Raw genomic sequence first — 70,797 nt, 5'->3', positions numbered from 1 at the left:
CCAAAAATCACGAAAAAAAGTTGCACCAAGGCTATTCAGTTTGTGAAGGAATCACTGTTACATTCACACAATTCACGAAGTTTTTCACCCCATATTTTTGTTCAAGAAATTGGTAGAGTGAAGAAAACAATTCCAAGCTCCTATCAAGTTTTTGGGAGAAATGGGACTGCCTAAACGAAGAATGTCAGACAGCTGCCCAAACTGATCCGGGCAGCAGCTCCAGCGGACAGCAGCAACGAGGTGACCTCGACGGTGACTCCAGCTGTAACAGCCCGGATTTATAGGGTATAATAAATATGGCGACTGCTATAAAAAACGGACTTAAAAGCAATAAAAACATAGGCTGGGGTTTCATTTAAAGAGATTTGACCAAAGTACTAAAGGAACTATCAAAACAATAAGCCAACGGTTTAACCTAGAAAGAAATCATTGAAGAGTAGATACCATAAACTATGATCAAAAGTTAAAGGTTCGACATAAATGCAACAAAAACCAAAACATGTCTCAAGCTTCTAAACCGAAAGGAACAAATGCAAAATATCCAAATAATACTAAAGTGTTTCAAAAATTCAGCAGAAACGACCAAGAGAAAGTTAAGCCATGTATGCTGACATAACTACACTCGAAGTTCAAAATAGCCATCTTAATTCATTAATGTGCTCAACACCCGCCACCGCTCGTCGTCGTTCAACCTGCACATAAGGAAAACACATGCAGGGCTAAGTATTTTGAAATACTCAGTGAACTCGTTGCCAAAACATTTTATAAGTTATGCCACCCTTACCATAGTGAACTCGAGTTTTACAATTATGAAAATAAAGATCATCGAGTATCACAAAAATATTTTCCATAGACTGGCCAGTCAAACAACTCTTCACTTTTCTCATCAATTTCCACAATCACAACATTTCCATAGTGCGACGAAAGTGTGGCCACACTTTTCGCCCACGAGACCGGCCGACTAGCAAGGACGGCTCCCGATCCCACCGTGTACACAGCCTGGTAGGGTTTGCGGCCCTACTCAGACCCGAATTCGTTTATACATATCCATAGCCCTATAGCCCAATGGAGCGAACTCACAAACTAGGCATCAGGCGCACAATATCATAACAAAACAAACATAGGCATGGCATAACAGTTAAACCACCCTTATCTCTCCACATTCATAAATTTGCACATAAAAGAGTTTAAGAATAAAGCCCACCTCGATTGCTTAGATTTCAAGTATGTTTTTTCCCTTTGTTATCCTGCTTCGCAACCGAGGTTTCACCTTCTAATCACATAGGCACATATCATGAATCAGATTCAACACAAACACCTAACTCATGCATGTCTCAACGTTTTCCCCTCTTTCTCACCGATCTATCTTAATATCATCAATCAAAGTCATAATCATCATATAAATTTCATTCGCATCTTAACTCTAGATCTATCATCAACATATGTCACACATGAGTATTTTGCCAACACACACATACACACACAAACACACACGCGCGACGCACAAACGCACACACACACGGTTTCACACATACACACATGCATCCCAATCCTCAATTTATTTCCCCTTTTTCACTCGATTTATATGCATGGGGGTTCAAGGGCACCGATTAATCGGTTAGATGAAGAAGATTAATATGAGAATACCTTTTTGAGAAAACGAATGGTAGAAATCAAAGTATTAGCCTTGGTTCTTCAAAATTCTTGAATTAAACTTCAATTCTTCTCCAAAAGATGACGAAATATTGGAGAATAGAAGAAGAAAAATTGAGAGAGTGAGAGAAGAGAGGGAGGCGTGTACTTTGGGGTGGGGGGCGAAAATTTGAGCTAGGGTTTAGGGTTTTTGGCTTCTTATTTATAGAGTTAAATAGAATCTCTAGTTAAATAAAATAGAATATTTGGGAAGATTTGATTCTCCACAATTAATTAAAAACAAATATTGTGGAGTAGAGAAGAAGGAATAAAAAAATAAGATCTAGGGTTCAAGCATGTAGTTTTTTCGAAAATTGTGGCTTTTTAATTAGCCAAGATTTTTTTTTTTATATTTTACGGAGTAGAATAAAATATCACGGAGCAGAATAAAATAAAAATCCTCCCAAATAATATAGGTATAGGCATTAGTTTTGCTTCTCCCACAAGGAATGGATTTTAAAATATTAACTAAAATAAGATATGGCAAGATCTATTGCGGTATGGTAAGATTTGGTAGAATATTTAAATTCTAGGTATGGAAGGAAATCAAATAAGGAATCAATTAAACAATAAAATAATTCCTCCTTCCCAAACATAGGTGATTTTCGAAAATCACCTAGAAGCAATAGGGTTCGATTTTTTTCTCATTAAGAAATAGAGAATAATTGGGTTTTGGATTTAATTTGGATAAATATCCCAAGAAATAAATTAAATCCGAAAAAATAGAATTTTCTCAAATACAGTCAAGGGGTTTGAAAATTTCAACAATAAAATGGTTATGGAAAGTATCCTAATAATCTCACTCACCCTTAAACAAATAATTCATCACATAATTCCTTCAATTCAAAATTTCATATGCCACGTCATATATTCAACAAGTTTGACTTTTCAAACTTCCAGCAACCCTAAACACAACTCGGTCATAACTTCGTTCCTCATTTAATTCACATGTCTTAAGTCATTAATTAAGAAATTTTTCGGCTCTAAAATTAGGGTTCGAAATTCCGGGATGTTACACCAGCAGCGGCTGCTCATCTCCGGCCGACAGCGAACATTATCAGGGATAGACGACAGCGCAGACCGCAAGCAACGGCGACGACTACAACAACAACGTGATGATGGACTCTCTTTTCATATAGAATGGCCGCCACAGACGGAGAAGAAGTCTGCAGAGGAGCAGCCATGGAGAAGATCGAGTCTCCACCTCCGAAAGAGAAGAAAACATAGAGGCGGAGCAGCCAACGTATGTGTGGCGAGGGGGAGAGAGGTAGCGTCACCACACGGCCGCTGTGAAGGTCATGGTGCCGGAGAAGATCGACATGATGACCGCAGGAATGGCGGTGAATACTCTATAGTTACATGTTTTAACTACTTTTTAGGTCTATCCTAATAAAATGTGAACACTATTTTAGTTATCTACTTTTGAATTTTAGTAAATGATAACCAGGTGCACAATCACCTCAGCCCCACAACCCTTTTTCAGATCATTGCTGCAAATAATTAAGATTGAGAAGAATGCCAAAAGGTATTACATTTTCTATAAATTTGAATTCCTTTAATCAAAGGCATGTCTACATTGAGTATCATCGTCTAAAAGATCTTCATAATTCTTTGTAATATCACACTACAAAAAAAACGCTCATTTGTGAGCACAATAGTGCTAGCAAAAACAGTATTAAAGTACTCGCAAACATAAGTTTTGCTAGCAGATTGCGAGCACCAACTCTGCTAGCTATAGCGCTTGTAGCAAATTTGTAAGTAGTTTTGCGAGCAGAAGTTCATTTGCGACCACCTTTTTGCTCGCTAATGGTGGATGTCGACCAAACTATGTATGTGCTTGCTTGCAAGCCGTGAAAAGGAAGAGAGGAATCACCTATTGCAGATGATCGAGCATGCAAACGAAGTCAGAGAGAGGAAAAATTGCTGGAAATTTAGTCTTCTGCTGGAAAAACCACGTCGTCGTCGAGCATAGAGGAATCGCCTATTGCAGACGATCGAGCAGGGAAACGAGGCCAGTGAAATCTGCAGGAAAATCTCCTGGTAAATTGTAGAGAATCGGTGAGAACTGGGGGATGTGGTGAGAATTGGGGGAGGAGAATCGGTGAGAATTATATCTAGAGATTTATGAGAATACAACTTCAAGGAATTTAAGTCTTTTTCATTTCCAATACAATTAAAATTGTGAAATTGGACGGCAAATTGTAACTCCATACAATTATGAAACTGATAAACAAGGAATTTATGAAAGAATTTAACTCTAATCCATTTTCAATACATTGGACTTCACAATTGCATTTTCAATATATTCGACTTCACAATTGCTTTCTCCCAATATAAGTCTATATTTTATATTTTATAATGTTAATTAACAAGGAATTTATGAAAGAATTTAACTCTAATCCATTTTCAATACATTGGACTTCACAATTGCATTTTCAATATATTCGACTTCACAATTGCTTTCTCCCAATACAATTAAGTCTATATTTTATATTGAGTGATGCTAAATGGCCACATTATGGCCCGCCATAATTTATCTTTTTTGTTGAAAATTAAATGAATTCACTTAATAATTAACTCGCCTTAAAAATATCAAAACTCTTAAGACAACTCTACCCTCTACCTTAGTTTATAAAGTAAGTATTATATTCATCAATCCAACATTATTTTTATTATTTTTAGAAGATATTTACGTTTTATTAGAGTACTTTCTATCCTTTTGCTTTTTATTTAGATTTTTATACAAAATAATATTACTCGTCATCTACTATAACTTAAGAAATATTTTTATCATTACTATTATTAATTTTATTTTTATAAATTAAGTATGACGGAAAAGTTATCATAAATAATTTACTTATAACTTAATATTAAGTTTCAATACTACGTTGTCATTAAAGGTCACCAAACCGAACCGGCCCGGAACCGTCACCAGCGGTTCGGAACCGTGAACCGGAACTGCGGTGACGGTTCGGAATTGGATAAGGTTCGGCGGTTCCGACGGGCCGGTTCAGGTTCTCAAGAAATGAAGAACCGTAACCGGCGTTCCAAAACGGCGGTTTGCCGGTTCCGGCAGGCTTTTTTCCTTTTTTTTTTCAATTGTTTCAACTTTAAAATATCCAAATATAATTGTATTTGTATATACTCTAATCGGTGAAGAAGACTTCTCTATAAGACTAAATTCGGGAGACTTTTGACAATTCTACCATGATTGTTGATGGTTAATTAAACTCAACAATTAAGGTTGAATTGCTAAAGGTATCCTCAATTTAGTTATCTAGAAATATTTCCTTCGCCGACTAAGAGTATATATATATACTACTCCCTCCGTCCACGAATAAGAGTCTCGTTTACTTTTTTGCACTTGTTTTGTAAAAATGATAATAAATAGTTAAAGTGGAGAAATGATAAAGTAAGATAGAGAATAATATAGACAGGACTCTTATTTACATTATTCTCTATCTTACTTTATCATTTCTCCACTCTAACTATTTATAATCATTTTCACAAAACAAGTGCGAAAAAGTGAACGAGACTCTTATTCGTGGACGGAGGGAGTATCTATTTACATTTATAATTTATTATTTTTTATTTCAAGTTTTTTTATTTAAATTGTTATACAAGCTAAGAAGCATGTATTACGTTATGTATTAAATCTTTTGACTCTTTTGTAATTTCAATTTTCAACATTTGTATTTGTAATATCGACATATCGTTCAAATTTGTATAATTGTATCAATAAAATTCCAATTGTTCAACTCCAATGTCGACTTCTACTCTATTTGTCAATTGTCATTCTCGTTTTATTTATTTATTCGATAGTAAAAGACTACAACTACAAGGTGTAATTTGTAATTAGTACTATAAATGAATAAATTTTAAAAAAAAATTAAAAAAAATTAAAAAAAAAAGAACTTGAACCGGCGGTCCAAACCGGAACCGGCCCGGAACCGTCTGGAAACCGCCGGTCTTGAACCGGCGTTGAACCGTGTCCGAACCGGTTCAAAAACCGGAACCGCCGGAACCTAGGCGGACCGGTTCAGGTTCGGCATTTTTTCGAACCTGAACCGCCGGTTCCGAACCGGGAACCGACGGTTCTTGAACCGTGGTGACCTCTAGTTGTCATAATATTTCATAATCTAAAAATCGTATATCATAGTACAGTATAATATATTATTATTAGATTATAATACACCTTAGTGTTTTTTAAGTTAATCTGTGATCAATTGGAAGTTGGAACTATGCAATGGTTATGTATATTGATAAAATGTTATGAAATTTACTTATTTATACTCCCCCCTTTCCCTAAAAATAGGAACTTTTTGAAACGGTACGAGTTTTAATGTAAAATTGGTAAAATAAGAGAAAGATGGAAACAAAAGCGTGTTAGTGAAAAATGGTACTCACTTTATTAGAGAGAAATAAATTTCTACAAATAGAAAGTTTCTATTGTAAGAGGATGATCAAAGGAAAAGAGTTTTTATTTTTAGGCAACGAGGGAGTATTATATATGAACACAAATATATGTAACGAAATGCTATGCTATTAATTGCTACAAATCTAATAAACTTCAATATCAGTTAGTACAATCCTAAAGAAGTGATATCTAAAATCAGTTACTAATATATTCAATCAATTGGTCAATTTGATTAAATACTGATTACTGAATATAATTCATTTTCAATTTTTGAATATAATTCATTTTCAATTTTTCAATCAAATTTGAATGTAAACTTAATTGAGAATTGTAACTATTCTTCTGAATCTCAATCAAATTTTCTAATTAGTTATAATAAAAATTTTGTATTGAATTCCAGTATTTTAATCAACTGTAAAATCAATGGATAACTCTAATTATTGAATTAAATCTATAATCAATTAAAATTTCTAATTAATTAATATAAGATAAATCGGCATGTCATGACTTCTTAAATTATTAGTATAAAAGCTAGTGTGCTAATAAATTGAATCACTATAAGATTATAAATGAAAATTGAAAAATTATTAAATATACATTATATATTGTACATAAAAACAAGTTGAATATTACTATTAAGTAAACATATTATAGTGTACATAAAAATAAAAATAACTGACTCGAAAATCACTATATCAAAATCGACGAGATTGAGACGGTGTGGGAGAATTTTTCAGGCATAAACCTCGGTATATTCCTTTTTCTTTAAATTTTACTTAATTTTGTTTTCAATTTTTATAAATATATGAATTAAATTCAAACTTAAAAATAATACTCTCATTTTTAAAACAAATAATAAAGGGTAATAGTGTAAACAAACTTGATCATTAAATAACACAATTAAGTAGTTATTGCTTTTATACTATATATTGACCTAAATACCCTTTTTATGGCTGGCCATAATGTGGCCACCAGTGTTTTAAAAACTGGACCGGACCGGCCGGTTCGACCGGTCGGACTGCGAATCGGCAGCTGTTCCGGTCCGGTTCGGCCCCTAAAACCGTTCGTGTGTTGAGCCGCCTTGAACCGCCGGTCGGACCGGTTGAACCGGAAACCGGGAACCGGTTTTTATACTTAAAAGCTTGTTTAAAATATGAGATTAGAGAGAATTGAACCCTAGACCTCTAGGTAAGAAACCAACACCACTACCACTCCACCACATGGTCTTGAACGAAATATTGTGAACATTAATTATTGTTATATATTAACTCTATAATTTTTTGCCCACACAAATTAATAATTTGTGTTTAGTTTTATACTTTAAAATAATTTTTAGATATGATATGTTTAATTTTAATTATAAGTCACTAAATTTTATTTTTATTAATGTAATATGGAGTATATATTATTAATATAGTTTATTACTCCATATTTAATAATAATTCAAGTTTAATTTTATGTAATAACTAATAATACTATTATAGTATATATTTATCCAAATTAACTAAAAATTGATATTTAGTTTTATATATTTTCTATAATATTATTTCACCATATAAATGTTTTGAGATAATATTAATTTTATCTATTTATTATATGTAAAATATGTACTTTTTTTGGCTACATTAATTAAAAATTTATATATTTAATAAATATTTAAAATTTACCATTCACTTACTTTAAATTCTCTTAATATTTAATTTACTTAAAATGTTTAATATATGTTTTTGTTATATGTTAATATTAATTGTAATATATTACTCACTAAATTTAATATATTTTGTAAGAGCATATTTCATTTTATATTTGCAAGGTAAAACGGTTCGACCAGTGATTGAACCGGTCGGACCGGTTGAACCGTGAACTAGTACCCTCACCGGTTCACCGGCCGATCCGATTTTTAAAACATTGGTGGCCACGTAGCATTACCCTTTTATATTTTATAATATTATTAACATTAATTAAAGTTTGCTAGCACTTATGTCCGCTCACTAATTTGCGAGCACATGTATATTTTGTGAGAAATTGGTAAGAATATAATTTCGAGCACACTCACGTGCTCGCAAAACGGAAGAAATTCGACTTAGTTGTCACGTTGCGAGCACCCTTTGCTCGCAAACTTTCGAGCACTATAGGTGTGCTCGCAAAATCCCTCATTTTATTCCACCCGGCAAGAGGGGTGCAAATGCTCGCTATTCTGCTCGCAAATTTGCGAGCACCGATGTGTGCTTGCAAAATAGTGGTCACAAACAGGCGCTTTTTTTGTAGTGTCATAAAACCTATATTTTTTGCATCAACGGCCTGCTGCAAGAAAACAAAAGAAGAGATTAAAAGAGGAAAAGAGCAATATGTAAGTGCAACTAACATCGTCTCTTAACATTCTTTTTTTCTAACAAATCTGCACCACAATTGGAAACCATAACATGTTGTTTGACTAAATAGTATCTTTCAGGTGGAAGCGCTACTACTTCAGTTAGTGGCAGTTTGGAACAATAGAATTAACGTCGGTCTTCATTTGACGATTGTGTTGGAAAAATAGAATTAACATCGGTCTTGGAGTTTGCAGTGACAAAGGATTTGAAATTTGTAGAACAATATGAGAATAGTATTTAGTGTACAGGTGGTGGTGGTGGTGGCGGCGGCTAGAATTAACGTTTGTAGTACTCCATGTATACATTTTCATGTTTTATACTCCCTCCATTCTACAAACGATGTCACACTTTCCTTTTTAGTTTGTCCCACAAAAGATGTCACATTTCTATTTTTGGTAAAAGTTCTCTCTCATATTAATATAAAAATTATATTTTCTCTCTCCATTTAACACACAAAACAAAACCTCCTAAAATCCTGTGTCATCCCACAAGTGTGACATCTTTTGTGGGACGGAGAGAGTAGTATGAAAGTCCAAAATAGTTCTATATTTTTTGTAAATAGTTTGGCCCATTAGAAGAATTACGATCCCTTTCCTTCAATTTCTCACGGTTGATACGTTTTTCCATTACTTTTACTTAATTTCATATAGTAACTGGTAAGTATATTAGGGCGTGAATAGTATTACTAATAATTTGCGAATTATTACTCTCGAGTGAATTGCCATTTGTTATACTCCCTCCGTCCCAAGATAAGTGACCTACTTTTTTTGGGCACGGGATTTAAGGAATGGTATTTAAATAAGTTAAAATAGAGAGAGTAAAGTATGAGAGAGTGAAAGTAGAGGAGAGAAGAGAGAATAAAGTAGGTGGAGAATAAACTAAGAGAGATGACTTTTTGCTAAAAATGGAAATAGGTCACTTATAGTGGGACACCCCAAAAAGAAATACAAGTCACTTATCTTGGGACGGAGGGAGTAGTTTTTTGCCTATAATCTATTTTTAGTATTGATTACTAATATTTTAAATGTTTCATGTAAATATCTAGAAAATATATTTTTATGTTATTTTTACATGAAAGTCTTGCCTAACATTATGGCATTTACCATATCCGAGTACCAATTTAAATAATTACGGAAATGATGGGATTGATTTTATTGACTTGGAGGGTGCACAAATCCATGGGACAAATTGTGGTAGGAGTATGTCGTAGGAAATGAGGAATAATTGTCTTTGAAATACTGGTCTATATGCGCAAGTTACAAAAAAAGGAGACTTATGGAAATGGATGCAAATAAATTGGCCACACAATCTTATACATTAAATGCACAAAATGATAGCCATGTGAGGTTGATGAAAGTTTTTTAGCAGTAAATTACCATTACAATATTAAACTGCCTTATTGAATTTTAATATCAGATTTGTAATTATTAAATGAAAATAATATACAATAGCATTCATGTAAATATAAAATGTTATTATCTTTGCTCACCTTAATTTTTTTTTAATATATGTGTAATTATTAGTTGCATTAGCACATCAATACACTTTGTATAATAAAATTTAAATTCTAATAATGTATTGATATGTAAATGTTAACTATTCATAAAACAAACATAAGTATATTAATTTTGACTAGCATTATTAATACCAATATGTATGTATTTTTTTGCCAAATTCACCGATTAATATATTGGTGAACATTTTCCTTTGATAATTGTTTGATTTTATATTTTTTATACTCTTTTCGTCCCATAGAAATAGGTTAATAATTTTTTTATTATATATATCTATGATTTTAGATTTCATACTATCATATTTTTTTATTATTTCATAAAATTATTTCATAGTATAAAATAAATGTGAAGAAAATAAAATTGGTCGTGCATCGCACAAGTGTGACACTAGTTGAATTATAATTCCAAGGTTTCCAATTCCATATTTTATTTCCACGGTTCTAGCTAAAGAATTCAAATTCCAATATTTCAATTCCATGGGTCAAAACTAAAAAATGCGCCTATTCTGGTCAAATCTGATAACCGAGTCAAAATGATTTCCTCCCAATTCACTCCGCCTCTCTCCTCCCTTTGCGCTGCCGAAACCCTGTTCTCTGCAGATTCACCATCCCCTCCCATCTCTATTCCAAACGATTCATCAGGTATTTATTCCCATAAAAAATTCAGATTTATCACCATCTTTTTAAGTTATGTTGTGTTGCATGCATGGGCTGTGCGCATCTAGACCATGAGAAGCATGCATGCAACATATCATCTACATGAGTGTATGCGATGGCACTTATGTGGATTATGCATTTTAATAAGCTGTGGAGATTAATAAAGAGCACATGTTTCATCCGAATGTGCATGAGTGAGGTGGCGGATGAGCTGGCAGAGAAGGCGTGTGATGCATGGGCAAACAGAGTATAAAAGGGGACCACGCCACCTTCATTTTGTGTGTGTTGTGTGATTGTTCATGTGTTTTAGATCGTGGATCTGAAGCATTGTATCGCGTTTATTACTTTCTCGTTGTTGCTTTGTTATCATTCCTGTTTTCGTAATACAATTCCTCTTTGATCGCGTCATTGCTTGATTTCGCTGCATAATCTGAGTAGTTGTTGTTGTGGGTGGTGAGTTCGGTTCATAATTGGAAAATCACGAGCTAAGTTCGTATCATGGTGTGTATTTTTGTGTTCCTACTTTTAAATTTGCGAATTTGCACAGTTCACCATTTTTTTAAAATCTGCAATTTTTTTTCAGATCTTAATTCTTAGCTATGGTTATTTGTGTTGAATTGAGCTTTATCTTAGCCGATGTTTTTGGCTTTTGGACTTTATCTTATCTGACGTTTTTGGCTTTTGGGTTTCTATGTAGGGTTTCTCGTTGAACTATTGATGGTTTACTTTTTCTTGCAATTATTTTCCTAGTTTCTTGGCAATGTTTGTTTACGAACCTATGAAATTGTGGGAGCTAGGATTTAAGACCCGAGAGATGTGTTTGAGTTGAATATGACTTGGATATGGAATGCATAAGCTGAAAATCTCAAAGATGTTAGATTGATTGAAGTTACTCAAAAGCTAGTCATTTAATTATTGAGTAGGTGATAGTTACAGTTTCAAAATGAGCTGAAATTCTTGCTCTAATCTCAAGATCAACTTGGAAGAACTTCCTTACTTTCATATTTTGCTAGAAACACAAATGTAAGGAATTTATAAGCTTTCACTCTTTATGTTGAGTTATTTAGCAAAACTAGAGATCATGGTAGCAGGTTTAACTTATTAATACAATTCTAATAAAAACGATTTGTATCTGTTCAACTATATCTGTTCAATTTTTTAACTGGTGAAGTATTCCACATAACACCTATTTTTATGTACAATACTGATGTAGACCTTATTTATACTGTTATTATTTATGCAGTTGTGTTTTGTAGTCGTGTGAGTCTCTTTTGGTTATTGACTTCTTCATTTGATTTAATTGATATTTGAGCCAATTAAGATTAATTGGTGGTCACTTTTTGTTGGTTTCTAGAATTACAAGATATAAAACTAGCCGGGCGTAATACAATCCAAGAAGAGATACAAATGGAAAAACTGAAACACGATTACAAGAAAAATTCAAAACAAGTAAACCGTGAAAGTGTTTAGCCGAGTCGAGGAGTCCTCTTTCCGCAAGACGAGATACGCCCCGGTAGTGCTCTTCGGATTGGCGTTTCGTCCCCAAAGATAAAACGGCTACGTCTCTGATGAAGCAGCACCGCTATTAGCAGAGCTTCGGCGAACTGGATGGAGGAGAGGGCAGAGCTTTCGACAGAAAAAACAATGCAGAAGAGAGGAAAGAGTGTATGATGCAGAGTGCTATCTAGTTTCTGGTGTGTAGAATGCTAGAATGACTAGCCTATTTATAGGCTCAGTCCACTGCAGGGCTCAACACAGCCTTGATGGCTGTCATCAATGCTAGACCGTAACGGTCGTCGGTTACGAGGCGTTACAGAGCTGAGAGGCTGAATCTAGAAGCTTCTAGATTCGATCATGACGTGGACTGTCACGTGTCAGCCACGTTGGCTTACCGCGTCATACTGACGAGATGTCATCCCGCTTGGCTCGCTAACATGGAAACGGTGGTGGTTTGAAAAGAACTAGACCCACTAGCCTTGGGTCGAGCCCACGACCAGGCCCAAAGACCAATTGCCAAGATCCAAGGACAAGGACAAGGACAAGGACAAGGACACGGGCACGGGCATGGGCACGAGCACGAGCACGAACACGGGCACGGGCGGGCTCGAGGCTCGCGGCGGGGCGAGCGGCGCACGCGTATGGGCTCTTACAGCCCATCTTAGTCCACTATAATTATTACATGTAATAATCCTTCTTATTAAATACTAGTTTAATAAGGTTGTAACTTTCAATGTGGGATAATTAACTCTCTTAACTATTCCCTAAACTTCTCTCATAGCTTATTAAGTTTGCAATTTTGCACAACTTTAATCCATTATTTCTCACTCACCGGGAATCGGATTTAAGAAAATTAATATAACACGGTCATCTACTCCGAACGTAGATTGACACTATATCATTTAATTTCACAAAAATTAAATGTCTCGTTGAAATTATAATTGGTCAAAGTCCATTGACCGGCATAGATTCCAACAATCCCCCACATGAGTGGAAATAGCCAAATGCATATGCATGTAGACACAAGCTCAACCCTCGAGAGGTATATAAGCATAAGGATAGGTAGCTTTTAGCTTTGAACCTTCCATAGTCAACGCCATCGGATACAAAGGCGGCCTAGTAGCGCGATGCTTTGAACTAGTCCCCCACGGCGTGCACCGAGATAATGGTGTTAACACTTAATCACCTCAACCTCATCCGTTCTCACGTTTTTTGTCCTTTGCGGCCTTGGACACCACTTTGGATTCATAAGTGTGTAATTTGAAGCGGCCACACTTCACACTTACATAGGTGATTCCTACTCCGAGTATCTTGTCCTACTCGGTCTCTTTGAGAACTGAATCTCCTTGAGATCCTTAGGAGTCATTAAAAGTCATAGACTTAGCCTCACCACAAGACAAGCTTTCAACACTCTATTGCTCTCTAGGGAATAGATGTAGATAAGTGTTTCACACGAACTCTGATAGCTTAGTTTTCCCATTGAACCAAGTTCTTGAGATCTCCAGTCATCATGGTTGGGTTACCACTATGACAATTCTTTAGTTTGTGGATTTCAAACTCATTCCCTCTAGCAACTTATTCATTTGATCACGGTTTAACCCTTTGGTCAGTGGATCCGCTAGATTATTTATTGACTTCACATAGTCAATTGTAATCACGCCTGTTGTGATCAAATGTCTCACGGTATTATGTCGTCGACAAATATGTTGAGACTTACCGTTATAAAAGCCATTGTTCGCCCTCCCGATAAAGGATTGGCTATCACAGTGAATCAACACTGGTGGCACTGGCTTAGACCAACCTGGAATATCCTCAAGGAAGTTCTTAAGCCACTCGGATTCTTCCCCAACTTTATCTAAAGCTATGAATTCTGATTCCATGGTTGAACGGGAAATACAAGTCTGTTTCATGGATTTCCACGAGACAGCACCACCCCCCAATAGTAAAGACGTATCCACTTGTTGAAAGTGAGTCTTTATTGTCGGATATCCAATTTGTATCATAGTACCCTTCAAATACCGGGGGGTATCTCAAAAAGTGTAGCCCATGATTTTGAGTATGCTTTAGATGTCTCAAAACCCTTACAAGAGCTCTCCAATGCTCTTTGCTTAGATTACTCGTGTAACGACTCAACTTGTTCACGGGACAAGCAATGTCCGGTTGAGTGCAATTAGTCAAGTACATAATGCACCCAATGACCCGTGCATATTTTTCTTGTGCAACGGGTTCGCCCTTGTTTCCGGCGCCATCGTAGGCATTGAATTTCTTCAATATCTTCTCAACATAATGAGATTGGGTTAAGATGATTCCATCTGATGTTCTTAGAATTTTCATTCCAAGAATTACATCGGCTAGACCAATGTCTTTCATGTCAAAGTTTCTCTTTAACATGGCCTCTGTCTCGTTAATCACTTGAGTGTTACTACCCATGATTAACATGTCATCAACGTAAAGACACACTATAACGTACCCGTTATCAGTGCGTTTAATATAGACACATTTGTCACACTCGTTGATTTTAAACTCATTTGATAACATTACATTATCAAATTTCAAGTGCCATTGTAACGGCGCTTGTTTCAATCCATAGAGGGACTTAACCAGTTTGCATACATTTTTCTCTTGTCCAGGTACTACAAACCCTTCGGGTTTTTCCATATAGGTTTCGTCCACTAGTTCACCATTTAGAAACGCAGTCTTAACATCCATTTGATGAATCTCAAGATTGTGCAATGCAGCAATCGCGAGAAGCACTCGGATAGATGTAATCCTCATTACAGGTGAATAGGTGTCGAAGAAGTCATATCCTTCCTTTTGTTTAAAACCCTTTACGACCAGTCGGGCTTTATACTTATCCACTGTTCCATCGGCCTTAAATTTTTCTTTTAAGCACCCATTTGCACTCTAAAGGTTTCGCACCTTCGGGCAAATCAACAAACACCCAAGTGTGATTTAGCAAAATTGAGTCAATTTTGCTTTGAACAGCTTCTCTCCAATGTAACTCGTCTGGGCCATCGAAGGCTACTTTTATTGACGTTGGCACTTCATCCAACATAAAAGCAATGTAGTCAGGACCAAATGTTTTTGGTGTTCTGACCCTACTACCACGTCTTAGTACTGCATCACTTGGATCAGGCCTCACTCCCTTGCGCGATTTAGGCTCTTCATCCGCATATTTAGAACTAGTGGCTTCATCCACTGTTTAAGAACTAGTGGCCTCATCTTCAATTCTTGTGGCAGAATTGATTGGGACTTCTTCTTTGTCCTTGCAAGGAAATGTATTTTCGAGAAATACGACATTCCTTGACTCAATTGTTGTTCCTACTGTAATAGTCGATATTTCAGATTTGTGAACAACAAATCTATATGCACTACTGTTAAGTGCATATCCAATGAAGATACAATCAACCGTTTTAGGTCCAATTGTGACTTCCTTGGGCGGGGGAACCATCACCTTCGCCAAACACCCCCACACTTTGAGGTATTTGTAGGATGGTTTCCTTCCTTTCCACAACTCATAAGGAGTGATGCCTTTTCCTTTTAATGGGATTTTGTTTAGGATATAGTTGGATGTCAAAATAGCCTCCCCCCACATGTTATGTGGTAATCCTGAACTTAGTAGCAACACATTCATCATCTCTTTTAGAGTTCGATTTTTGCGTTCTGCTACGCCATTAGATTGTGGTGAATATGGAGCTGTTGTTTGATGAATTATACCACTTGTGTTGCATAACTCTTCAAACGGGGCTACATACTCGCCTCCTCTATCACTTCGAATCGCTTTGATTTTACAACCAAGTTGATTCTCAACCTCGTTCTTATAATTTTTTAACGCTTCAATTGCTTCATCTTTACTTTTTAAAAGATAAATGTAGCAATATCTTGTGCAATAATCTATAAAAGTGATAAAGTACTTTTTACCACCTCTAGTTTGCACCATCCTTAAATCACATACATCCGTGTGAATTAGTTCAAGGGGTTTCGTTTTCCGTTCAACTGAGTGAAACGGTAACTTAGTCATTTTAGCCTCAAGACATATTTCACATTTGTCTTGACTATCCACTTCAATTGCCTTTAGTAAATCTAAGTTTACTAATCTTTTCACGGCTTTTGAATTAACATGTCCCAATCTACAATGCCACAAATTTGAAGACTCGGTCAAATAAGAGGAAGTAGATGCTTTATTATTATTGTTAGCCAAAGGCTTTGGAACAAGACGCGTAGCCACACTAAGCTTGAAAAGTCTGTCGGTTACATAACCTTTTCCGAGGGACTTCCCAAATGATAAGTCGTATTCTAAGCCTTGGTTACTGATCAGTATGTGGCGAAATGCATGTATTATCTGCAAAACAGTTGCTTAAGTGTGCAGGATTAATGGATCCAAGTCAGTAGGAGACGATTCAGGTGACACAAGTGAAAAGAGCGCTAAGAAGGGTGCGATACTGACCAGGATGCATGCCAGAGAAAAGGCTCGAGATGGAGAAGAAGGATAACTGGGATGATCATTAACAAGGGCAGAAAGGTCAAATTCGTGAAGGAATTCTACCCTAAAAAGCAAGGGCAAGCCTCCCTATAAAAGAAGCCACTTGGAGAGAGACAAAAAGTTCGCAAGTTCGGTTCTCATACACACTTAGTAGAATTCTCTCTAGAAGATCAGTCCTTCAGCATTATCCAATCTCTCGTTCCTCGCCACAGCTATGGTCACTTGACGTCCAAGAGTCTGCCGGAGATTCATCATTCTACCGTTCCAGCCAGTTTGCCGTAGTAGTATAGCAGTATCATCGCGCGGAGTGGCAAAACAATCGTTATTTTGTTTTCTAGTTTAATCTTTACCTGTTTTCGTCGTTGGATTTGTTGCAAACATTTATCGTTGTTGCCTTTTGAAGTACTTTGTGAAGATCCAAACGTTTAAGTTATGAAGTTTCTATTTCGTATGTCGCTTTGGTTCGAGTTTGCTTCATTCTGCCTAGGAAAGTTAGATCTAGTCGTTGCTTTTAATTTCTAAGTGTTTTCTTATCTGGAGTTGTTGATCTGAGGTTGTAGTTATGTTTCAGTCTAATTTTCGTGCATGAGTCTTTCGTTCTGCATTATAATCACCACCTTGCATGTTAGTCAGTAGAGGTAAACTGCAGTTTCGCCGTTCATTTTAAGTTTGAGCATTTTAATCAATGGATCTTGAGTTTGAAGTTATAAATCTGAGTTTAGTCATGGAGTTTGTGTTCATGTGATTTCTGTTAATACTTGGTGAAGAAGAAAACGTCAAAATCAACTTTAGTTTGGACCACTTTACTTTTGAGTTACTTTTGCTTATGTTCCCTACTTTTCAGTTGTACCTTCCAGACCTGTCAGAGAGCCAACCAGCCACCAGATATACCTTGTTGTCTAAATTTCCTCTTTTAGTAACTGTCTACTTTTCATATACCTCTAAGACACCTTGTCCCCTATTTTCACGAACACAACCACATGCCTGTTATTTTCACGCTTACTAGTCAGTAGAGTACCACCTTTATTTCTTGCCTAGGTAAAATCTCAACCCAAGCGTGGTAGCTAACCAAAAACACCCAGGAATGTCACCGCAGTGTCCGAACGTGTCCATCCTTGTGGGATTCGACCCTTACCTCCATTATACTAATCAGTAGAAGTGGGTTGAGGAATATTTGTTTGATACTATGTTCCGGTTATCGTGCCAACGACTCAGCTAGGTCGGGAATCTCATCCTGATCAGTTGGATACACTTTCAAAATATACGTTGACCGAGAGAAAAACCTGCGCTTTCACCAAACTTGTACAAAACAAACCTATCAGACTCGAATACAAGTTTAAACCCCTTATTAACTAGTATTGATCCTGACACTAGGTTCTTGCGGATGTCCGGGACATGTAGCACATCCTTCAAAGTGATCGTGACGCCAGACGTCATCATCAGTATCACATTGCCAATGCCGAGGACCTCGGACGATGCTTGATTCCCCATGTTGATCTTCCTCCCTTCAACAGCAGTGTATGAGGCAAACTTGCTCCTATCTGAGCACACATGAGTCGTAGCGCCGGTGTCGATGTACCAGCCTCCCTTGTTGTCAACAATGTTGACTTCTTCAGTGACCACGACAACGAGGTCATTTTCATTCCAGTCCTTGAACTCTTTCTCAACGACGTGGGCTATCGGCTTCTTCTTCTTGCTGCGGCTGTCTTTGGCAAAGTGGCCAATTTTGCCACACTTGTAGCATTCGCCTTCAAACTTCTTTGTAGGCTGTTTTCCCTTCCCCTTGTCCTTCTGATTTGGGCGAGGGCGTTTGTTGGAGAACTGCCCCACTCCAACAAGTTGTCTTTGGCATCATTTGGGCTAAAGCCCTTAGCCTTTTGATCGATCTTGCGCATATCTGCTTCAATGCGCAGCTTCACGATCAAGTCTTCAAGACTCATTTTCTTTCGCTTGTACTTGAGATAGTGCTTGAAGTCCTTACAGCTAGGAGGAAGCTTTTCAATGAGTATGCACCGCACAAAGTTGTCTGGCAAAATCATCCCTTCAGCCACGAGTCCGTGGATGATCATTTGGAACTCTTGAACTTGTTCAATGACTGGTCTAGAGTCAACCATTTTGTAGTCCGTAAATTTGGATACTACAATGTGTTCAGTACCTGCAGCATTATTGATACTGTACTTTTTCTCTAGGCTTTCCCACATCTCTTTGGATGTAGTTACAACGGAGTATACATTGTACAAACTATCATCTAAAGCACTTAGAATGAAATTTTTACAAAGATAATCTCCTTTGCGCCATGCTTTATAGTCTACCAAGATATCGAGCCTCGTCTCTTGATCACTTGGCGCGGGCGGCTCGTTCTTCGTGAGGAAGTTGGCGACGCCCAATGTTGTCAAATAGAACAACATCTTTTGGTACCACCTCTTGAAGTCAGATCCTCCAAATTTAGGTGGCTTCTCGGCGGGTGGCATCATTCTAGGTACCGCACTTGGTCCTTGGAAGGAACCATTCACGTTGCCCCCGAAGGAGCCAACAACACGGTTGGGCATAGGGCCCCCACCATTCATGTTGGGCATAGAGCCCGTCATGGTCGCACTGGTCCCGAAGGAGCCAATACCCATGTTGAACCTGAAGGTTCCAACACTCGCATGAGACCCGAAGGCCCCAGCAGTCGCGTGAGACTCGAAGGCCCCAGCAGTCGCGTGAGACTCGAAGGTCCCAGCATTCATGTGAGACCCGAAGGCCCCAACACTCGATCCATTAAAGGATCCGAACGAACCACTAAAAGTGGAACCAACCGACCCACTCGAGGTGGATCCACCAGTTAGCTCATGGGTGTTAGAATACACCCAAGGGGTTGTTGATGAAGATGGATAGAGCCCGGGAGTTGCCACCATCGTGGTGGAAGCCATAGTGGAGGAAATGATGGCGGCGGTGGTGGCCGGAGTGGTGGCAGCAGCAGTGTTGGATTCAGTCGACATCTCCAAGGAAAGGTGTTAAGTTTCGAAAGTTTAGTTTCAGTTATGTCCAAATTCCTTCAAAGGCAAGTTATATCTCGTCTTGCGATTGTTGGTTTCTAGAATTACAAGATATAAAACTAGTCGGACGTAATACAACCCAAGAAGAAATACAAATGGAAAAAACTGAAACACGATTACAAGAAAATTTCGAAACAAGTAAACCGTGAAAGTGTTTAGCCGAGTCGAGGAGTCCTCTTTCCGCAAGACGAGATACTCACCGGTAGTGCTCTTCGGATTGACGTTTCATCCCAAAGATAAAACGGCTACGTCTCTGATGAAGCAGCACCGCTATCAGCAGAGCTTCGGCGAACTGGATGGAGGAGAGGGCAGAGCTTTCGACAGAAAAAACAATGCAGAAGAGAGGAAAGAGTGTATGATGCAGAGTGCTATCTAGTTTCTGGTGTGTAGAATGCTAGAATGACTAGCCTATTTATAGGCTCAGTCCACTGCAGGGCTCAACACAGCCTTGATGGCTGTCATCAATGCTAGACCGTAACGGTCGTCGGTTACGAGGCGTTACAGAGCTGAGAGGCTGAATCTAGAAGCTTCTAGATTCGATCATGACGTGGACTGTCACGTGTCAACCACGTTGGCTTACCGCGTCATACTGCCGAGGTGTCATCCCGCTTGGCTCGCTAACGTGGAAACGGTGGTGGTCTGAAAAGAACTAGACCCACTAGCCTTGGGTCGAGCCCACGACCAGGCCGTCCAAAGAACAGCCCAAAGACCAATTGCCAAGATCCAAGTCCAAGGACACAGGCACGGGCACGGGCACGGGCACGAGCACGAGCACGAGCACGGGCACGGGCGGGCTCAGGCTCGGGCTCGAGGCTCGCAGCACGCGGCAGGGTGGGCGGTGCGCGCGTGTGGGCTCTTACAGCCCATCTTAGTCCACTATAATTATTACATGTAATAATCCTTCTTATTAAATACTAGTTTAATAAGGTTGTAACTTCCAATGTGGGATAATTAACTCTCTTAATTATTTCCTAACCTTCTCTCATAGCTCATTAAGTTTGCAATTTTGCACAACTTTAATCCATTATTTCTCACTCACCGGGAATCGGATTTGAGAAAATAAATATACCACGGTCATCTACTCCGAACGTAGATCGACGCTATATCATTTAATTTCACAAAAATTAAATGTCTCGTTGAAATTATAATTGGTCAAAGTCCATTGACCGACATAGATTCCAACACTTTTAAAATAGATTGATGACTTATTAGTAGATTTTGCAAGTTCATACCCCAATTCCTTCATCTGCTTGCTAGGTCTATCACTGCAGAGTTTCATGACTGTTGTAGTTGTATAATAAGTGTCAATAATGTTCAAAATCCTATGTTCTAATCACTCTTTATGTGCTTGTAATGAAGCTTCATAAGTTTTTATTGAAAGTTGTATGAAATTAAATACGTAAGAGAATTTGTTTTTGTGGTCCAATGTCTTGTGGTGCTTATTAAACTAAATATTGGATTGAATTTTGATTAATGAGTAGTGTAATGGTATAATCTAATCTGTTGTTGTTGATGGTATTTTGTTTGTTTCCACATTGATGCCTGGATTCCAAGTATTTGCTTGTTTTGTTCCTTCCATATGATTTGAATTTGTCATTTTAGCTCTCATTCTTTGCCTTGTGGTATGCATTTCAAATGTTGAATGTAACTGAACTTTTTCCTTTATTCCCTCCTTCAGAAGGACTCTTCACATGACATGTTGTCTGCCTTTCTAATAGCAGCAAGAGCACTCCCAATGGTTAGGCGTTAGGGTCGGCGAAAAATCGCCGATTATCGCCAGATTATCGCCGGGCGTTGGGGTGAATTCGGCGATAATTCGGCGATAATTCTACCGAATTAACGCCAACTCCCGAAAAATCGCCGGATTATCGCCGAATTATCGCCGACCACTGTGGGCGATAATTCGGCGATAAAAATAGTTTTTGTTTTTTTTTTATTTTCCCCCTATAAATACACACCTTCTCTTCATTCTCTCCCCATTCCTGTACTATTTTTTTTTTACTTGAATTTTTTTACTTTGAATTTTTTTTTCCATTCCTGTACTATTTTTTTTTTTAATTTTCATCGTTGTAATGTTTACTCGTGTTTAATACAACGAACTTTATTACTATTATTTGTTTTGTCTTATAAATTAAATTAGCTAGCTTTATTATATACAAAATTAAAACAATTAAATTAGTAATGATGTAAAAATGAAATGTTGAGTTAGGGAGAAATAAGGGAGAAACCATTGGAGCAGTTGGCTAAAAGTTGGCTAAAAACTGGGGATAAATTATGGTGCTGATGTGGCGCTGATGTGGCAGGAGTTAAGGAGAAATAAGGGAGTTTTTAGGGAGAGCATTGGGAGTGCCCTAATGGGTCAAGAAATAGTTTTTGATAGCAGTAATGGGTTAAGAAATACTCCCTCCGTCCACGAATAAGAGTCTCGTTTTTCCATTTTGGTCCGTCAACGAATAAGAGTCCCAGTTCATAATTACCATAAATAGTAAAGAGACCTCACATTCCACTCACATATCATTTAAAACTAATATATACAAGTGAGACCCCTATTCCACTAACTTTCTTCCACCCACTTTTCTTAACATTTCTTAAAAATCCGTGCCATTTAGAAATGAGACTCTTAATCGTGGACGGAGGGAGTAGTAGTTAGTATCTCTTGGTTATCACCATCCCATTATTTGCTATCTTTACTCTGATGGAAACTCAAATATTGCATCCTACTCTTTTAAACTCCTATCACTTATGTTAGAGTCACTCTTTCATATTGTTTTATTGCTTTCTTGTTTGTTGTAGATGGCCGCCGAGTCACAAACATTGAAAGAAAAAACAAAATATTTGACTTGGACTACCGAGATGGATAAAATTCTTGGAGCCAGTTTTATAGAGCAAATTAATCAAAGAAACAAGCTTGATGGAAAAACGAAAGGAGATGACATCTTCTTCAAGTTCTCTAGGATCAAAGAAGAAAACGTCATCGGCTAAGGTCATATCTGATTGTGTGCAACGAATGAGTACTGATTTTAGTGACTATCTAATGGTAGAAAAGAATAAGTCTGAGCTTGTTGTGGAGCATAAAAAACTTGTTATTGAGCAGAAAAAGCTTCTTATAGAAAAGCAAAAAAAGATGAACCCGAAAGAAATATTAGCGGAGTTGAAGACAATTGATTTGGATGAGATGCAATTGATCAAGGCTCTAGATTTGATGATGCACGATGGCATATTATTCAATACATTTGTGGGTATACCAGTAGAGTTAAAGTACAAGTGGCTTAAAGCGCAACTTGATAAGTGACGTTCAATTTGAACTTTATTTGAATTTGAATATGTTATATTTCATCTAGGAAACTTTGTTTATGAAGAATAGTACTCCCTCCGTCCGCGAATAGGAGTCCCGGTTGGCCATTTTCATCTGTCCGCCATTAGGAGTCCCGGTTAGACATTTTATCTTGGGAGTATAAAAAATGACCCCACTTTTTCCTTAATTTAGAAGCTGCAATTAATTTTAATCCACTTTGATTGCAAATAATAATATAAATGGGTCTCACATTCCACTATCACACACTTAAATTATTATACTCAAATTTTTCTTAAAACCCGCATCCAACTCAACTGGGACTCCTATTCGCGGATGGAGGGATTAGTATATTTGAATGTATTGTTGAAACCTTTGTATCTTTTCTATTGTTGTTCTTGTACCACTTTAGCACGATGCAAATATTACTTTAAAATCTATATCATAAATAGAAGCAGCTGCTTTAATATGATCATGATATTTAGATTACTATATTTATATGTAATATCTTAGATTAAAAAATTAATAATTTTGCTTCTATTATTATAATATTACGTACTGATTTTATTATATTTTAGCTTTAGAAGATAAGAAAAAAATTGATCTATTTATTTAACTTATACGTATGATACTATAATATTCCCTCCGTAAAAAAAAAAAAGATCATTTTTGCCATTTTGGGACGTCCACAAAAAATAGATCACTTTCTAAAAATGAAAAATTTATCTCTCATACTTTACTCACTTTTTCTTCCATCTCTCATACTTTACTCACTTTTTCTTCCCCTCTCTCTTACTTTACCTACTTTTGTCCACCTCTCTCTTACTTTACCAATTCTACATTAAAACTCGTGCCGAACAATAATGATCTATTGTTTGTGGACGGAGGAAGTATAATATATTGATCTAAGTGAATGTGATAGTAATTACTCCCTCCGTCCGTGAATAGGAGTCCCGGTTGGCCATTTTCATCCGTCCGCCATTAGGAGTCCCGGTTAGACATTTTATCTTGGGAGTATAAAAAATGACCTCACTTTTCCCTTAATTTAGAAGCTGCAATTAATTTTAATCCACTTTGATTGCAAATAATAATATAAATGGGTCCCACATTCCACTATCACACACTTAAATTATTACACTCAAACTTTTCTTAAAACTCGCACCCAACTCAACTGGGACTCCTATTCGCGGACGGAGAGAGTATCAAAAGATAGTGAATGTTATTTTAAAAATATCCATACCAATTCCAAATCTATGTCAATTTTTAAGTTACCAAACAATGGATTTTGAATTATAATACAATTCTACATCAATTCTGTAATAATACCAAACAATGAATTTAGAATTGAATTAGAATTCAATTCCACCCAATTCAATTCCAATTCAATTCCAATTCCAATTCCAATTCCGTGTTTCAATTCTGTTTATTTCTCTTTTATTTTATTTTATTTTTTCTATTTCTCTATCATGGATTATTTAATGTAATTATATGCTACATAAAGTTTACACTATCCTTATGATGCGGAGTAAATTTTTTATGTATGTCAAGCTGTTGATCATTTTCTTGACATCATTATCAAAGATACATTTATTCATTATTTAGAGGATTATGAACGCCATATTATTAAAATTTACCTAAATGTCTAAATCAATGACTGAGTTGCTAAATTTCAATTTATCACGTATCATTTCAAAGAATTTTACCGAATACTGATAGTGGGATTTCACACAGAATAACACTTACTCATGTTTTTTTCTTTGTAAACAGGCTCATGTATCTGTGGATTGAAAATTTATGCAAAGAGCTTCATAGATTAATTTGATGGCTCATTTATGCCGTCACAGGCACAACAGCCTTAGTAAAACAACTCACGCCCAATGAGGAATACCAGTCCAGAGCCAACATCGCCACTGAAACTGGCGCGTGATGTTACTCCAAACACAGCGCGTGAATAAATCTCCATATTTCGGTGCTCTGTAATGGCGTTTCATTAGAGCATCCCCAGTCGGTGCGGACTTCCCATAGTCTTCCCGATGGACTTCGCAAAAACACCTCCAACCACATCATAAGGACTTCCCTGCACAGTGGTGGACATTCCATAGTCTTCCCGCGCGGACTTCTTGCAATAAAAAATTTCACAAATTCACCAAATTAAACAATTTACGAAATTAAGAAACGATATACGGTATTAAAATTTCGGCACGATGAAGAGTGGTCGAAGAGTAAGCGAGATGTGTTTGAAATAAAATCTCCCGATCCAGAGAATCCACTAGACACCTGGTCTAGGAACTCAGAGAATCTTGGGTAACCTGTCGTTGGGCACACAATCACTTCCTTCGCCCTTCAAAACCCTCAACCCGCTATAGCTAAAAAGATTAGTACAGGGAAGCAGGGATCGAATCCACAGAGACAGGTGTGTAAGAAAACATGTTCAAAGACCTGGAAGCTATTTTTGGCTGCTGTCACGCAATTTTTGGGGTTGAGCTTTAATTCCTAGACTGGATAAATGAAATATTCTACTCTAACAGCTAGATCTAGGCATGGACATGCATAATGACTAAAAGTAATTGAAAAGACTACTTGACTGGGTAAACGACTTCCTGAGCTAGCCTAGACAGACGAAAAGCAAAACGTGGGGACCATTTCCCAAAACGGCATAGTATGACTGAAAAAAGCTGCAAATTAACTAACCTAAGGACTAACTAGCAGCGACATCATCTTCTCTAATTTTTATCACGAAACAACCGGTGAAAAACAGAGCAAATAAAGATCGAAACAGGGCTGACGAAATTATACCGATGGACACAAAGAACGACTAAAACTAACACAGATCCATGACTACTAGACGAGGCAAGCAAGTAAATAGAATTCAAAACATCATAACCATGCAAATGCGAACAGATCTATACGTCGGATGCTTTATCCACTCCGGATCCAAGCCATCCACAACAATCAAACACCATTTCCATCTCCGATCTTCACAGATTCAACTAGATTCAACCGATCAACCACAATCTCCAAGCAATTCAAACTCCAAACTCAAATCAACCAACAATATCCACCAAGGCAAACAAATAAAAGGACAATATCATAACCTAAACCAAAATAGAAATATCCATAGCAAAATGCGAAGTGTCTAGCGAAACAATAACAAAGCATAACCGAGCTTCAAACAACGAAGACTCGGGGAAATATGGAATGTAAAGCGAAAAACAGTAAGGATTGTATCTTCGCCTCCGTAGAGACGGTGTTACACCACAACTAGATCCAAAAGTGCACTCCCCAGAATGATTCCCCCCGAGTGTGTGTAGAGAAAAGTGGAAAAACTAAGCTAAGAGCCGAAAATGAAAAGAGAGATGTCTTCATGTTGATCGCATGCTCTTATTTATAGTGGATAGAGCTTCTAGACTGTTCCTGCGATTTCCATTTTGCCCTCCAATCGGATGCTCCTCAGTCTAGTATCTCTTCCTTCTTTCGCTCACTTTTCCCGCCAGCTTCTTCCTCCAGGCAATCTTCGTCTTCTTTCTGGGGCTGGCGATTTCTCTACACACCTTGCTTATAAAACCTTGTCAGACCCAGGAAATCACCAAATTTATCCCTATAACCAATGCATGAAATTAGCCTTATAAAAAACTACCCCAAGCTTCGACAAATGCGCCCCCATCTCATTCCCCGTCATCAGTCTTGTCCTCCCCGTCCTCCCCGTCGCCGGTGGTGCTATCAACATCGGGTAGGGGTGGCAGCCTCAGATTTCTCCTCATTGTGTCGATCCCATCCTTCAACATCCGTTTGTACATGGGATCTGTCGCTGCATGCCACTTCTCCGTTGTTTCGATCATGAACTGCGTCATCTGCAGTTCGACGAGATTGCTCAGCTGGGGAGATGCGAAGGAGCTTCCGAGTGGACCTCTTGCGAGGCACTGGAACTTCCCCTAGCCATCCGCGTCGCGGCCTTTTGCCCAATCGGGCGACGGCGGTGGGAAGACGATTGAGGTGTTGGGAACTCTGTCTCGGCTTCAAGGAGTTCGTGGGAACCGGCACTGCTGCTGTACTCGCCAGAGGCGTTGATCTTCGGCCACCCAGCTTCAACACCCGCCATAAACTTGGGGGAATTCTCCACATCAAGATAAACATCCCAATATTTGAACTCCCCGAACCCCTTCTCACTGTCGGGAAACTGCTGGTGAGACAGAAGCTTCACATCTTCGGAGGTCATGCCGCTGGTTGCTAACCGAAGGTTCTTTTGGTAGAGGCCGACAAATCAGCTGAGTTGCTTCCTCAGCCGCTCCCACTGTTTCCGGCACTGCTCTGCATCGTGAGCCTTCCCGTTGGCCGGTTTTCATTCGAGGAAGCTTTGGCTAATGCGGTACCACATTCTGTCGATGACCTAGTTGGCCGAGACGTATGGATCCTCGACTACACTGATCCATGCCTTTGCCAGCGCGACGCACTCCTCAATCTTCCAGACGGTCCTCTTTCTCCTGCCGCCTACCTCCTTCGCCCCACTATCGGTCGCCGCACGCGAGGTAGTGGCCTTGCTCTTCATCGGCCTCCGAGTCCTCGCCGGTGGCGCTGCTGGCTGCGTGGCTGGCGAATTCCGCGGAGAGATCCCCAAATCATCAAAAGAGAACAACTCGGAGTCCGGTAACTGAGTCTCCAGGGTAGTACGAGTCTCCAGCGAAGTACGAACGGGAGAATCACTGCACAATAAATCCATATAGGGACGATAGACATTGTCCCCGTGTGGTTGAGGGACACCCTGCCTGCTCCCTCCCGCAACGACAGTGGTTCCCGGTTGCAGTTGGGCCATCATCCCCCCCTCCCCTGGTTGCATTTGGGGCATCATCCCCGGCGTTTGTTGCATTTGGGGCATCATCCCCGACATCTGTTGCATTTGGGGCATCTGTTACATCTGGGGCATCTGGGGCGTCATCATCCCGGGCATATTGTAGTACCCGGGCATCATCCCGGGCATATTGTAATACCCGGGCATCATCCCCCCATCTGGGGTTGCTGCATCATCCCCCCATTTGGGGTTGCTGCATCATCATCGACATTCCGGGCATTATCGCGGATATCAGTGCACTTCCGTTGGCATTTCCCCCAAATCAAGATGGAATACACGGCGAGGGAATATTCTGCGTTTGTGACTCGCTCGTGACGTGGGAATCACTATCGCAATGCGACATATTTCATCAGAAGAAATGAATATAGAGAGAGATAGAAACTTGTTAACACAAGTGGTGCGAATGAAATGAAGTTTAACGGGCCGTATATATAGAGTTTGATTTTTTTTAAAAATTAAAATTATCAGACGTTCGCCCGCCTTTGCCACAGATGTCGCTCAATCGTCGCGGAACTCCCGTGTCCGCATGGGACGTCCGTCCGCCTCGCTTCCTCGCCCAATGGCGGACGTCTACCGCAGACGTCGGGCACGCCGGTCCGACACTCGGCGGACGGCCACCGCTGATGATGCTCTTATATCTCAGCGTTATTTTCTCAAATTTCAAATTTATGAGTCTCTACCATTCCCCTTTTACAAACACCAAATATATACGCGCGCGAGTACGATTAGTACATAGATACAAATATATATACGTATGCCCTCTATATGTGCGTGATGTATCTTTCTGCGAAGAGATGGTTGATCGGAATATACTAGGATTTTAAACCCTAACTTTATTTTTTTCAAGTTTCATTTCTATATCTCGATCCATGTTCAGCCAGGCAGATTCTGGCTGGATTAGGCGGTAGAGGAAGAGAAGGCTGCAACATTTCTCGAGGGATTTGGAGTTTTTAGTATATCGGGATTGGGGGCAAACGTGTGGTTAATTTCTGTTCTTTAGCATTGGATTTTGGTGGGATTAGGGCATGGATTCAGATTGAGCTGGATCAATCAACTGAATTTTAGCTTGAATGTTAGATTGACTTGGGTACGTGTTGAATAAGCTCAATGAATTGTGAGAGTTAGAGTTTAGGAAGATTTAAATTGGTGTGTTTGACTTGAGTTATTTGTTCTGTTTGGTGTATGCATGGTTAAATCAGTTTGCTGCAAGGTTAGAGAAATTTGTACGGTTTAGAGTGTGGTGTTTGCTTTTAAGAGAAGTTGGATTAGATTTCATTGGGAGCTGCAGAATGAGCTCACAAGATGAGGATAGAAGGTCCTTGGACAAGGATCCTGAAACTCATGACGATGTTTCTACGTAATCTTTTGTCAATCAACTTTGTTTATCTTTCCGCAATTGATATTTAGATGAAGAAAAGTGTTTTTGGTGATTTTAGGAAACCAAAAATATCATATTCAAGAGAGTTTCTACTGTCGATCAGCAATTCAGATATCTGCAAGAAGTCACCGAGCGGGTTTGATGAATCACTGCGGTAAATGATGCTCGATTGATCATGTTATACAAGATGCCTTAAAAGGAAGTTATTATGATAGCAGTCATGTCGTGTTGCTTTTGTTGCTTAAAAGTGTATTGAGTTGCTTGCTCGGCATCTTTGATATACTTAGAAGTGTCTTGAAATTTTTCAGTATGCTCACCTGTTGGTTTTTCGACAGTATATGGGGAGAAGAACTGCTGAGACTACCCGATCGAACAAGCATACCTGGGAGGTTGCCATACCAAGGTTTCAGAAGAAATGAGTATTCCTCATCACCTCCTACTCGGGGGGATACTAGTACCTACTCTAGAGGCATTTATGGGAAATGGGATAGTCGTTCTTCTGTTCGGAGTGATCGAGACAGCGATTCTCAGTCTGACAAGGACTCAGGTTATCATTAACATTTATCTGTAGGCTTGACGCATGTATGTTATTTTGATCAGTGAAAACCAAATTCATTGTTAGCTGATTCAGTTCATCTCATTTTTACTCATATTAACAACTTCTTTATAGCTTGTCTTTGTGTAAAATGATCTGCTGCTCTTACCTTTGAATGGCAATTACGTCTAAGATTTATTAATGACGAGTCAAGTCTGCTGCCTTAAATGATCCAAAAAACTAAATATAGATTAACAAGTACTTCTGACGGAGGCTGAATTTTGTCGTACTATTATTCAAAGAAGGCAGCACTAATGAGCTAATGTGTAATCACTCAAACTTAAGTTTGTATGTTGAATGTACCTGTGGAATGGAATCACCCTAGTCTCGTTACTTTTCTAGAATTTCTAGTTTTCTACCATTATTCTCAAAGTTTTGCTGATTTTTTTTTATCTCGGTCCCTGCAGAGAAAACACTAATCTATTTTTTTTATATTCTCTCTGTTCTTTATGTTATGCTTAGTACTCATTTGGGAAAAACTGTGTTTTGTTGATTAAGATGTACTACTACTTACCAAGTTTCTGGATAGTGCTTGGATTGCTTTAGAATATATTGTGAATAAAGTCTTCTGAAATCCCTGATGCTTCTACTATTTTTTTGTCTTATTAACATTTTATAACATTTTTCTATATTATGTCTTTGCTTGCCCTTGTATCATTTTCTCCCTCACAACCATATGACTTGATTTTCAATCTCTCCTGCAGATTCTGGGAAACGTTTTGGAAATCATTCTCGACATTCTTGGCAGACTCCTGAGCATGATGGGCTTCTTGGGAGTGGTTCATTTCCAAGACCATCTGGATATGCTGCTGGGATCTCTGCTGCTAAGGTGCGGCCAAATGAGCAAACTCAACTAAGCAGAAGCGTTGAGCCCTATCATCCTCCTCGCCCTTACAAGGTCAACCAAACAATGTAGATCGTAATGAAGTTCTGTCAGCTTTTATCATTTCCAGCATTTTATTTTCCCCAATTCATGTTTTCATCTTATCTTTTTATTTGAAACATAGTACTCAATCCACGTGCAACAATATGAAATATATGGTTCACTGAAATACTTCATTATGCAACTATATTCAGGCAGTACCCCATTCAAGAAAGGATACTGACGCCTTCAATGATGAGACTTTTGGCTCAATCGAGTCTACCAATGATGATAGAGCAGAGCAGGAGAGAAGGCGAAGAGGTATTCATCTTCAGCATTCTCATTGGAGGTTTTTTTTGGTTCCTAGTTCCTATATTAGTTATTCCGAACTCTTTGTTCCTTATTGTTGCTATACCTTTAGGGTGTGTTTGTTACATGAGATTAAGCCAAGTTTAGCTTATTAATCTGATCTGACCTAACTATCGATCTGGGGTACCCTTGTACATAATCTCAGCCCGCCACGGCCTGGAAAAAAGTCACTGTTACTCTTTGTTTAACAATCTCAATTGTGAGCCGCTATAGTATTATCTCATTGCTAAAGTGTAGAGAGAGGGGTTAAGGGGGAGTGGTAGGGGAAGGAGAAGGAGAAGGTAGGCTATGCCCGCTGGCCGCTATGAAGGAATTGAGTCGGCAAGGAGAAAAGGGAGATGGTTTGGAGTGTAGGCAACACAGGTGCCGCTTAACCCTAGCGCGATTCCGAGGCGGCGGATGTGCGAACTGTGATGGTTTTGTCCGACTCATTGCTTTCTGGTACAGACAGGCTACCCTGAAGCAATGGGAGCCAATAGGCCAATCGGATATTTCGGCATTCGGCGGCAACTACTGGTCCCAGTCCTTGGTGGCATTCGCATGGTGGCAGAAATGCATACCAGTGAGCAGCAGCAGTTTGCATGGCGTTTTCAAGCGGTTTTACATCTTTCCGAGTCGGCAGCAGCAGGGGTAGTGTAGGAATGACATAAATGTAATTTTACATCTTAATATATGAAATAATCTAGGCTACCAAACACCTCACTTTTTATAAATCTTATCTGCCAAACAACAAAGGTTTTTTATCTTGATTTAATCTTATCTACCAAACAACATAGTTTTTTATCTCGTTTTTATCTTAGCATTGATACTAAACAATCCCTTAATGTAATTTCTTATCAGCCTCTTTTGAGATGATGAGAAAGGAACAGCATAAGGCTCTGCAAGAGAAACAAAATTCTAATTCGAGGAATAGCAAAGTCGGTGATGTCTTAAGCCTTTGTGAAGGCTTGGTAGATAGCAAAGAGGAAAAGGAACTTTTTGCCAGGAATTATGAATTAGAAATTTCTGCTGTAACTCCTGCCGTAAGCAATGACTCAGAAAAATCATCTTTATCTTCACAAGCTCCTGCATCAAGACCGCTTGTTCCACCAGGATTTAAAACCAATCCCCTTGAAAAAAGCTCTGGCTTGAAGTCGTTGATTCATCCTTCACTGTCAGAGGTACACAACTTCCATTTTTATCTTTATTTTTATTTTATTGTTTATTGGGTGGAATGTATTTGGTTGGAGATGCTTGTATGCTTTTTTATCTACCAGCAACAGACTTGCATCAACCTATGCCATTTTCTGATTTTAAAGGTTCTCAACCACACCTTGTGGCAAACTGTTTTTCAAACAGTAGACACAATATCGTTGTTCGTAAGTCATACACTACACATTGTGATCTTTTTGCTTTGATTCAGAAAGTATACCGCCCCTCCCCCTATGCATGGAGGGTCTTGGCATCTTATCTGTCTCAGTTCTATTGCTGATGAATTCATTGTTCTTGAAATCTCATATTACATAATAGTCAATTGCTACATCAGGATCCCTTTGCAAAGATACTATCAAGTTTCAATAGTTCAAATTATTCAGATATTTTATATTTTTACAGGTGTCGAGGTCTGTAACAACAGAGAGCAGTACGGTTGCTGACCCCAACCTCATTCAAAATGCAAATCATGGTATAGAGAGTCGTCTCTCTGAAGAAATAAGTGTATTTGGCAGACAGCCCGCAGAGAAGATACAGCACACAATCCTATTTAATAAGGGGGAGCATGTTAATGCACATGTTGGTTTAGACGGGCCCAAGCAAGCTGTCTTAGAAAATCAATTATTCCGCAATTTTAGTCCCTTGCAGATTCATGGAACACCGGATGATCCCAATTTTACCAAACTCAATGACGATGGACTGGAGGATGAAACTGTTCGTGATTCTAGCATAAGTCACTCAACATTAATTTTAGAAAAGATTTTTGGTAGCACTTCATCTGCAAAAAGCAATGGCCATTCCAATTCAGTTGAGGTAATTTATGTTTTAGACAAATTCATGTTCTATGACTGCTGCTCCAAGCCCTTGCTCTATGTTATTGTGCTTCTGCGTTGATGATGTGCAAGCTGCTTACTCAATCTTTCCTGTATACATTATTCATGTCTTGAAAACAGTTCTTATAACTTGATTAAAGAATATATGGGACTTGATAAATAGCTAATTTTAACTGATAAAGACAGGCTCTGGGGTATTCCAAAATGCAAAATGACATGATTTGCCTCTTATAGAGATATTTTCTTAATATGGTATTCCATATATTGACTGTTAGTATTAATCATATCAACCTATTTGGGATCCACTAGGGATTACTGATTTTAGGTGCAAGTATCCAAATAAAATATGCCACTCTAAGGATGACCATAATTAGGGATATTATGAAAGATAGCAAGTGAATTAAGGGACGTACTTTGTGCATGGAATCCCTCTGCTGTAAACCTCAATACGATGTTCGCCACAGGCTCAGTTGAGACTATCTTGTTCTAGAAGCTGCATTTTTGTTCTAGAGACTATTTCTGTGGTTTTTTATTATCTGGTCAATGACGAGGGTATTGTGATTTTTTGGCTGCTGTTACTTCCATTTCGTTAAGCCTTTCCACAACCTTTTCCTTCTGGTGAATTGTATTGATTGATGCTGTCTCATCAATTTTTTTCTTATATAGCTTCACAATATTAAACCTGATGATACATGGAGCCCAAAGGCTGCCCACTCGTCAAAGTTTGCTCAGTGGTTTTCTGAGGAAGGTAACAACATGTGCTAATTGCTATATACATTGAATGGTAGCAGAAGTGCTCAGTTTGGCTTTTTTGTGTGGCTGTGGATCTAATATCTCAAGCACATATTACAGAAGCCAAGGCTGCTGCTGATGTCTCATCTGCAGGGCAAAACGATTTACTGTCATTAATAGTCGGCAGTGATAAAGGCAAGTACTAACATTATGCTTCAGGAGCAGCTAAGACCTGTACTTGATTTCTCCTTTTAGTCCATAAGAAATCTAACATGGTGAAGCTTGACATTCCAGCTGCAGCTAATGGGATATCTGATCAAGCATGCAGTAACAACAAAGTGGATGCTGTTCCAGCTGTTCTTACATGTGAAGACCTCGAACAATCTATCTTGTCAAAATATGGTCCAATGAACACACAGCCACACTTGAAAAGCTTTACCACTGCCGAAGGAGATATTGCACAATCAAGCGGACAGGCTGATAATCACACATCTCTACACCTGCTCTCAATGTTGCAAAAGAGTTCAGATCAGATTAATACAGTTGTAAATCCCAGTAATATCAATTTGGCCGACAAACAAGTAGATTCTCAGGAAAATGATAGGACCACAGTGGTGACTGAGCCTAAAGAGGAAGGCAATGGTAATCTGGGGAAGACACTCACTCTGGAAGCTCTCTTTGGAACTGCTTTCATGAAGGAGCTTGAGTCAGTTGGAGCCCCTGTTTCTGTCCAAAGAGGCTCAACTGGCTCTGCTCGAGTTGATGCCCCAGGGCCTCATGCATTTCCTTTTCCAGTCAAAGACAATGATATTTCTTCTTCAACAGTTGAACATACCGGGCTTCAGAGACCAATTCATGATTATAATGTCTCTTCAAACCATAGACAGATTGCAAAATTGAATGGGGCTGATAATTGGCTTGGCATCGGTGATTCGTCAATTGGAATTTCTTCACCGAAGCGTCAAACTGAATCACCAAACAAACGTGGTGGATTTGAAAGGAATGCTGGATATCAACTGCCTAAAGAAGAAAACTTGATTTCTGCAGATGATACTCGTGATCCCAGGTTGCTTCAAATGATGCCAGTTGGTAATTCAATTAACAGTGTAAACAGTTCTTCAACTACGCCTATCAACATAGCAGAGAAATTGGCAGTTTTAGGTGGTATTATTAAAGACAAGCATAGCATGGGAGTTTCAGAAGGCACACCCTTTCCACATGGCTCGCATGAACAAAGGGGACCTGATATTTCTTATTCAAATCTCCAGTTGCAGCAGCAATCATCACAACATTTTCAGCCTCCACATAATACCCAACCTAGGCCATTGTATCATCACTTGGAATCACATCCTGCTCACATGAGCTCACACCTGAAGTTCATGAGTCCAGATCGAACTTTTGGTCACGATTCTCCAGTCAATCATCAACCCTCTTCACCTATGATTCGGCCGTCTTTCCATCACAACCCCAACGTTAGGGTTTCTGGATTTGATGTTCCTCCTCCACAACACCCAATGTTGCATCAGATGCAAATGACAGGCAACCATCCTCAGTTTGGGAGGAGTGGTCCAGTCCCCCATCATGGCAACCATCCAACTGGTTTTGTCCAGGAAATGAATCAAATGCAAGGTCTCCCTTTTGGGTCCCGCTTACCAAATATTGGCGGTAGTGGAGTGCCAATGCCAGGTAGAAATTGTTTTGTTTTCTGTTGGTTGAATGAGCTAGTAGTAGTTACAGATACCATATATCTGCGGGCCCCACTTCGTGGTATATGAAGTAATCTCAGAAATTAGTTGTTTTATATCTGCTTTTTTTAGACAGTCATTCTGCATCATTATCCTAAGAAGAGCAATTTATTTTTCAATATTTAATTATTATTATTATTATTATTATTTTAACATTACTGAGCTGCGAGAAAGTTGGACAGGCTTGGTTGTTCTCAGAATATACCTCTCTTTAAGATTCCAATTCTTAAAACAGAGTTCTTATTAGGTGATTTTTAAGTTGAAGAATTAAGTGATGTTTGCTTGTTATTGCATGTAGTTTTGCTGTATACTATTTTTTATGAATGCATTATGCATCTAATAATTAACTTTGTGATCTAATATGAGGGATTTTTTGAGTCGCGTGGTTGTGATTGAATTATTAATTGTGTAGGTGGGACCCCTCCCGATGCGTTCCAGAGGCTAATAAACATGGAGCTCCGAGCAAATCCGAAGCAGATTCACCCTTTTGGCCCTCCTGGTCACAACCAAGGAATATACAGCCATGAGCTAGACCAGGAGTCGAGATACCGATAGTAAGTTGCAATTACACTTGGAAGTTAGAAGAAAATGCGATCTCGTCTCTGTGATAAGATCAAGCATATCTCATTGACTTGTTCTGTGGAATATAGAGTTTAGCTTCACTGTGATTTCAGGCCCTCAATCAGATTATGGTAGAACCATGTAAAAGGGTTGTTTCCTGACTTGGCTGTGATCTCTGGTTTAGTTTCCTTAGCATGTGACAGTGTATGCTAATGCTGTTGAAATTAGGCCATGTTCAAAAGGGTAGAGACTTCCCAGGTTGCTCAATATCAGTGTATTTACAAATCTCTCCTCCATACTTTTATCAAAGCAGCGGCCTAAAAGGGTATGTATCTCTTCACCCTGCCCTTGAGCGGATTTACATACTCACTTTCTCCCAGCATCTTATATATATTAAAATTGTGTTCAACTGAAAATTTCTTTTTAAATAAAGAAAGAAATTCGCGGTATATAATTTTTCTTGACTTGATCAGTATATAATTAACTCTGATTAATGAAGCTTAAAAAATTAAAGACCATAGCTATGGAATAATCAATCATTAACTAAAAAATGAAAATTCCATACACGCTAAAAATGAAAATTCCAGCGGGCCTTTGTGTGCGCACGCAAGCACGTGACCTGTCGTCACCTCAAGAGTGAAGATAGCTACATTCCAAATCCGCACTCATTTAGTTATGTACATCATGCTATTCACTCCTGAGGTTGGTTCCATCAATAACAAGGAGACTTGGTGCTCGCATATAGTCAAATATAGCATGTCCGTGCCTTCCAAAACCCTATGGGGACGTCGTGGATAACATTGTTAAAGACTTAAGACGAGAGCAACTTCCTCTGCAGTAATCCAGAAAACTAATGACTATATTCCAGTAAATAGTCAATGCAGCAATCCTTCAGATGGTGCTAGGATAGGGAGATATCAATGTTTTGCTAAGAAGCAATGCAAACACATTTAGGCTTAAATTTGGCAATGAAGGTATGATATCCAACACAAGAACCGATCAAATGAGAGAAGCAATAGAAGCAGACCTCATTGTCTAGTAACTTTCTCTTTTACTACTTGGCTATTGACGTCATCACTGTCGGATGATGCAAAATCATACTCATCTGGAAGAACAATATATAATAGAAGATCAGTACTCATTTTGATTGCCATGTGGGAATTTTTGACTTTCATTTTCTGGTTATCTATTGTCATAGCGTTGCAACGATTTCTGATGGGCATAACTACTTTGGATGGAAAGTCAAAGTTCAGTTAGTTTTAATTTCCCGCCAGAATAACTGATGCAGCTTGGAAATGTTCTTTTCCCTTATTTCCATCCATTCTTCTTCACTATAACCTGAAACAATGTCTTAGTCTCACTACCCTCGAAAAGGGGATACAAGCCTCATTTCCTGCTGACGCCGACATGGGCCAAACGATCCGGCTCATGCTTGGGGACCAGAGGATCAACTGCCAGGGGCAGAGCCTGCGCTGGAGCGGATACAATCAGCGAGATGGCTGAGCAGCACCTTCTTGACGAGCGCTGAGCTGGTGAAGCATTCCTGCTCGACCACTGTATCTTCGATGCAGATGAGTGTCACTGCTAGCGGCAACGGTTGAGATTTTATGTTTGTAGTTAGGTCCCTATTTATGTTTCTTTTATTGAATTTTACCCCACTTAAAGTTTGTTATGTTTTGTGTGAAACATAGGAGTACATTTTTTACAATAAATTATTGCATTGCACAATTTGCACTAGTCTTAATAATTGCATAAAAAAATAAATAGAAATACAATTGAACATCATGTTTGCCAACTAGTAACGATAAAAATACGATAACTTAGAGTTGAAGCGTAGATAACATGCACAAGACCAGCTGACTGCATATTTGGTTTATCTGCGAAAATTGATCACTACTAATACACAAGCACAATGTAAAGCAAAGATAACTAAGTCTACAACACGGTAAAAAGGTCGAGAATAGTAAGATTACATGATTTTCGTTTCCAAATTGATAGCCTGAAAATATGTGAAATCTCAAACTTATCTACAACAGGAATAAGCTGGAAGATCTCTCAGTGGCTGCATGCACTAAAACATCCTCTTGGCATGTCTTTTATTCAGGCGAAACTTCAATATCAACAACACAGGCAATGTCGGACAATTTCCCCAGGATTGATATGAGATTCTTATCCGTTGTGAGTCGCATCTTCCTCTTGGGCAGCATTTCCATCTACGTGCAGATAGCGTTAACTACTGTGTGTGTGATGCACGGTGGGAGAAAAGACAATTTTGTCGGCTTTCCTCATCGAAAAACCAAATAGTGGAACTAACTTAAGAATCTATGCATCTTAGTAAAATCTTGGCATGATATGCATAATACCTTCCCCTTCAGATGGCCCACAAGGAGACTTGCGGTAGCCTGTTTGCTGATGAGTTGGCTGAAACAATTCAAATGAAGAAAGATAAATACTGTGAATCAGAGAAGTGCAAGATAATATGGAAAATATATGTACTTCCTCTTGTAACTAACTACCTGTAGCTTGGGCCGGAGAGCCTCCAGCGGTCCTTTAGGCTTCTGGCCCCCTTGCTGTGGGGATAAAATAAAAACGTGGATGTTTATGATCTATCATTATAAGCTTCTTGTTTGCCAAAAGGATGCAAATATAAAAGTGAGTACCTTTCCCAAAGCCCAATCAGCAGAGTCAAAATAGGCACGTTCATGATCCTGACATTTGATAAAATTCCTATCAAAACAGTTATTCTCAAAATCTACATATGGCATGAAAGAAGAATGGTGTTACCTTAGAAATCAATGGTTGCTTCTTGGGCATTAACCCACCATACTTACTCTTTACAGATTCCTCCTGCGAGGTAATAAAATGTTTGTTTGAATGTATATAAACATACATTAACAACTTTATGTAATGTAGAAAATGGGTGTGAGCACAACTTCCTGCTGTGGCGATGGCATGCCCTTCCCACCATCGTCCATAACAACTTCTGTTCGCTCTTTGTTTTCTTCAGCACCTGACATATTCTCCAATCACCAGTTCACAAGAACAACCTATAGAAAAAGAGACAGTCAAAGCATGTAAAAAGACTAAAAAAAGCTTCAGCTATTCCTCAACTATAAATTAAAGGATCTGAAGGAGTATTAGTTTTCCGTTCTTATATTGGCAAAATCCATTGAACAAGTCTAATAAGTAGCAAATATTTAGCCATAAATCGATTTCACCATAACTAACAACTCTCCATACATCAGAGTTCATAACAAAAGCCATTAATGCACCGTTAGTCCGTTCTTACTATTCATTTAGCAACCTATCATTTTGATGTAACTCAATAATTGGAAAGTATTAACAAATCTCAGCAACATAATTACTTAATCCAGGAAACAAATTCGCACAAACGAAATCCACAACAATTCAACTATTACTGAATGATCCAAAGTGACTAAGTCGTATATTAGCTCAATAACAACATGAAATGTGAAATGTGGAACTTCAAACAACATACATTTATGAGAAATGCATACGATGAATTCACTAACAATCATTCATTGCAACAGATATCCGATCACCTGAATTGTATCTCAGAATGAATCGCACAAATCCTATGCGTCGAACAAACACGCATAGTGAAAACATAGAACAACGAAATACGAAGAAACAATCACAATCAATCTAAACCGAAGACACATACAAAATAAGGAATTCACATAAAAATTTAATCACGCACAGAGAGAGAAAGGCACCTTGGAGGAATAGGAATTCGATTTGTGTTACAGAATGGTAGAAGCTAGCACCCGTTTCAGAGAAAATAAGAATGAATCATCAGGGGCTCAAATACATCCATGCCCTTTGAGTCAAAAATTATTTTCACCCAAACGAGTTTTTTAGAATATTAATTTTTTCCATATATTATATGTTGATTATAAAATTAATCTACAACTAAACAACATGTATTTATTATGATAATACATCCACGTCGTATTTGGAATAAAACTAGTAGTATATCTTTGCCTAATACAACTATAGGGGAGCACTAGGGTGCCCCCTTATTTAGAGTCACAACGTACATCCAATCTAGTGCTGCCATGTGGCACAAAACATGCAATATTTTAAACACAAAAATGCAATCTAGTTGTATATGCATTTCCGCAGATTGCATTTTAGTTGTAGGTAAATTGCATTTTATAGTGTTGAGTTTTGCATTTTCACATAAATTGCATTTTATATCGTTAAGTTTTGCATTTTCACATATATAAATGCAATCCGTCTATATATAAAATGCAAATTAAACAGTCAATATCTAAAATGCAAAACTCAACAATAAAAAATGCAATCAGCATATAACTAAAATGCAATTTGCCGAAATTCATTTATAGCTTCTAGAAATATATATGGCATTTTAGTGTTTACAATATTGCATTTTTTGTGCCACATGGCAGCACCACATTGGATGTATGTTGTAACTTTAAAATTAGTTGTTATACAAGTACATCCCTACAACTATATAGATATGTCCATAGCAAGTCCTCTCTCCTTCCCCTAATAATTGTCCACTTTGGTTCCGGCACCAGTTTTACGAAATGTAAAGAAAAATGGGCTGAAAAAGTTAATGAAATATGGTTCCATTTTTATATACTCCCTCCATCCACAAAAAATAGGGCACATTTACCATTTTTTGCCATCCACAAAAAATATAGCATATTCATTTATGGAAAGTTTTCAACAAATAATAACCCTACACATCATTCCACTAACACTACTTCCCACTTACTTTTTCTCTTTCTCTCTTACTTTTTTTTCCTTCTCTCTTACTTTACCAATTCTACATTAAAATCCGTGTCATACACCAATTACCCTATTTTTTGTGGACGGAGGGAGTATTAGTTTTATTATATAATGTGAGTAGAATGAGTTAGTGGAATATGAGGCCTACTACCACTTAATGGTAAAAAGTGAAAGTAGACAATTAATAGGGGAGGGAGAAAGCAGTACTCTCTCTGTCTCATATTACTCGTATTTTTTCTATACTAGTGTTAGCACACGCGCTATGCGCGACACATAATATTTTTGTTTAATTAATTAGAAATTTTGAATAAATTAAATAAATTAAAAATAACATCATTACATAAGATTAAAAAATAAAATAAATATAGTACTATATAAAATAAAATATTAAATCATTATAGATATAAAATTAAATAAATTTTAAATTAAATAACATGAAAATATTTGTTAATTATGAAACTTATCGTGACAACATACATACTTCAATACTAAAATACTATCAATATTAAATTGATATAAAATATTAAATATGTACAATACTAAAACAAATGTTAAATATGTACTAAAATACTATAAAATACTATCAATATTAAATACTATTAAATACTATCAGTATAATGAGGACAATAACATCGTCATAAAAAGATAAAATGATGTACAAAACAAATAAAACATAAACATTAGAACAATAAAACAATAGTTTGTAAGACATAAAAAAACTTATATGTGAACAATCTTAATTGTACAATAATAAGAATAACAAAATAATGAAAAGAAAATAAATAAGGTGTCTAAGGAAGGGGAAGCACTAAGAGCCCGTAAAAAAGAAGATGCTAATGGAATTTTTGCAAATAAAGAGCTCAACCATAGTTATATCAACAACTTTGTGGAGTACCTGAAAGATGGGGTTTAAGAGAATTAGTAAGTTCTAATGGGAGTATTTGCTACATGTGTTGTGTGTTATTATTATGTGTCTTTTGCTAACAGTATGTATTATTGAAGATGATGAATCTTATGATGCATGAGTTGTTTTTATATTTCTTTTGCTACTCTAAGTTACTGGCTTTCAGTTCTAAGGTTCGTAGCTATTTGTGTTCGCTTTGTATGGTTGTATTTTATGAAGATGAAAAATTCTAATACCAATTGCTTTATCCATGTACATCTTCTCTGTTTTCCAGATCCCTAGAGGCCAATCAACTACATATTTTATACTTTAATTTCCTGAAGCTCGCACATTCTCAATCTGAAGTTCTGAACTACCAAAAGGTGTGACAAAAGGAACATGGAATATTACAGTAACATTCAAAGAAGGTGACATCTCGCTTTTAGATAAAGATGAGATTCTACAGAGAATTCAAAATCCAGCAACTTCCATTACCTGATTTGTGTGGTAGTATCTTGTACATTCACCATGTAACTGCTAACCTCGAAACAAAATACTTCAACCCCATCTAGCATATCAACCGATAATGTCTTCACGAGTACTGCCTAGCGTAGCACCATGTTGTTTGATGATCCTGACAGCCTCAAGCAGGATATCCTGCTCTGATTCTTTGTCCTGCAGCATTATAGTGCACAATAAGCAGTTGTTGCAAAAAACAGAAACATAGCAGATGTGCCAAAATTGGGCTATTATTTGGAACTCATTTCATATATATACTAAGGGTTGCGCTAGCGTGCTAACTAATTTACAGTAATAACTAATAACTTTCAATTTAGTGTGTTAAAATCATCAACACAAAGACATAATTATATCAATACAACATGTAAATTTAAGATGTCAACACAAAGACATAAGTTTATCAACACAAGAAGATTGATAAATTTATGTCTCTTAACATACAAAATTGATACTCGCTCCGTCCCAATATATATGAAACGTTTGCTTTTCGGCACGAGATTTTGGGTAGTGTTGTTTTGTGAGTTAAAGAAGAGAGAGTAAAATAAGAGGGAAGAAAAAGTAGAGATAAAGTTATTTCTATTTTAGGAAACGTTTCATTTCTAATGGGACAGAGGGAGTATTAGTTATTAGTTATTACTGTAACTTAGTTAGTATTTGATCACAATAAGCATTATTGTAGCAAAAAACAGAAACATAGCAGATGTTCCAAAATTGGGCTATTATTAGGAACTCATTTCATATATATACTAATACTACAACAATAAGAAGACTTTCTCATTATTAGTATACATGTATTCTAGTGCTAAAGTGACCTAAAAGGCATGAGTCAAGTGTTATGAAGATATATTTTCAATGAATGTTTGAAACTCATGACTCAGAGACCAGTGCAAGGAAAATGATGAATCAGTAAAGAAACTCAAATTCCACTTAGTTAATCATCTTGAATTTCACAGGTCTAACAATTCACCAGAATACCCTTTATGTAAAAACATGGATGCTCATAACTTGTGGTAGACTAGCCTAAGTGTTGACTTAAATAGCAAGCCAAAGGTTTCAAGTATGCTCAACAAACGAATTCTTTTGTCTGATTGGAAATATGGGTCTCTGAAGAACGATTCATTTTATTACGCATATTTAGTCAACTTGTAACAAGATACAGATCAAGTCGAACTTTCAAACTTAGAAAGTTAGACTGAAAAAAGACTTACCACTTGTTTAAGATTGCATCCAAACGTGAGCACTGCATATGATCCCTCAATTTGAGACAGAAAACAGTAAGGGGCCTCCTTGCCCAGAAACACATTTGAGTGAGATCTGAGCATGGACTTTATATTTTCTGATATTGAGGAAATCTTGTCTATGTCATCAATTTGCAGGGGAATTCGTCTGACCATGGCGCGAGATTTGGCTCGTGACTTATTGACAATTACCTGTAATTGGCAGAAAACATTATTTGTCACCCTTTCAGCCTTCCTTCATGTCTATCTTTAGTAACTATGAGTCTGATATGTCTTCCAATAATTTCTTAAGTAATAAGGTAATCAGACTGTCTTATTTGTTTGACAGAACTTGAGAACTGATTTAGGTGATATGAGATTTTACGGGTGCAACTGCAAGAGATTAGAGATGGAATGCTGGAGCATAAAAAATGTGTAATACTTGTAACAATTTACCAGATATAGCTTATAGTCCCTTTGTCTCAAATATTTGATCAGTACTATGTTGCAGTGTCCCAAGTATGCCTTTTACAGTCACCAACAAATATGCCTTTAAAGTCACCAACAAATATGCCTTTAAAGTCTTGACAATTAAACACTCTACGTTACCGTAAGTTCCTAACTTCATCACTATAAGAAGTTTAGTTCGGTAACTAATTTCCCAGCTTAATCCTTAATATACATAAAGGGTCAAATTGGAGGTAAATATTTGGAACAGAGGGCGTAACTGGTTGCCAGACAAGAACGAATTTGCAAGTGGCTGCTAATAGGATATAAAATAAAATCATCGCATAAAGATGCCTGCAGCAGAAAACAAGCAGGTTCCAAAATACTACACAGGCAAAGAATGAGATTGATGCTATACCTGGCTGGAAAACAGAGAATTTGGGACGACAACAGGAAACTTCTCAGCAGTCAGCAATAATGTAGTTGTAAGGCCCATTTCTACTACTTGTCCTTGTACAGATCCAGCCTGCAGCAAGAATAGTAAGGAAAGAGAATATAACAATTTATCAAAATCCGAGAGCATATGCAAAACTATCAGAAGCATGTTTCTCTAGAAAGCTACATTATATACCCAGTTTACAGAAATCCATATTGGTTCAGGTTGAACATTCAAAGTTTCTTATCAATCCTTTTCTGGGAATCAAAGAGCGCACATTGTAAATAATTTGTTTTCAAATAAAAGACATTAGCTAGGAAGCTCAAAAACAAAATCAACAAAGACTACATTAATAATGGAAGAACAATGCCTGCTGACATGTTACTATTTCTTGGCCCTGATCAACAGAGGGACCATGAGCCAATGGATCCATGCTATGTAAATTACTAAATGCAGCAAACTAATTACTATCAAAATCTAATTGGAAACCTGAAATACCAGCACTAAAATGACATATATAAAATATTAAAATACAAATAGTAGCTAGTTCAGCGATGGAAATATGGGGCATATGATGGATATGAAAACTACAAATTGTCAAGCATTACAATAGGGTCACAAATGTATGAAAACGACAGCCAGAGGCCAGAGCCATACTTTTATCATATCAACATCTGATAATGGTTGCGACAGCTGTATAGAAATACCACTTAGGACATTCCCAAGTATAACTTTGGCAGCAAAAGCAGCGGCAACTCCTGTATGAAGAGAAAAAACACTGGTCAGGACATGATGCTGAACCAAAGTATGCCAATACATACCAGATCCACAAAACAGAGAGGATGTTATTTCGCAGCATTTTTTCAATGATATGGCAGAATAAGATACAAATTTCACTTGGAGTACATAAAAGTGTCTGTGATATTGATAGCATAATAAACTGTAGAAGATACCGAATTACGAAGTGGTACATATTAATGGATGTATCAAAGTTATTACTTGTTTCTAAACTATTCCACAAATTGTTTCTGGGAGTAGCAGTAACAATTACTATATCACATTTGGAAGGATTTCATTACAGAAGAAATCATTTCCAGGCACACCACAGTCAGAACAGATTGCATTGCCACACCACATGCTTCAGCTAAAGCCATTGACCCAACAACAAAGAGTCCTATGGTTGAGATTTTGTACATAGTCAGTAACTGATCTCTCCGGACACCTTCTAAGCCCTTAACAACCAAAGCTCGGGCAATCACACTAGTTTTCCACCGATGAAGAAACCAGACAACAGATATAACAAGAGCGCCTTTCCAAGCCTGTGTTGCATATTGTGAGGCAATAGTAGTCGGTGCAACCATTCCCCCCTCTGCACAAAGTAAAAAAATGGATTAAGTTTTTCCTACAAACTCAAAAGAACTTCACATAAAAAACAGTAAAGTAATGGCAGACTAACACTGTCGAAAGCCATGAACGCTACAAAATATCGGACTGGAGCCTCCAACGCACCCCAGAAGCTTTCCTCGTAAGGAACGGGCCCGAACAAAGAACCCTTTGATAGCAAAGCACCAGGTCCTTCCACAGAATACTTATGGAACCGCCTAAATAGCCTAGGCAACAAAGACCATGCCAACATCGTTCCTGCCAAAGTACCACTGACTGGCACAATCACATCTCTAAGATAGGAATGAGCATCAAGCAACTCCTGAACATGATGAGCTGCTTCATCAGAAGCCTCTTTCGCCTTTTTTCCTGCATACTTTGCAGCCTCAACCGCAGATTCCCACGCTTCTTTAACTTTAGGAGTCCAATTTTCCCCACCAACGCTAACATCACCCACAGTACCTGTAGCATCTACCGGAGTGACACCTTTACCATCACTAGCTGATGAGAAGAAACGTTGATTGAGCAAAGGGGTTTTTCCAGCAAACGGAAGACTGCCGCGATAAGTCGAATTTCTCAGAAACCTATTCGAAATACGCACATCAGAATAAAACCCCCTAGAATATTGAGAAAAGTTCGAAGATCTGAAACCCGACACCCCGAGACCATTTTGATCAAATCTCTGCAGAGTATCCGACTCTCCAGTGGCATAGCATTTGCTCAAATATGCAGCAGAAAGTCGTACGTGAAATTGACAAGTGGATTTAACAGAATGTAAATGCTTCAATCGTGAAATCCTCATCGCGGCCATTTCACAAACAGTTTATGTACGCTGCACAATTTCTCCTATTTTACTGATATGGATTCCAAATATCAGAGGCCAAATCTGATCGAAAAGAAAGGAGGAAATAAGTAGAGAATAGTTGAGAAACAACAAAAGTATGTCTTCACGGGATAATTATGCAGGAATCTCAAAAATATATGTAGTCAGATGAAGTAAACGTGTACATATAGTGCCTAATTTTGAGCACTGCGTCAACTACATGGGCTGAAGCAAATCCGAAGAGAGGGAGGGAAAGATAGAGCTACTGTTCCGTCATGTTGGCAAGTACTAAGACAGAAAAATTGAAGACCATGAAATTTGTTTTTTAAACAAGTAGTATAAAAATTATATAAAAAAGATAAAAAAATATCCCTTGCCGGAGCTTGATGATCCGGGGGTGACCTAGATTCCTGGTCGAGCGAATGCATTGTGTTTGATCCTTCGTCTTTAATGATCATATTGTGCATCGTAATGCACGGGAAAATGGTGTGTTCACGATGTCAGCAAGTGATTTCTACAACTAACTTTGACCTGAAGCTTTGACGATTATGAAACGAGCTTGTAGAACACCGAATGCTCTTTCAAAATCTTTCAAACATACCCTTGCTTATGCACAAAAAAAAATCACGTTTAGGGTCTTGTGGGCTCTATGTGTCCTCTCAACTAGGGTAATACAATTGGCAAGATAGTAACACATGTCATAGCAAGTTCTTGGTTACGATAGGTGTAATGACAATCTCAAACTTGCGCGCATCCTGTTAAGCCCTTTTGTTAGGGATCCATATTTGAATCGAAAGAAATTTGGATTTAGATAAGTGTAGGATTGATTACATTAGTACTCCATCCGTTCCACGATAGTTGAGTCATTTCATTTTCTGCACTAGTTTTAGAAAAACTGATAATAAATAGCTTAAGTGAATAATGAGTAAAGTAAGAGAGAGAATAATGTAGAGAAGAGTCTTATTTAAGTTATTCTCTCTCTTACTTTACTCTTTCTCTTCTTTAGCTATTTATTACCATTTTAACAAAACGAGTGCAGAAAATGAAATGACTCAACTACCGTGGAACGGAGGGAGTATGATTTTTTTTTCATTGTGAATGGTGTATTTGAGTGTATGAAGTGTTGTAGGATAAAAAAAATGTTAAAATAAAAAAAATATGGCTAATTAGGAATAAATCTCCGATTAACAAATATATTTTGAACAATGTGTTGAATTTTGAATTAAAACAACTTGGAGTTATTGTTCTTCTCGATTAAGTATTTCCATATCCAATAGAAAAATGCCTGAATCAACCAATGTATAGTAGTAGTAACTAGTAATACATTATACATGACAAAACAAACAAAACCAATTTTTTTTTAAATTCAAAAGTAGATAACTAAAAAAGTGTTCACATTTTATTAGGATAGACCTAAAAAGTAGTTAAAAAACATGTAACTAAGCTCTTACTTGAGGAAGAAACGTTTTTCACAGACTTGTGTTCACAATCACAGTACAGATTTGTGACGAAATCATACCATTTGAAGTCATGATGATGATAATTAACTGGCTGAGCCCGAGAATCGAAGATTTTGGCTTGTTACCTCACAACTGCTCGTTTTCAAGCCTATTGCAGAGCCTAGCTTGAGCTCCTATCACTCTTGACTTGAATTTGCTTATACCCTAAGCCTATAAAAATTAGTCACAGAAGAACTCTTCACGAGGGGCAAAACATATACACTATGCGCATCAATATTTACTAGTGCATACAAAACTAACACCTTAATACACCCAACCCCATCGCGGGTTTGTCAGGGAAATAATCCTCCACAAGGCACACGACTGTGGCTTATCTATCACGGTGAATGTATCTCCTTGACTGAGGTTGATTGACCACCTCCAACTCCACAAATCAGTTCATTGCAACTAGGGATGTCAATCTAGCCCGAAACTCACGGGTCGATCCGAGTTACCCGGTAAAATCATAAGGTTAGGGCCGGAAAATCGCAACTCATATTCAGAAGCGGGCTACACAGGCTAACCCGTTCGGGTCGGCGGGTTATACGGGCTGGCCCGGGTTGATTGCGGGTTAGCCCACGGGTTGAGCATTTAATATAAAAATATAATTAAATTTTTGGATTATATACTTATATGAAGTATATTTGGATTAAATTTTTGCGGGTTAGCCCAAATGTAGTACTACTACTATTTCTTTCATAGCTTTACAACAGGTGGTGTACTATCAGGTGGTTGTCATCGTCCCAGAACTTAAATTATAAGCATCATAAAAATGGCTGTGGTTCAGGAAACTAAGGACCCAAGAACTATGTTCCTATAATATCTGTTGTTTTGAGATTTGCCACACTAGAGCCATAAAGCCCCCCAAAAAAGAAGGAATGTGATTAATTTCATAATCCATCCCTTTCCTTTAATAACCCAAATAAGAGCATAAAGTGTTTAGTTTCTAGGCATGCATTGTACATTCAGTAGGAGCACACAAGGTCGGTTGGACTAGAGAGATATATATTTTACCTTTTTATCATCTTTTATTATGCCATATATCTTCATATTCATGTGAATGTAAATGATAACCAGGTGCACAATCACCTCAACCCCACAACCCTTTTTCAGATCATCGCTGAATTGATCACTTGAAGAAAGAATGTACACTAATACGTCTGTTTACCAATAGGTCAGTCAGTTTCGCTTAGAATATCTATGCAACATGCATCATTTATGATATAACCAGTCAATCTCTTATATTTTCATGGAAAAACAAACCAAACACTTGAGATAGGAATGGAGTAATGCAGCAGCAAAAATATCTCACACTGCCTCTTAGGGTGCAAGCAATCCCAAGTGGTTGTCCTTCTCTAATCTTAAATGTGGCAATAGCCTTCTTTGCTCTCGTCTTAATCGGTCTTTGCCCAGTAATAAGTGCCAAATCATTCATAGCTGCATCCAAACCCTTTGCATTCTGGGCAGCATCTCCAATTCCACAGTTCACCACAATCTTTTGTACTTTTGGGACCTGTACATTCCCAGGATGAGATCAGAAAAGAAACTTATATATAAAGCATAATCTAACATTCCCACATCAACTCCATAGCTGTCTTGGTCAACGGCAGTAAGAAGGTTATAAACACACTGAATAACATCATCTGAACACTTTTCTGAACAGAGAAGTTTAACGCGATTTGCTATAACTAGAGAAATGTACATCGTATTTGGATTTGAAAATCCTCAAACTTATTTCCCACCCATGTTCAACAATGCTTCCATAATCAATTTTACTAAAAATTATTCCTGTAAGCTGATGATCCTTGTATAGCATTGCAAACTGAGAAACTAACAAACGTGAGCATATTGTATATAGATCAGAATTAAATCCCAAACACAGATTCATACTTTTCAAATGTAGCTATTAATTTAACCATTTATTTACCAATTCCCACACGCTCAGATACAAATTACCAAGCCATTGTCAGTTGGAATACCTATTTAGCAATTGATCACTCCCCTATATTATTATTTATTATGATGAATGATCCATATTTAAACTATCCATGGGTCTTATTCTAATACTTATAGCACCCTAATCCAAAATCAAGACTAAATCTCCACTCTTGAATTTTAAAATGAGTGGATGAGATTAAAGCTCACAAATCTCAATAAATAGTAGACAAAATATCAACAAAAGGGTAATATCGTCATTATGTTATTATATGATAATTTTCGTGGGTGTTTTTTTATATCAACATTGTGTATTACAAATATCAACAATATGATATAAGAATATCAACATTAGTACAAGAAAATATCAACACATATTTATTGAGATTTTTACATGGTTTTATTGAGATTTTTTGATGTATTTGTTGATAAAAATCTGGGTATCAACATTTACGAAAACTAAAATAAAAAATATCAAATTTCATCATCCGAACGTCGTCGGAACATATGCAATTGAGATCTCGTTGGAATCCTTATTAAATTATCTTTAATTTGATATTTTTTGCAAAAAAATAATTTAAATTGAGAGAGTTACGTAAATTTAAAGATTTGAGATGATTTTGAGAAGATAGAAAGTAATTAGTTATAATTACTACATTTAGGATTTAGGATTTGACATTAATACCCTTTTAATTTAATTAATAATTATTTAAATTTAAAATATATTACACTTGACATTATATTAACCACAAGATCTTCTAATCTAATGGTTGAAAATTGGTCTCAATTTGAGATTGGTAATTAGTTAGCAATTGATTACATCCCATCCATCGTAATAATAAATATAATAATATAATTATTATCATTTGTAATTAATAATTTATTAAAAAAATTTATATTATTATTTCTTTTTATAAATAAAAAAAATAAAAAAACTAAATACTATATTTTTAGTTTGGTGTTTAAATCAAATATATAAAATATACTAAAATCTTGATATATTTCAAATACTGGAAAGTAAAGTTATTAAGAATCATATTACCAAGATTCATTTTTGCGAAAATCATTTTCCTTTCCAATTTTACTTTTCCGTCAATCAAATATGACCATTGTTTTTTTTTTTTTTAAACAGCTTATGTATCTATGGATTGATAAGCCACATAAAAAAACTCACGCCCAATGGCGTATACCAGTCCAGAGCCACCAACATCACCACTGAAACTGGCGCGTGCTGTTACTCCAAAAACAGCGCGTGAATAAATCTGTATATTCCGGTGCTCTGTAATGGCTTTTCATTATGTCTCAGCGTTATTTTCTCAAATTTCAAATTTATCGAGTCTCTACCATTCCCCTTTTACAAACACCAAATGTATACGCGCGCGAGTACGATTAGTACATAGATACAAATATATATACGTATGCCCTCTATATGTGCGTGATGTATCTTTCTGCGAAGAGATGGTTGATCGGAATATACTAGGATTTTAAACCCTAACTTTATTTTTTTCAAGTTTCATTTCTATATCTCGATCCATGTTCAGCCAGGCAGATTCTGGCTGGATTAGGCGGTAGAGGAAGAGAAGGCTGCAACATTTCTCGAGGGATTTGGAGTTTTTAGTATATCGGGATTGGGGGCAAACGTGTGGTTAATTTCTGTTCTTTAGCATTGGATTTTGGTGGGATTAGGGCATGGATTCAGATTGAGCTGGATCAATCAACTGAATTTTAGCTTGAATGTTAGATTGACTTGGGTACGTGTTGAATAAGCTCAATGAATTGTGAGAGTTAGAGTTTAGGAAGATTTAAATTGGTGTGTTTGACTTGAGTTATTTGTTCTGTTTGGTGTATGCATGGTTAAATCAGTTTGCTGCAAGGTTAGAGAAATTTGTACGGTTTAGAGTGTGGTGTTTGCTTTTAAGGGAAGTTGGATTAGATTTCATTGGGAGCTGCAGAATGAGCTCACAAGATGAGGATAGAAGGTCCTTGGACAAGGATCCTGAAACTCATGACGATGTTTCTACGTAATCTTTTGTCAATCAACTTTGTTTATCTTTCCGCAATTGATATTTAGATGAAGAAAAGTGTTTTTGGTGATTTTAGGAAACCAAAAATATCATATTCAAGAGAGTTTCTACTGTCGATCAGCAATTCGGATATCTGCAAGAAGTCACCGAGCGGGTTTGATGAATCACTGCGGTAAATGATGCTCGATTGATAATGTTATACAAGATGCCTTAAAAGGAAGTTATTATGATAGCAGTCATGTCGTGTTGCTTTTGTTGCTTAAAAGTGTATTGAGTTGCTTGCTCGGCATCTTTGATATACTTAGAAGTGTCTTGAAATTTTTCAGTATGCTCACCTGTTGGTTTTTCGACAGTATATGGGGAGAAGAACTGCTGAGACTACCCGATCGAACAAGCATACCTGGGAGGTTGCCATACCAAGGTTTCAGAAGAAATGAGTATTCCTCATCACCTCCTACTCGGGGGGATACTAGTACCTACTCTAGAGGCATTTATGGGAAATGGGATAGTCGTTCTTCTGTTCGGAGTGATCGAGACAGCGATTCTCAGTCTGACAAGGACTCAGGTTATCATTAACATTTATCTGTAGGCTTGACGCATGTATGTTATTTTGATCAGTGAAAACCAAATTCATTGTTAGCTGATTCAGTTCATCTCATTTTTACTCATATTAACAACTTCTTTATAGCTTGTCTTTGTGTAAAATGATCTGCTGCTCTTACCTTTGAATGGCAATTACGTCTAAGATTTATTAATGACGAGTCAAGTCTGCTGCCTTAAATGATCCAAAAAACTAAATATAGATTAACAAGTACTTCTGACGGAGGCTGAATTTTGTCGTACTATTATTCAAAGAAGGCAGCACTAATGAGCTAATGTGTAATCACTCAAACTTAAGTTTGTATGTTGAATGTACCTGTGGAATGGAATCACCCTAGTCTCGTTACTTTTCTAGAATTTCTAGTTTTCTACCATTATTCTCAAAGTTTTGCTGATTTTTTTTTATCTCGGTCCCTGCAGAGAAAACACTAATCTATTTTTTTTATATTCTCTCTGTTCTTTATGTTATGCTTAGTACTCATTTGGGAAAAACTGTGTTTTGTTGATTAAGATGTACTACTACTTACCAAGTTTCTGGATAGTGCTTGGATTGCTTTAGAATATATTGTGAATAAAGTCTTCTGAAATCCCTGATGCTTCTACTATTTTTTTGTCTTATTAACATTTTATAACATTTTTCTATATTATGTCTTTGCTTGCCCTTGTATCATTTTCTCCCTCACAACCATATGACTTGATTTTCAATCTCTCCTGCAGATCCTGGGAAACGTTTTGGAAATCATTCTCGACATTCTTGGCAGACTCCTGAGCATGATGGGCTTCTTGGGAGTGGTTCATTTCCAAGACCATCTGGATATGCTGCTGGGATCTCTGCTGCTAAGGTGCGGCCAAATGAGCAAACTCAACTAAGCAGAAGCGTTGAGCCCTATCATCCTCCTCGCCCTTACAAGGTCAACCAAACAATGTAGATCGTAATGAAGTTCTGTCAGCTTTTATCATTTCCAGCATTTTATTTTCCCCAATTCATGTTTTCATCTTATCTTTTTATTTGAAACATAGTACTCAATCCACGTGCAACAATATGAAATATATGGTTCACTGAAATACTTCATTATGCAACTATATTCAGGCAGTACCCCATTCAAGAAAGGATACTGACGCCTTCAATGATGAGACTTTTGGCTCAATCGAGTCTACCAATGATGATAGAGCAGAGCAGGAGAGAAGGCGAAGAGGTATTCATCTTCAGCATTCTCATTGGAGGTTTTTTTTGGTTCCTAGTTCCTATATTAGTTATTCCGAACTCTTTGTTCCTTATTGTTGCTATACCTTTAGGGTGTGTTTGTTACATGAGATTAATCCAAGTTTAGCTTATTAATCTGATCTGACCTAACTATCGATCTGGGGTACCCTTGGACATAATCTCAGCCCGCCACGGCCTGGAAAAAAGTCACTGTTACTCTTTGTTTAACAATCTCAATTGTGAGCCGCTATAGTATTATCTCATTGCTAAAGTGTAGAGAGAGGGGTTAAGGGGGAGTGGTAGGGGAAGGAGAAGGAGAAGGTAGGCTATGCCCGCTGGCCGCTATGAAGGAATTGAGTCGGCAAGGAGAAAAGGGAGATGGTTTGGAGTGTAGGCAACACAGGTGCCGCTTAACCCTAGCGCGATTCAGAGGCGACGGATGTGCAAACTGTGATGGTTTTGTCCGACTCATGGCTTTCTGGTACAGGCAGGCTACCCTGAAGCTATGGGAGCCAATAGGCCAATCGGATATTTCGGCATTCGCATGGTGGCAGAAATGCATACCAGTGAGCATCAGCAGTTTGCATGGAGCGGTTTTACATCTTTCCGACAGTGGGCAGCAGCGGGGTAGTGTAGGAAGGACATAAATGTAATTTTGTATCTTAATCTATGAAATAATCTAGGCTACCAAACACCTCACTTTTTTTTCATCTTATCTGTCAAACAACATAGTTTTTTTATCTTGATTTTATCTTAGCAATGCTACTAAACAATCCCTTAATGTAACTTCTTATCAGCTTCTTTTGAGATGATGAGAAAGGAACAGCATAAGGCTCTACAAGAGAAACAAAATTCTAATTCGAGGAATAGCAAAGTCGGTGATGTCTTAAGCCTCTGTGAAGGCTTGGTAGCTAGCAAAGAGGAAAAGGAGCTTTTTGCCAGGAATAATGAATTAGAAATTTCCGCTGTAACTCCTGCCGTAAGCAATGACTCAGAAAAATCATCTTTATCTTCACAAGCTCCTGCATCAAGACCGCTTGTTCCACCAGGATTTAAAACCAACCCTCTTGAAAAAAGCTCTGGCTTGAAATCGTTGATTCATTCATCTCTATCAGAGGTACACAACTTCCATTTTTATTTTTATATTTATGTTTTTTGGGTGGAATGTATTTGGTTGGAGATGCGTGTATGCTTTTTTATCTACGAGCAACAGACTTGCATCAACCTATGCCATTTTCTGATTTTAAAAGTTCTCAACCACATCTTGTGGCAAACTGTTTTTCAAACAGTAGACACAATATCGTTGTTCATAAGACATACACTGCACATTGTGATCTTTTTGCTTTGATTCAGAAAGGATACCGCCCCTCCCCCTATGCATGGAGGAGGGTCTTGGCATTTTATCTGTCTCAGTTCTATTGCTGATGAATTCATTGTTCTGGAAATCTCATACTCCCTCCGTCCACGAATAGGAGTCCCGGTTCACTTTTACCATAAATGGTAATAAGGTCACACCTTCCACTAACTCATTTCACTCACATTTTAATTTAAAACCAATATTTACAAGTGGGACCCTTATTCCACTAACTTTTTTCCACCCACTTTTCTTAACATTTCTTAAAACCCATGCCGCCAAGAAATGGGACTCCTAATGGCGGACGGAGGGAGTATTACATAATAGTCAATTGCTATATTGGGATCCCTTTGCAAAGATACTATCAAGTTTCAATAGTTCAAATTATTCAGATATTTTATATTTTTACAGGTGTCGAAGTCTGTAACAACTGAGAGCAGTACGGTTGCTGACCCCAACCTCATTCAAAATGCAAATCATGGTACAGAGAGTTGTCTCTCTGAAGAAATCAGTGTATTTGGCAGACAGCCCGCAGAGAAGATACAGCACACAATCCTATTTAATAAGGGGGAACATGTTAATGCACATATTGGTTTAGACGGGCCCAAGCAAGCTGTCTTAGAAAATCAATTATTCCGCAATTTTAGTCCCTTGCAGATTCATGGAACACCGGATGATCCCAATTTTACCAAACTCAATGATGATGGACTGGAGGATGAAACGCTTCGTGATTCTAGCATAAGTCACTCAACATTAATTTTAGAAAAGATATTTGGTAGCACTTCATCTGCAAATAGCGATAGCCATTCCAATTCAGTTGAGGTAATTTATGTTTTAGACAAATTTTATTTTCTCTGACTGCTGCTTCAAGCCCTTGCTCTATGTGATTGTGCTTATGCCTTGATGATGTGCAAGCTGCTTAGTCAATCTTATAACTTGATTGAAGATTATATGGGACTTGATGGTTTAGCTAATTTTAATTGATAAAGACAGGCTCTGGGGTATTCCAAAATGCAAAATGACATGATTTGCCTCTTATAGAGATATTTTCAAAATATGGTATTCCATATATTGACTGTTAGTATTAATCATATCAACCTATTTGGGATCCACTAGGGATTACTGATTTTAGGTACAAGTATCCAAATAAAATATGCCACTCTAAGGATGACCATAATTAGGGATATTATGAAAGATAGCAAGTGAATTAAGGGAGGTACTTTGTGCATGGAACCCCTCTGCTGTAAACCTCAATACGATGTTAGCCACAGGCTCAGTTGAGACTAGCTTGTTCTAGAAGCTGCATTTTTGTTCCAAAGAGACTATTTTTGTGGTTTGATTTATGTGGTCAATGATGAGGGTATTTTGATTTTTTGGCTGCTGTTGCTTCCATTTTGTTAAGCCTTTCCACAACCTTTTTCCTTCTGGTGAATTGTATTGATTGCTGCTGTCTCATCAATTTATTTCTTATATAGCTTCACAATAATAGACCTGATGATACATGGAGCCCAAAGGCTGCTCACTCGTCAAAGTTTGCTCAGTGGTTTTCTGAGGAAGGTAACAACATGTGCTAATTGCTATATACATTGAATGGTAGCAGAAGTGCTCAGTTTGGCTTTTTTGTGTGGCTGTGGATCTAATATCTCAAGCACATATTACAGAAGCCAAGGCTGCTGCTGATGTCTCATCTGCAGGGAAAAACGATTTACTGTCATTAATAGTCGGCAGTGATAAAGGCAAGTACTAACATTATGCTTCAGGAGCAGCTAAGACCTGTACTTGATTTCTCCTTTTAGTCCATAAGAAATCTAACATGGTGAAGCTTGACATTCCAGCTGCAGCTAATGGGATATCTGATCAAGCATGCAGTAACAACAAAGTGGATGCTGTTCCAGCTGTTCTTACATGTGAAGACCTCGAACAATCTATCTTGTCAAAATATGGTCCAATGAACACACAGCCACACTTGAAAAGCTTTACCACTGCCGAAGGAGATATTGCACAATCAAGCGGACAGGCTGATAATCACACATCTCTACACCTGCTCTCAATGTTGCAAAAGAGTTCAGATCAGATTAATACAGTTGTAAACCCGAGTAATATCAATTTGGCCGACAAACAAGTAGATTCTCAGGAAAATGATAGGACCACAGTGGTGACTGAGCCTAAAGAGGAAGAAAATGGTAATCTGGGGAAGACACTCACTCTGGAAGCTCTCTTTGGAACTGCTTTCATGAAGGAGCTAGAGTCAGTTGGAGCCCCTGTTTCTGTCCAAAGAGGCTCAACTGACTCTGCTCGAGTTGATGCCCCAGGGCCTCATGCATTTCCTTTTCCAGTCAAAGACAATGATACTCGCGATCCCAGGTTGCTTCAAATGATTCCAGTTGGTAATTCAATTAACAGTGTAAACAGTTCTTCAATTACGCCTATCAACATAGCAGAGAAATTGGCAGTTTTAGGTGGTATTATTAAAGACAAGCATAGCATGGGAGGTTCAGAAGGCACACCCTTTCCACATGGCTCGCATGAACAAAGGGGACCTGATATTTCTTATTCAAATCTCCAGTTGCAGCAGCAATCATCACAACATTTTCAGCCTCCACATAATACCCAACCTAGGTCATTGTATCATCACTTGGAATCACATCCTGCTCACATGAGCTCACACCTGAAATTCATGAGTCCAGAGCGAACTTTTGGTCACGATTCTCCAGTCAATCATCAACCCTCTTCACCTATGATTCGGCCGTCTTTCCATCACAACCCCAACGTTAGGGTTTCTGGATTTGACGTTCCTCCTCCACAACACCCAATGTTGCATCAGATGCAAATGACAGGCAACCATCCTCAGTTTGGGAGGGGTGGTTCAGTCCCCCATCATGGAAACCAACCAACTGGTTTTGTCCAGGAAATGAATCAAACACAAGGTTTCCCCTTTGGGTCCCGCTTACCAAATATTGGCGGTAATGGAGTGCCAATGCCAGGTACAAATTGTGTTGTTTTTTGTTGTTTGAATGAGCTTGTAGTAGTTACGGATACCATATATCTGCGGGCCCCACTTCGTGGTATATGAAGTAATCTCAGAAATTAGTTGTTTTATGTCATGTCTGTTTTTTTGAGACAGTCATTCTGCATCATTATACTAAGAAGAGCAATTTATTTTTCAATATTTAATTATTACTCCCTCCGTCCCAACTAAGTTGAGTTGTATTCGTCCCAACAAAATTGATTCATTTCCTTTTTTGACAAAAAACAAAACATCTAATGACTCTTACTTGGTTGTTCTCAGAATATACCTCTCTTTAAGATTCCAATTCTTAAAATGGAGTTCTTAGGTCATTTTAAGCTTAAGAGTTCAATGGTTTTTGCTTGTTATTGCATGTAGTTTTGCTGTATACTCCCTCCATCCCTAGAGAGTTGCACTATTTCCTTTTTCGTCCGTCCCCAAAAAGTATGAACTTTCAATTTTAGAAACTCTCTTCTCTCTAATGAGGTGGGACCCATTCTCCACTAACAATACTTAAAAAACTTTCAGTATCTATCTCTCTTATTTTACCAATAATGCATTAAACGCGTGCCGAACCCAAAGTTCATACTCTTTGGGGACGGAGGGAGTATTTTTTATGAATGCATCTAATAATTAATTTTGTGATCTAATATGAGGGCTTTTTTGAGTTGGGTGGTTGTGATTGAATTATTAATTTTGTAGGTGGGACCCCTCCCGATGCGTTCCAGAGGTTAATAAACATGGAGCTCCGAGCAAATTCGAAGCAGATTCACCCTTTTGGCTCTCCTGGTCACAACCAAGGAATATACAGCCATGAGCTAGACCTGGAGTCGAGATACCGATAGTCAGTTGCAATTACACTTGGAAGTTAGAAGAAAATGCGATCTCGTCTCTGTGATAAGATCAAGCATATCTCATTGACTTGTTCTGTGGAATGTAGAGTTTAGCTTCACTGTGATTCCAGGTCCTCAATCAGATTATGGTAGAACCATGTAAAAGGGTTGTTTCCTGACTTGGCTGTGATCTCTGGTTTAGTTTCCTTAGCATGTGACAGTGTATGCTAATGCTGTTGAAATTAGGCTATGTTTAAAAGGGTAGAGACTTCCCAGGTTGCTCAATATCAGTGTATTTACACATACTCACTTTCTCCCAACATCTTATATATATTCCAATTGTGTCCAACTGAAAATTTCTTTGTTAATAAAGAAAGAAATTCGCAGTATATAAGTTTTCTTCACTTGATCAGTATATAATTAACTCTGATTAATGAAGCTTAAAAAATTGAAGACAATAGCTACGGAATAATCAATCATTAACTAAAAAAATAAAAATTCCATGCATGCTAAAAATGAAAATTCCAGTACATTCTAAAAAATGAAGATAAGAAGCTGAGTTACGCAAAAAAATGCAGCGGGCCTTTGTGCGCGCGCGCAAACACATGAGCTGTCGAATGTTTGTTGCTCACCCCAAGAGTGAAGATAGCTACATTCCAAATCCGCACTCTTTTAGTTATGAACGTCATGCTATTCACTCCCGAATTTGGTTCCATCAATACAAGGAGACTTCTCGCATAAAGTTGAATATAGCATGTCCGTGGATATCAACATTGTACGACGAGAGCAACTTCCTCTGCAGTAATCCAGAAAACTAATGACTATAATCCAGTAAATAGTCAACGCAGAAATCCTTCAGATGGTGCTAGGATAGGAAGATATCAATGTTTTGCTAAGAAGCAACGCAAACACATTTAGGCTTAAATTTGGCAATGAAGGTATGATATCCAACACAAGAACCGATCAAATGAGAGAAGCAATAGAAGCAGACCTCTTTGTCTTGTCACTTTCTCTTTTACTACTTGGCTATTGGCGTCATCACTGTCGGATGATGCAAAATCAAAAAATATAATAGAAGATCAGTATGGGTGCGAATCTACACTCATTTTCCAAAAATCCCGAGGAGCAGCTAAATAGTTGTATTGATGGACATGGAGCCAAAACAAAACGAGACAAATTCATAAGTGGAATAGTTATTGGGTGAAGTTACCTGGATTACAGTCTTCAAGCCAACATAAGCCCCAATCTTATTCTTCAAGCCAACATAAGCCTCAAAATGAAGCGTACAAATCCCTTGACTTGGTGATCGTGTAAGGCTTCTTTCCGGGGTCATCCACGCCATCTTATTCTTTGCTAGAAATGGGGATTAATTGTGAACCCAAACCATTTATGATCGACTGTAGAAGCTCAAAGCTATTAAAATATGAGTTCAGTAGTGGTTTGAAATTTGAAATTTTGATTGCCATGTGAGAATTTTTGGCTTTAATTTTCTGGTTTTCTATTGTACCGTACAAGTGGCAATGATTTCTGATGGGCATAACTACTTTGGATGGAAAGTCAAAGTTCAGTTAGTTTTAATTTCCCGCCAAAATAACTGATGCAGCATGGAAATGGCCTTTCCCCTTATTTCCATCCATACTTCTTTCTTCACTATAACCTGAAATTATGTCTTAGTCTCACTACTCTCGTAAAGGGGATACAAGCCTCATTTCATGCTGACATCAACGTGGACCAAACGATCCAGAGGATCAACTGCCAGGGGCAGAGCCTGCGCGGGAGTGGATCCAATCAGCGAGGTGGCTGAGCAGCACCTTCTCGACGAGCGCTGAGCTGGTGAAGCGTTCCTGCTCGACCACTGTATCTTCGATGCAGATGAGTGTCACTACTAGTGGCAACGGTTGAGATTTTATGTTTGTAGTTAGGTCCCTAATTTTTATGAATTTTACCCCACTAAATTTTGTTATGTTTTGTGTGAAACGTACATTTTTTACAATAAATTTTGATTGCGTTGCACAATTTGCACTACTCTTAATAATTGCGTAAAAAAAATAAATAGAAATACAATTGAACATCATGTTTGCCAACTAGTAACGATTAATATACGATAACTTAGAGTTGAAGCGTACATGACATTCACAAGACCAACAATATGGATGAACATTATGGTTCCAACTGACTGCATATTTGGTTTAGCTGCGAAAATTGCTCACTCCTAATACACAAGAACAAATGTAAAGTAAATATAGCTAAGTCTACTCTATACCAACACGGTAAAACAGAGAGTAGGAAGATTAAATGATTTTGGTTTCCAAATTTATAGTCTGAAAATATGTGAAATATCAAACTTATCTACAACAGGAATAGGCTCTGGAAGATCTCTCAGTGGCTGCATGCACTAAAACATCCTCTTGGCATGTCTTTTATTCAGGCGAAACTTCAATATCAACAACACAGGCAATGTTGGTGGACTTCCCCAGGATTGATATGAGATTCTCATCCGTTGTGAGTCGCATCTTCCTCTTGGGCAGCGTTTCCATCTACGTGCAGATAAATGATAGCATTAACTACTGTGTGTGTGATGCACGAAAAGACAATTTTGTGGGCTTTCCTCATCCAAAAACCAAATAGTGGAACTAACTTAAGAACCTATGCATCTTAGTAAAATTTTGACATGATATGCATAATACCTTCCCCTTCCGATGGCCCACAAGGAGACTTGCGGTAGCCTGTTTGTTGATGAGTTGGCTGAAACAATTCAAATGCAGAAAGATAAATACTGTGAATCAGAGAAGTGAAAGATGATATTAAAAAAAAAATACTTCCTCTTGTAACTACCTGTAGCTTGGGCCGGAGAGCCTCCAGTGGTCCTTTAGGCTTCTGGCCACCTTGCTGTGGAGATAAAAACAAAACGTGGATGTTAGTGATCCATTATTATAAGCTTCTTGTTTGGACAAAAGGATTCATATATAAAAGTGAGTACCTTTCCCAAAGCCCAATCAGCAGAGTCAAAATAGGCACGTTCGTGATCCTGACATTTGATAAAATTTCCTATCAAAAGAGCTATTCTAAAAATCTACATATGGTATGAAAGAATCATGATGTTACCTTAGAAATCAATGGTTGCTTCTTGGGCATTAACCCACCATACTTACTCTTTACAGATTCCTCCTGCAAGATAAAACAATATTCGGTTGAATATATATAATCACATACAGTAACAACTTATGTAATGTAGAAAATGGGTGTGAGCACAACTTCCTGTTGTGGTGATGGCATGCCCTTCCCACCATCGTCCATAACAACTTCCGTTCGCTCTTTGTTTTCTTCAGCGCCTGACATATTCTCCAATCACCAGTTCACAAGAAAAACCTATAGAAAAGGAGACTAAAAAAAGCTTCAGCTATTCCTCTACTATAAATTAAAGGATCTGAAGGAGTATTAGTTTTCAATTCTTATATTGGCAAAATCCATTGAACAAGTCCAATAAGTAACAAATATTTAGCCATAAATCGATTTCACCATGACCAACAACTCTCCATACATCAGAGTTCATAACAAAAGCCATTAATGCACCGTTAGTCCGTTCTCATTATTCATTTAGCAACCTATCATTTTGAAGTAACTCAATAATTGGAATGCATTAACAAATCTCAGCAACATAATTACTTAATCCAGGAAACAAATTCGCACAAACGAATTCCACAACAATTCAACTATTACTGAAAGATCCAAAGTGACTAAGTCGTAAATTAGCTCAATAACAACGTGAAATGTGAAATGTGAAACTTCAAACAACATACATTTATGAGAAATGCATACGATGAATTCACTAACATTCATTCATGGCAACAGATATCCGATCACCTGAATCGTGACAGATCTCAGAATGAATCGCACAAATCCTATGCGTCGAACAAACACGCATAGTGATAACATAGAACAACGGAATACGAAAAAAACACAATCAATCTAAACCGAAGACGCATACAAAATAAGGAATTCACATAAAAATTTAATCACGCACAGAGAGAGAAAGGCACCTTGGAGGAATAGGAATTCGATTTGTGTTACAGATTGGTAGAAGCTAGCACCCGTTTCAGAGCAAATAAGAATGAATCATCAGGGGCTCAATTACATCCATGCCCTTTGAGTCAAAAATTATGAGAGTTTTTTAGAATATTACTCACTCCATCCCTTAAAATTTGGCACCATTTGACCTGACACCAATTTTAAGAAATGTAATAAAAAGTGGGTTGAAAAAGTTGGTGGTATGTGGGTCCTATTTTTATATATTACTAGTTTTAAAATAAAATGTGAGTGGGAATGAGTTAGTGAAATGTAGGGTCCACTACCAAAAATTAGAAAAAGTGCTAGGTGACAAATTTTTAAGGACGGACAAAAAAGGAAATAGGTGATAAATTTTCAGGGACGGATGGAGTAATTTTTTTTCCATATGTTATGTTGATTATAAAATTAATCTACAACTAAACAACATGTATTTTATTAAGATAATACATCCACGTCGTATTTGGAACAATACTGTATATCTTTGCCTAACATTAGTCGTGGATACAACTACTATATAGATATGTCCTTTGTAAGGAGTTGAAAAAACTAATGGAATATGGTTCCATTTTTATATACTCTATTAATTTTATAATAATATGTTAGTAGAATGAGTTAGCGGAATGTGAGACCTACTACCACTTATGGTAAAAGGTGAAAGCGAACAATTAATAGGGGACGGAGGAAGTAGTACTCTCTCTGTCTCATATTACTCGTATTTTTCTATATCGACTTGTCTCAAACTCATTACACTAAGTTTATTTTAAAGTAAGAATTTGGATATTTAATTAAAATATTGGAGTTAACTAAGTGTTCTCTTATTAAAAGACCTATGTCCTTTAAATTTTGTCGCATTTTGATCGAGTACAGATTTTAAGAAATGTAATGAAAAGTGGGCTGAAAAAGTTAATGAAATGTGAGACTTTTAATTATTAATTTCATAAAAAAATGAGTGAGAATGAATGAACGTGAGATCCACTATAAAAAAATGATAAAAAAAATATAAGATGTGATAAATTTTTAGAGACAAAAGGAGTATATTAAAACAAATGAATATATTAAAACATAGTACTAATAGTAAAGATAAAATGTTTGAACTTCACGTACAATATTTAATGTGACAAATTTCAATTTTGATTGTGACACATTGAAAGAATGTTGGAATCTTGTAGAAAATTAACTAACGTCACTTAAATGAAGTGTATAGGATAAAACCAGAATAAATTTAACAAAACTGATTTAAATTGAGGATTTAATTCAAAGATGATATATGTAAAGTTAACGTTTAATTAACAGTTAATTAATTAAATGATATTAGTAAAATGATTTTTACGATCTAATAAAAAAGCAATCACTGTTCAATTAACTCGATCTTAATAGTTTTTTTTTAACGTTAGTTGGTTAGTGTGGTTTGGTGAAAATTCATTAGTATAGACTATACCTCCGCCATTCTAATTAGACTAATAATTTTTGACATGCTATGAATACATACAGAATTGGATTAGATCAAGTATTATCATGTTCGTTTCATTATCGAGTTAATGCAATGAAGTATACGAAAAATTTGAGTTAGATTCATGATGGATTGAATAACTCCATTATCGTGTATTATTGAGTTCATACAACATATCTATTTCTTGCCTTCACCGCCATGACCACCAGCACCACCACGTTGTTGCATATCTCTTTCGTCAGGAACGGAGCCAGGAATTCTATATGGATGGAGCAAAAATATACATAAAGATATTTTAATACATTAAGAAGGGACAAAAATAAGGATATTTAAACAAAATTTAAAATTATCTAGTTAAATTAGCATACATGAATTTTTTTTGGGTGGGGCATTTGCCCCTTGTGGAGGCCTAATAGATCCATCCCTGTCTTCTGCAACACATCTAAATCATTTCATGTTGTTATTATATGTTATCGAGTTCGTATTGTTAATTTGTTACCGTGTCTTGTAAACATGAATAAGATAGTGTCAATAGCAGATTTGTGTTATATCCGTATTCTAATATAGCAAGTTGGGTTTATGTTAATAAATGGCATCTATTATGAGCAATAAAACACTAATAGACACAGTGGTTTGATCACTGATGCTGTCAAAGCTTATACTCCCATCAAAGCTTATACTCCCTTCGTCTTGGATAATTCATCTCATTTTAACTAGACATGAGTTTTAAGAAATGTAATGAAAAGTGAGTTGAAAGAGTTAATGGAATGTAGGTCCTACTTTTATATACTCACTCCGTCTCACGTTACTTGAGGCGTTTCTTTTCAGCACGAGATTTAAGAAAGTTGTGTTTAATGAGTTAAATAAAGTAGAAAAGAAAATAAAGTAAGGGAGAGGAGAGAGAGTAAAGTAAAAGAAAGAATAAGTGTGATTAGATGTTTAGTTTTTAGCTAAAAATAGAAATGACTCAAGTAACTTGGGACCATCCAAAATGAAATATGACTAAAATGTAAGTAGAAATGAGTTAATGGAATATGGGGTACTAAAAACGTTAAAAAGTGAAACGAGACAAATTATGTGAGACAGACCAAAATGAAAAAATGGGACAAATTATGCGGGAAGGGGTTAATAGAGCTATTATTGTTTGCTCTTGAATGAATAAGTGAATCTTGTGTCATTTCCCTATTTATGCTTTAATTGAATTGAAATGATCCTTGATGCCCTACTAAACCGACCATTTTTTGTAATCTATGCATGCCTACGCGGTAAAGTCGATGCTATTTATCGTCGTAACATTATGTCAAATCTACGCAACATTTCGAGAATAAATAGGTGTGGCCCAAACGCTAAAATGATTGCCCATATCGGCTTACACTCTTATCAATATATTTTGTTGATATAGTGTAGGCCGAACCAAAAATAAATTACTCCACAAAAAAAAAAATTGTCCATACAAATGAAATTTTAAGACTTGCACCTTTCCAGCAAGACTCCAACTATGAAAACCAAGATCTCTCTACCATTTGCCATCAAGAAAATACAAATAAAAATCACTGTGAATCCAAACAAAAATGAGACCCAAAATCATTATTTCAACTTCTTGTATGTACTAAAACTTCAATCCTAGGCTATAAGAATCAATGGCAAGGAGTATGAAAACGGGCCCGGAACGATCACCTTAACTTATAATGCATGCATTCGGATCCTCTTCCATGCTGTGGTGCCCCGGGTAGTATGTGGTCACCGGAGTATGGTAGGGCCTGTATGGCCTATACGGTAATGCAGTGCTGATAATCTGCATCATTTCCGGCTCTGGCTCTGCCTTCTTCCCTTCCTCCTCCTTCTTAGGCTCCTCCTTTTTTTCTTCTACCTTGGCTTCCTCCTTTGCCTCTTCTTCCTTCTTCGGCTCCTCCTTCTTCGCCTCCTCCTTCGGCATCTCAGGCTCTTTGACTGGCCCGACTGAGATTATGTGGACTGGCCAGTTCTTTTTCCGAAGTTTGGTAACAACAGATACAGGGTCAACTGTTCCAATCACAATTAACCTCTTTCCCTTTAGGTCGATGGAGATTTCATCGATTCCTACAAATTATCAAAACAGAAATCAAAGAACTGTCACATATTTTTGTCTTGATCTCTCAACTATCTAAGAGAAAGCTTCAAAATTACACGATAGCGATTTCCTACCCTCCGATTTGATGGCAATGCATAACATAAATGGAACAGGCAACGCAACATCGTTTCCTAGATTTTATTAAATAAGTTAATTATTTGAAGTTAGAGTGAAAACAGATCATAAGATTGCTGAACTAACTAGTTGGACTAATGAATATCCCCTTTCAAAATCAACATTTAAATTATGTCTCTACTCTCTATTCTCTAACGCTGATTGGATCTTGTTAGTCATCTAAAAGGAAGGTCAATTTGATCTTCGTTTACCAGTCTTAAATTACACTAGTATGAGTACTTCATTTGCATAATTATACCACAAACGACTATAATTAACTATGCAAATAGAGGCTAGATTAATGCAGAATCAATGAAAATCATCATTATTCAATTAACATTATATACATATATATTCAATTGAGAAGGACGGCGTACCAAAAAGGGTTGAGACCGTCTTCAAAGCCCTCCTCTGTTGATCCTTGTCATTTTGCAAATCCAAACTCAACACAAATTTCTGCAAATTAAATTCCCATAAAGCAGAACAAAATGTGTTAAAATAAGGATCTAACTGTCAGACGCAAATAATTATTTAAATCACAACAACGCCAAATCAATTAGTTCTTTAGTATATAATGGAATGTACGAAAGTATTCCAAACAATAAGTAAAATAAATTCACGATCTCAAACTCAAAGCAACAATCATTTTCCAATAAGAACAGCAGTATTCCAGATCCAGAATAAACAAAATAAATCACAAAAAAAGTCCAGTAGATTGTGAGGGTGAGGAAGAAAGAGCTGCATGTACAGAAAAGTTTGATTCATTTCCAACCTAAAAAAAGAGGAAAATATGGAATCAAACCTTCATCTCTGATTCTTCCTGAAAAATGTAGTTTATGGTCAATTAGCAGAGATAGAGAGTGAAGTAGAGGGAGAGGAGAGAAGAAATGGAATGGAAAAGAGAATAATATAGGAAAGCAGAGGAAAAGACAGAGAGTAAAATTATGGATTACTGTAAGGAATTTAAAGAAAACATGACAGGTGAGAAAACAGCAGACTGCCTTTTCACCTCTGTCTATATCTCCCTCTATCTCTATCTCTACTCCACAACTACAGTCTACAAACAAAGAGAGAGAATGAGATTCAGTGCACGTTTCTCTTCGGCGGAATGTGACATCGGTGGAACTATCGATCCTTCAATCACTGTTTATAAAAAAAAGAACTGTTCTATCGCCTTCAAAAATTATAATCCTTACAAATTAGTACTATAAGTTTCAATTTTTCTGTTTCAAAATAACTTGTAGTACTCACTAAAATAAGTAATTCATCCGTTCTTTGTTAATTGAGATATATTTTTTCAGCACGAAGTCTAAAAATAGTATGTTAAACAAATGATGATTAAAGTAGGGAAATTGGTCTCTAAAATCATGAACTTTGCCCAAAATTTGGTATTTCCCATGAACTTTGAAATTGGTATATAATATCACGAACTTTGCATTTTGTTTGGTCTTTCCCACGGCATGTTTATTACTATATTTGACTAACTTACGAGACTTTTATCATACTTGACACAATTAAATCAACGTGGTTTTCAACGTGACTTTTTATGCTACATGTTATAAACTTAAAAAGTGGTTTCAAATATTATAAAACATATCACGGTTGCCTATGTTAAATAAGATTTTGATGAAAATATCTTATTTGAGTGAGTTTGGGAAATACCAAACAAAATGCAAAGTTCGTGATATTATATACCAATTTCAAAGTTCATGGGAAATACCAAATTTTGGGCAAAGTTCATGATTTTAGAGACCAATTTCCCATTAAAGTAAGAGAGATGAAAAGGGAATATAGTGTAGTATAAGATAGAGTTACTTTTTTACCAAAAATAAAAATGACTCAATTATTTTGGAACTTTCCAAAATAGAAAAATGACTCAATTATATTTAAACGAAGGGCGTATTTTTTCTTTTCTTAATTTAATATAGAATGTCATTTTGAACGTCATCATAACAACATTTTGTATATCAAAAAAAGGACAAATGAGGAAAATAGAAACTCTAGGATTTTATGTTTTAATTTTAAATTTTATGAACCAGAATATGACTTAATTTTATAATTAAAGTGACTATTAACCCATTATTAAATGTCTCAGATTTAATTTGACATGAATTTTTGAAATTAATTACATATAACTAGAAATGTTAGAATAGTATGGTTTCATATTTATTACTTCATCCGTCCACGAAAAATAGAACACTTTAATTTTCTGCACTCATTTTGAAAAAATTATACTCCACTTTAACTATTTATTATCATTTTTTAAAAATGAGTGTAGAAAATGACTTCTCTACATTATTCTCTATCATACTTTACTTTCTCTTCACTTTAACTATTTATTATCATTTTTAAAAAAAAGAGTGCAGAAAATGAAAGTGCTCTATTTTTCGTGGACGGAGGGAGTACTATAGTACGCGAAAAATAAAATTTATTTCTAGAGAGTATTATTTTTACTATGCAGTTAACTGATAAAAATAGTCCACATTTTCTATTTTCATCTCCCATTAAAATTAATACACTTATTTTTGAATTTTTTTCACAATATATGATACAATATATATGATCTTATTTGCAACTTACTCCCTCCGTTCCAAGTTACTTGAGTCGTATTCCATTTTGGATTGTCCCAAGTTACTTGAGTTATTTCACTTTTTGACTAAAAACAAAGCATCTAATCACACTTACTTTATTCTTTCTTTTACTTCACCATCTTTTCTCTCTCTTACTTTATTATCTTTTCTACTTTATTTTATTCACTAAACATAACTTTCTTAAATCCCATGTCGAAAAGAAACGCCTCAAGGAACATGGGACAGAGGAAGTATATCACTACAATACACCACTAAATATAACTAAACACAGTTAAAAATGTGGCTTCTAAGTTAGGTGAGACTTTTATTTCTTCACAAGATTTAAAAAGTGGTGTTTACTAAGTAAAAAGATAATGAATATTAGAGAAAATAAATAAAAAGAAAAAAAATAGAGATGATAAAGATTAAGAAAAAATAAAGAGAGGAGAGAGAGGAGAGAGATGATATTCAATTAATTTGGAACACACAAAAATGAATGCGATACATCCATCCTTGGAGGGAGGGAATACTAATATTTTTCTTTCACCCTTCTATTTTATCAATTGCGCAATACTACTAATTATATATTATGGGGGCGGGGCTACTTGTATGTTATTAGAAAGTAGTATTGAGTTTAGAGAATACCAAACACTCGAATATATTAGTCATAATAATAGCATCTCCAATATATTAGTCATAATAAGAGCATCTCCGATGCTATTAGGCCAGTCATAGGCCAGCCACTTTTTTTCCCTGCCACGTCAGTAGCACTAAAAATCCATCTGCCACATCAGATTTAGGTCAGCCATAGGCCAGCCGCAAAAAAAAAAATTCAAAATATACTACATTTACGGAATTAAAATTACGATTAAATTACGGAATTAAATTTACGATACATATACGGGAAAATTCATTAATTGCATTTAAAAAGGTACATAGATTAAAAAAAATTACATTTAAAAAGGTGTATAATAAAGAAAAAAAACTATCGCCGTGCAGTCCTCCGTGCCCACAACTCTTCAATTATATCCTTTTGGAGTTGAATATGAGCATCCACTTGGCGCATGTCGGCAAATTCCTTGAGGCGGCCGGCTTCATCGAGAGGTACCCCACGTCGTACGTTAGGGGTGGCCGTTCCGTGGCTTGGACCGGCTTCATCGTCATTAGCCCAACTAGTCAGTTGTACGCCTTCGTCTTCGACGATCATGTTGTGCAGGATAATGCATGCATACATTATTTGGGATACGCATGGGACATCCCACAAACGCGTTGGACCCTTAATTGCCGCCCATCGAGACTGGAGCACACCAAATGCGCGCTCCACGTCCTTGCGCGCCGACTCTTGTCTTTCCGCAAAGTAGGCCTTCCTTTCATCACTTGCGTGCCTGATCGTCTTCACAAAGACAGGCCACCTAGGGTATATCCCATCCGCCAAGTAGTAGCCCATATCATGCCGGTTGCCGTTGGCC

General features: G+C 37.2%; 6 protein-coding genes across 9 annotated transcripts; 2 read left to right on the top strand and 4 right to left on the bottom strand.

Moving 5' to 3' along the window:
* Positions 1-28,495: 28,495 nt before the first annotated feature.
* Positions 28,496-36,438, top strand: LOC148923268 (uncharacterized). 2 transcript variants are annotated; one of them, XM_089061116.1, is made up of 12 exons: positions 28,496-28,894; positions 29,007-29,164; positions 29,244-29,339; positions 29,521-29,732; positions 30,485-30,678; positions 30,858-30,963; positions 31,852-32,171; positions 32,605-33,015; positions 33,702-33,783; positions 33,888-33,962; positions 34,062-35,453; positions 35,925-36,438. In XM_089061116.1, exons 2-12 carry the CDS (start codon positions 29,097-29,099, stop codon positions 36,065-36,067), a joined length of 3,099 nt encoding a protein of 1,032 aa, XP_088917242.1. In that variant the 5' UTR covers positions 28,496-28,894; positions 29,007-29,096; the 3' UTR covers positions 36,068-36,438. The 2 variants fall into 2 exon arrangements, with proteins under 2 accessions (XP_088917242.1, XP_088917241.1); XM_089061115.1 differs by having other exon boundaries at positions 28,496-29,164.
* Positions 36,439-37,916: 1,478 nt separating this feature from the next.
* LOC148923267 (uncharacterized) lies at positions 37,917-39,120 on the bottom strand. The gene is made up of 6 exons (XM_089061117.1): positions 39,007-39,120; positions 38,858-38,920; positions 38,734-38,781; positions 38,590-38,643; positions 38,437-38,494; positions 37,917-38,286 (listed from the first exon to the last, which is right to left on the bottom strand). Exons 1-6 carry the CDS (start codon positions 39,088-39,090, stop codon positions 38,243-38,245), a joined length of 351 nt encoding a protein of 116 aa, XP_088917243.1. The 5' UTR covers positions 39,091-39,120; the 3' UTR covers positions 37,917-38,242.
* A 3,150-nt stretch (positions 39,121-42,270) lies between these two features.
* LOC125205359 (mechanosensitive ion channel protein 1, mitochondrial-like) lies at positions 42,271-46,889 on the bottom strand. The gene is made up of 6 exons (XM_089061118.1): positions 45,807-46,889; positions 45,456-45,723; positions 45,012-45,132; positions 44,337-44,444; positions 43,463-43,684; positions 42,271-42,410 (listed from the first exon to the last, which is right to left on the bottom strand). The coding sequence occupies exons 1-6, from the start codon at positions 46,546-46,548 to the stop codon at positions 42,312-42,314; spliced, it is 1,560 nt and encodes a 519-aa protein (XP_088917244.1). The 5' UTR covers positions 46,549-46,889; the 3' UTR covers positions 42,271-42,311.
* A 4,354-nt stretch (positions 46,890-51,243) lies between these two features.
* Positions 51,244-59,365, top strand: LOC125205630 (uncharacterized). 2 transcript variants are annotated; one of them, XM_089060717.1, is made up of 12 exons: positions 51,245-51,745; positions 51,858-52,015; positions 52,095-52,190; positions 52,372-52,583; positions 53,336-53,529; positions 53,709-53,814; positions 54,620-54,939; positions 55,588-55,998; positions 56,652-56,733; positions 56,838-56,912; positions 57,012-58,160; positions 58,886-59,365. In XM_089060717.1, exons 2-12 carry the CDS (start codon positions 51,948-51,950, stop codon positions 59,026-59,028), a joined length of 2,856 nt encoding a protein of 951 aa, XP_088916843.1. In that variant the 5' UTR covers positions 51,245-51,745; positions 51,858-51,947; the 3' UTR covers positions 59,029-59,365. The 2 variants fall into 2 exon arrangements, with proteins under 2 accessions (XP_088916842.1, XP_088916843.1); XM_089060716.1 differs by having other exon boundaries at positions 51,244-52,015.
* A 1,801-nt stretch (positions 59,366-61,166) lies between these two features.
* LOC125203083 (uncharacterized) lies at positions 61,167-63,138 on the bottom strand. Of its 2 annotated transcripts, none has more exons than XM_048101358.2 (7): positions 63,057-63,138; positions 62,272-62,385; positions 62,122-62,184; positions 61,997-62,044; positions 61,852-61,905; positions 61,704-61,761; positions 61,167-61,553 (listed from the first exon to the last, which is right to left on the bottom strand). In XM_048101358.2, the coding sequence occupies exons 2-7, from the start codon at positions 62,353-62,355 to the stop codon at positions 61,510-61,512; spliced, it is 351 nt and encodes a 116-aa protein (XP_047957315.1). In that variant the 5' UTR covers positions 62,356-62,385; positions 63,057-63,138; the 3' UTR covers positions 61,167-61,509. The 2 variants fall into 2 exon arrangements, with proteins under 2 accessions (XP_047957315.1, XP_047957316.1); XM_048101359.2 differs by having other exon boundaries at positions 62,272-62,400; positions 63,057-63,124.
* A 2,743-nt stretch (positions 63,139-65,881) lies between these two features.
* On the bottom strand, positions 65,882-67,873 carry LOC125208245 (heavy metal-associated isoprenylated plant protein 39-like). The gene is made up of 3 exons (XM_089060669.1): positions 67,561-67,873; positions 67,136-67,214; positions 65,882-66,613 (listed from the first exon to the last, which is right to left on the bottom strand). The coding sequence occupies exons 1-3, from the start codon at positions 67,564-67,566 to the stop codon at positions 66,213-66,215; spliced, it is 486 nt and encodes a 161-aa protein (XP_088916795.1). The 5' UTR covers positions 67,567-67,873; the 3' UTR covers positions 65,882-66,212.
* Positions 67,874-70,797: the final 2,924 nt, after the last annotated feature.

Source organism: Salvia hispanica, chromosome 6 (genome assembly GCF_029641045.1).
Source record: "Salvia hispanica isolate PSC_SH4W2 chromosome 6, Shi_PSC_v1, whole genome shotgun sequence".
NCBI classification, from domain to species: domain Eukaryota; kingdom Viridiplantae; phylum Streptophyta; class Magnoliopsida; order Lamiales; family Lamiaceae; genus Salvia; species Salvia hispanica.
This window is presented reverse-complemented; position numbering and strand designations above follow the sequence as displayed.

What these genes read in the sequence shown, in the direction of transcription:
- LOC148923268 (XM_089061116.1), top strand. Translation starts at nt 29,097, where the DNA reads ATGAGCTCACAAGATGAGGATAGAAGGTCCTTGGACAAGGATCCTGAA. An exon ending in TTCATCCTTCACTGTCAGAG is followed by an intron (nt 32,172 to 32,604) that starts GTACACAACTTC and finishes ATATTTTTACAG; the next exon opens with GTGTCGAGGTCTGTAACAAC. An exon ending in TCAGTGGTTTTCTGAGGAAG is followed by an intron (nt 33,784 to 33,887) that starts GTAACAACATGT and finishes CACATATTACAG; the next exon opens with AAGCCAAGGCTGCTGCTGAT.
- LOC148923267 (XM_089061117.1), bottom strand. Translation starts at nt 39,090, where the DNA reads ATGTCAGGTGCTGAAGAAAACAAAGAGCGAACAGAAGTTGTTATGGAC. An exon ending in TGCCATCGCCACAGCAGGAA is followed by an intron (nt 38,921 to 39,006) that starts GTTGTGCTCACA and finishes ATTACCTCGCAG; the next exon opens with GAGGAATCTGTAAAGAGTAA. An exon ending in CTGATTGGGCTTTGGGAAAG is followed by an intron (nt 38,644 to 38,733) that starts GTACTCACTTTT and finishes TTATCCCCACAG; the next exon opens with CAAGGGGGCCAGAAGCCTAA.
- LOC125205359 (XM_089061118.1), bottom strand. Translation starts at nt 46,548, where the DNA reads ATGGCCGCGATGAGGATTTCACGATTGAAGCATTTACATTCTGTTAAA. An exon ending in CAGATGTTGATATGATAAAA is followed by an intron (nt 44,445 to 45,011) that starts GTATGGCTCTGG and finishes TTCTTGCTGCAG; the next exon opens with GCTGGATCTGTACAAGGACA. An exon ending in ATTCTCTGTTTTCCAGCCAG is followed by an intron (nt 43,685 to 44,336) that starts GTATAGCATCAA and finishes TGCCAATTACAG; the next exon opens with GTAATTGTCAATAAGTCACG.
- LOC125205630 (XM_089060716.1), top strand. Translation starts at nt 51,948, where the DNA reads ATGAGCTCACAAGATGAGGATAGAAGGTCCTTGGACAAGGATCCTGAA. An exon ending in GGGTTTGATGAATCACTGCG is followed by an intron (nt 52,191 to 52,371) that starts GTAAATGATGCT and finishes GTTTTTCGACAG; the next exon opens with TATATGGGGAGAAGAACTGC. An exon ending in TCAGTCTGACAAGGACTCAG is followed by an intron (nt 52,584 to 53,335) that starts GTTATCATTAAC and finishes TCTCTCCTGCAG; the next exon opens with ATCCTGGGAAACGTTTTGGA.
- LOC125203083 (XM_048101358.2), bottom strand. Translation starts at nt 62,355, where the DNA reads ATGTCAGGCGCTGAAGAAAACAAAGAGCGAACGGAAGTTGTTATGGAC. An exon ending in CTGATTGGGCTTTGGGAAAG is followed by an intron (nt 61,906 to 61,996) that starts GTACTCACTTTT and finishes TTATCTCCACAG; the next exon opens with CAAGGTGGCCAGAAGCCTAA. An exon ending in CTCTCCGGCCCAAGCTACAG is followed by an intron (nt 61,762 to 61,851) that starts GTAGTTACAAGA and finishes GAATTGTTTCAG; the next exon opens with CCAACTCATCAACAAACAGG.
- LOC125208245 (XM_089060669.1), bottom strand. An exon ending in GACGGTCTCAACCCTTTTTG is followed by an intron (nt 66,614 to 67,135) that starts GTACGCCGTCCT and finishes GATAATTTGTAG; the next exon opens with GAATCGATGAAATCTCCATC.